This window comes from Lactuca serriola, chromosome 3 (genome assembly GCF_051521515.1).
Source record: "Lactuca serriola cultivar US96UC23 chromosome 3, Lser_US96UC23_V15, whole genome shotgun sequence".
NCBI lineage: Eukaryota > Viridiplantae > Streptophyta > Magnoliopsida > Asterales > Asteraceae > Lactuca > Lactuca serriola.
Genome location: NC_136410.1, coordinates 310,442,837 through 310,514,925, shown reverse-complemented (window position 1 = coordinate 310,514,925; position 72,089 = coordinate 310,442,837). Strand labels below are relative to the sequence as shown.

At 36.1% G+C, this 72,089-nt stretch overlaps 5 protein-coding genes across 5 annotated transcripts; 2 read left to right on the top strand and 3 right to left on the bottom strand.

Annotated features, from left to right (window-relative positions):
• The first annotated feature begins 27,447 nt into the window (after positions 1–27,447).
• Positions 27,448–29,419, top strand: LOC145094959 (E3 ubiquitin-protein ligase SINAT3-like). The gene is made up of 3 exons (XM_079032915.1): positions 27,448–27,818; positions 28,311–28,697; positions 28,786–29,419. Exons 1-3 carry the CDS (start codon positions 27,621–27,623, stop codon positions 29,155–29,157), a joined length of 957 nt encoding a protein of 318 aa, XP_078889041.1. The 5' UTR covers positions 27,448–27,620; the 3' UTR covers positions 29,158–29,419.
• A 2,142-nt stretch (positions 29,420–31,561) lies between these two features.
• LOC145094174 (uncharacterized) lies at positions 31,562–36,025 on the top strand. The gene is made up of 5 exons (XM_079032468.1): positions 31,562–33,695; positions 34,242–34,858; positions 34,941–35,150; positions 35,228–35,445; positions 35,520–36,025. The coding sequence occupies exons 1-5, from the start codon at positions 31,739–31,741 to the stop codon at positions 35,557–35,559; spliced, it is 3,042 nt and encodes a 1,013-aa protein (XP_078888594.1). The 5' UTR covers positions 31,562–31,738; the 3' UTR covers positions 35,560–36,025.
• A 3,000-nt stretch (positions 36,026–39,025) lies between these two features.
• Positions 39,026–40,142, bottom strand: LOC145094173 (uncharacterized). Its single transcript, XM_079032467.1, has one exon. It carries the CDS (start codon positions 39,805–39,807, stop codon positions 39,172–39,174), a length of 636 nt encoding a protein of 211 aa, XP_078888593.1. The 5' UTR covers positions 39,808–40,142; the 3' UTR covers positions 39,026–39,171.
• A 425-nt stretch (positions 40,143–40,567) lies between these two features.
• On the bottom strand, positions 40,568–43,179 carry LOC145094172 (phosphatidylinositol 4-kinase gamma 4-like). Its single transcript, XM_079032466.1, has 2 exons — positions 41,265–43,179; positions 40,568–41,187 (listed from the first exon to the last, which is right to left on the bottom strand). Exons 1-2 carry the CDS (start codon positions 42,597–42,599, stop codon positions 40,819–40,821), a joined length of 1,704 nt encoding a protein of 567 aa, XP_078888592.1. The 5' UTR covers positions 42,600–43,179; the 3' UTR covers positions 40,568–40,818.
• A 10,275-nt stretch (positions 43,180–53,454) lies between these two features.
• Positions 53,455–55,589, bottom strand: LOC145094171 (Acid phosphatase/vanadium-dependent haloperoxidase-related protein). Its single transcript, XM_079032465.1, has 3 exons — positions 55,125–55,589; positions 54,703–55,014; positions 53,455–53,718 (listed from the first exon to the last, which is right to left on the bottom strand). The coding sequence occupies exons 1-3, from the start codon at positions 55,479–55,481 to the stop codon at positions 53,557–53,559; spliced, it is 831 nt and encodes a 276-aa protein (XP_078888591.1). The 5' UTR covers positions 55,482–55,589; the 3' UTR covers positions 53,455–53,556.
• Positions 55,590–72,089: the final 16,500 nt, after the last annotated feature.

Below are 72,089 nucleotides of genomic sequence, written 5' to 3'. Positions count from 1 at the left end.
AATGCAAAAATTCCAAATTCATGCGATTTACTGAAATCTGTTAGATTCTAAACTTATATGCATTGATCCTCTTGTAATGATTATGCACAAAGTCACAAGAACTTGACAACAAACATTACAAAGTATTCCAAAGGAGATCAACTCCTTGGAAACATCCTTCTTGCATTAAGTTTCCTTAATCTTACATAGATTGAAAATTCTAACTTTGAAACATTTCCAAATTCATTGTGACTATCACTTCTGAACAAGAGTTGCCTCCTTACAGATTATGTCAATATGGTCCTTCCAGAATTATCACTATACTTTCAACTGTCCTTGAGCACCCAATCTTTGGTAAACCTTAGATTGTCCTCGACAATTGATTAATCCTTTTAGTCATATCCAATTCTAGACCTTTTCCCTTCTTAATGCCCCAGGCATTTGGAAAATTTTAGAAAGGATGAATATAGCACATGTAATCGATCCTATATCTGAAGCATATGGGACACAATTCATGATGTCTCACAGAAAGACTAAATCAGTGTTTTGCTATAACATTTCCATTTCTATTTGCCAAGTTCTCATAATTCAGATTATGAAAAGGGATGTCGTAATAATAATTGAATTTTAGAAAGCAAATAATGGACCCATATACAGAATTTTCTTATGTTGAGCCATTCCAACATGAAATTCATATATATATATATATATATATATATATATATATATATATATATATCTTTGACTAAATACGATTAAAAACTCAATTTAAGCTTCTAGATTTGAGTTGAAGTATAATTTCCTCTCCCTTAATTATAGCAACACAACTCTTTCCCAATTGAAACTTTTGTTTTCTATAATTAACATTGCTAACTTGCAATACTTATCATAATTATCATGCTCCCACTAACATGATGATTATTAGCATGACACTAATGTTCCCACTAGCCTTCACATGTACTCAGAAATCAGCTGGCTTTCTTACCAAAGTTCAGATTTCTAATACTACATTGTTTTGATAAAACTTTATAAAAATCATACACCTTCCCTTAGATAGCTCATAGGTGTGTCTAAACAATTATGAAGAGGGATGCCATAATCATAATGGTTAAACCTTTTTGCCACTTCTCACAAGTACAGGTTAGTGTGCCGGTTAACCACACATGCTCCACTAACGACTTTGAGAATGCAAATATCTCAATTGCTATCTAGCTAAAATCTACTTAGTGAAAGTGTTTCCTCACCATCATTTTCATGAATCGGAGAGAAACCTTATGACACTTAGATTTTTATGGTGTATGAGTTCCTACCCATATGAATTTGTCAAAACCATAATCACAAGACAAGGATAATGACAAATCCAAAATCATGTGGATTGAACTCAATCTTAATTTCTTGCCACCTGGCAGCTCAAGGGCCTGCCATTGCTTCCAAGTTGTTGTGCAACCAATTAAGAACTCTAAAACTCATCTGCAAAGCCAACTTTAACTGGAATGGGCACAGAATATGTCAACATGATAGGTTATAAACCTCAAGTCGTGTGCTAGTGAAGAACTTCAGGTTTTATTCTTGATTAGTTCTTGAGACTTTCAAGACCTTTAAGACTCCCACTGCCCTCTTGACCTATAACACACCCTTGTCAAACATCCAAGAGATAGTGCGGATTCTAATCAATACAAACACTTCACATAATTGGCCTTAGTTGGTCTTTGTTTTATCCAAAACATCACAACTTACCAATTTCAAATGTACAAGAGTAGGAAACTTTAACTCTTACATTTTACAAGTGTTTTAAATCTTCTTTAAGACATCTCACTCAAATTACAATCTTGGAGTATGACTCTAAGACTTGTATTGGAACGGAGTATGACTCATCTTCTTGATTTAACCATTTCAACAATTCAAGATTCGTCGTCTTAGTCATAAGAATGCACCAAGATTTCCTTAGAGAACTAATTGTGCTATGGTTTCTTAATCATTAAGATGATCACAAAACTGATACTTGATATGGGCATATTTAGTCATAAAATTCATGCATTATCTTAATACTTTATGTTGTTTTTGTCTCATTTAATGAACAAAAGGTGCTTAATTAGTTTATAATTTCATTTTTTAGCAACAATTACATGCTCGGGTGGAAAATGAAGCGGAACTAGCAATTGGAGGCTTGGATCTTGGATTTTGAAGAAAGAAGGATGTTGCTGGACAGCTTGACCCCTCGTCAGTGTTTTGGCCATATCTCATGAACCGTAACTCCGATTGACGAGATTCAAAATGTTCTGAAAAGTACACACAATTTCGGACGACTTTAGTGTTTTGAGAAAATGCTGATTCGGAACGTACTCGGCGAGTAGACGGCGTTACTCGGCGAGTACACGCGAGTGTTCCAGAAGATAGCTACGATTCCTGATCCAAGACGGATAACTATACACCTACTCGGCGAGTAGGACATATGTACTCGCCGAGTACACTCTGTTTTGAGATATCTATAAAAATCAAATCTTTATCCAAGGGGAAGGAACTCCTGGCGATTTTTGAAGGATTGGCTGCGACTAAAAGGTTCAGAAGGCGCTAAGGAACCCTAAGCTTCAAGAGTTGGAAGAATTCAAGCAATTAGGTTAATTCTACCACTTAGACTTAGGAATTAAACATGTTTGCTTTCATAAACTTTGTTTTTATGCTTGTTTCTACTGCAACTATGAGCTAAACTCGTTTTTGTTTCTGTTTGGGGAATACCAAAGAACTCCTATGGTTTAATTATTAATTTTTGCTTAATTGTCTATTGGTGATTTATTAAATTAAGTTTGTTAAAGAACCTTATGTATTAATCACTACTATTTTCTGTTAATTGGAAGGCAATTAGGTTGCATGAACATCACTTAATTGTTAACCTCATATGTCTATGTGAATGCTAAAACATATGCTTAGAAGTAATGATTATGAAACTAAGATTAATAAGAAAATAGGAAGATTAATGTGTGAGCTTGTTTGAGAAACCATCAACAAGAGGTTAATTGAATTGATAACTTAATTAACCATTACAAATCTTATTTAATCCAAATCGTTAATCTAGGGAATTAATTAGTTTAAACACTTGATCACTGCTTAAATTAGTTAATTGTCTAAGGGTTAGGAGTAATGAACATGAACCTAACCATTATAATTGGTAACCAATAGCAATTAATACAACGTAAATCCAAATAACCATAGGAGTGAATTGGTTGAACCTAAATAGAAACATTTTATCCAAATTTGGTGAAGTAGTTGTTGCTTTAGTTATTTAGTTGAATTAGTTTGTTTAAGTTTCTAGTCTTGCAAAACTAGAGAAAACCCCTTTTCTATTAATTGTTTTATTTAGATAATATTAGCATTTATTTTAATTGTTTACCGTTCCCTGTGTTCGATACCCTACTTACCTGAACTAAACTGCTAATCGATAGGTACATTGCCTTTCGTGTGTTTGACTTTGTATTTAAGTTAGTAGGATTAAAACTAGTTGGTTTTACACACATCAATACTAAAGTACTCTCCCATCTTTTCAGATTTGAGAAACTTTTATCCTTCTGCCTAATTTGATTCTTCTTATTCGCTCTGCCATACATTGGAACATTTTCCAATGTCTCAGAGTTACACTTAAGCTTGTAAGTATAATCATATTTACTGAGCTTTAGTAAACCATGACGAATAGTCTTACCGATCTTTTGTGGTGGACTTGACCAGTGCACAAGAATGTGTACTCGATCCCTTAGTCCTTCACTTGACTCACACATCCATGTGAACAGGTAGTTAGTCTTAATTTTTTTTCAATGCTTGAAAGTTCTCATTCATCATGCTATACAACTTGCATGATTCCAAGTTTCTATCCAACTGAAACTTAGGTGATGAGAATCTTTCCTTATTTGGTAAATTTAGACACTACCACAAATGAAAGAATCAAATTCACTTTCCAATATTGCTATCAGTGGAATCTTATAAGCAACAACTTTTCACAAATGCCATTGTAAGGATACTTAAAATAAAAAAAATCAAAACCTTTTTCTTTTATTTTAAAACTTTGCGGAAAACTTATCCTTACAATCCATATGAAAACCTTATTGTTATCTATTCCTATGCAATATAAATATCATAATTCTTAAGTAATAGCCCAAAATTCTGATCACCGAACCATGCGATTGAAATCCATCTTCGCGATCAGAATCAGCATGCACCTAATAGAGTTAGACAATGGACTTTACCTGAAGTAGAGCCAAACTTATTGACTTTATCATCCTTAGGTAAATTTGGCAGCTTCGCAACCAATGCCCCTTCCTTTGGAAATAGTTACCTATGGACCCTTGATAATGGGACTATCTCAGACTTAGCCTCTCTCTTTACCATTTGGTCAACCGAGTTGACTATGGCCGATCCCTTTCCATTGGGAAGAGAGAGCTTTACTGGATATCCAATGTCACCATTGTTAATGTACATAAAGTTTTAGGAAGATGATCTTAGCAAATAGATAAGATCATTAAGGGTCTTGTTATAGTCTGTTTCATAGGAGTTCCAAAGAAACTCACTATGTGACTTAGAAAGTGATTGAGCCACCAACTTTCTCAAGACTTTGACACCCAACTCTCTCGGCTTGTCAATATGTGACTACATCTCCAAGATGTGATCTCACCTAGACCTTGCCTTGCCAATAGGGCTTGAGTGACCTTGAACTTGTGGGTTAGGGAGAATAATTGGAGGAGGTGAAAGAAGTATGATTTCCATGGGACATCATCTTCATTTAGGAAAGCTTGTTTCAAGAGATTTGGGAAGATCATAGATGTCTAAACCAGACATCTTTTGGGAGATATTCAAGATAGTTGATCTAAAGTCCTTAATATGACACCCAATATGAAATATTAAGGCTAGGACCCAACAAACTATTTTATAACTTAGAAGAGGGATGCCGTAATCCAAGCTATAAAATATTTGAAGGTAGGTGAATGACGATTCACCAATTTCCACCAACATAAACGAAATATATTATTAGGTTTGAATTGGATTTGAAACTCCTAGATCTTTTGAGATTCATTGAACTGTTCAATGGCATGTTTCAATCTCGAGTGTGCCCTTCAGGTTTTGTGACTGGGATGCCGACGATCACAAAGCCAGGTGTGAAGTAACCATGCAAATTACTTGGTACCCTTAAGTGTTCACCCCTCAATCGATGTGCCAGTTAACCACACACGCTCCATCGATACTATGATAAACATTAAGTTACCCTTTGCCTACCTTGTTAAATACGAGTTAGTGTGCCGGTTAACCACACACGCTCCAGTAACCGAATTAAACAAAGTGCAAAGTGTAATTTCATGGATTAGCACCTTATTCACATTTTCCTAAGTAACTAAGATTGGGTATTATTAAGAGTTTAGTTACTTAGTATTTATCATTAATACTTTTAATGAAGGGATAATTATAGTCCTGTCAAACCCGTTCGGCTAACGACCCTCCACCAGTCAAGGAAGCGGTGGGTGAGAGTGGACACCCATTAAACTGCTATTTTATAGGCGGTAACCTTATACCCCCCCCCCTTATAGACCGGCTTCGTGAATGAGGCCTACTAACGGTAAGACTGACTTGCTCTTATACATATATATAAATATTATTAACTTATAATATTATAAAGTATAAGGGTTGAATTTTAACTTTTAAAATTCTAAGGGCTAACTTGGAATTAAAGTATTCATAATAGAAAACTTTACAAATTCCAAAACTTGAGGGCAAGTTTTGAAACTATTCAAAACTAATTAATTCCATAACTTATGTGTTTAAAGTAATTTTAATCCAAAAACTCTTCAAGTTCCATAACTTGAGGACAAGTTATGGAAGACTTTAAACTAATAAAAGAATTAACTTTTCTTTATTTTATAACTTATGGAATTAATTAAGGTTACACTTTTTTTATTTATTATTTAATGAAGAGACTCTTGGTCCTCCATAACTTGAGAACAAGTTATGGAGTCATAAAACCATTTAATTAGAACTAGACTCCTCATTTTGTAACCTTTGCCAACTTTTATGAGTTTTATGAAACTTAAATGTGACTTTTCATATAACTTGAGGACAAGTTACAAAAACACATTTTAGAATCAACTCTTAGATTAATTTGGATTGAAAACAACTATTTCACTCAACTTTCTATTAATCTAAGCAACTCATAAGAACAAGATAATTCAAATCAAACTTTTTCATGTAATTAGTCTAAACCTTAAACTACTACAAAACATGAATCTATTGACAATTATCTTTGAAATTGGATTAGCATGAACATTACCACATAAAAAACAAGTTTATAAGTCAAAAAACATCTTAGGGTAATGTTCCTAGTCCAATTCCAGCCAAAAAATTCGAATATATGATGTCTGGGGGTCCAACTCGTCGAGTGCACGAACCAACTCGGCGAGTTGGATGCATTTTGCCTTGGACTCGGCGAGTCCTTTCATGGACTCGGCGAGTCTGCTGGGCAGACAGCATCAAAACTTGATTTTTCAGCTACTATTGCAAGTATAACAAGAAAACAAGCCTAGGCTCTGATACCACTATTGGGTTTTGAGCATTCTAACACTCCTAAGTGTGCATGCAACCCTAAATACCTTGGTGATGGGTTTTGGTCCTAAGAACATCCTATGTGCTCATACAAACCCTAATGCTTGGATCTAGGTTTCTCTATTGTACATGCAAGTTATCCAAGACTATAAACCCTAATTCTAGCATACATGTAATCATATTAACATAAGAATGAGTTTAAGATGTTACCTTGATTGTTATGTAGCAATAACAATCCCAAATCTCCTTGTATTGACTTTAGAAAGCTTAGAGTCACAATTGTCACTCCTCTAATGGTTCACAAACACCATAAGCAAGAGGATGAAGAGGAGAGAGGAAGGAGGCTGCCCTAAAACGTGTGAAACCCTAGAATAAGTCTTCTCCATGTTTTTGGGTCATAAGGGTCTTATATATAGTGAGGCTATTAGGGTTATCTAACAATGAAATCCTAATTTGAATGCTTAAGCCCTAAGCAACCCATGGACTCCTTTAATTAGGGCCTTGGACGATTTCCTTATGGGTTTCCCCATAGAATTCGTCCACTCCTTAATTTAAGACAATCCATAGCCCAAATTGCAATTATCCTATAATTACAATTCCAGTCCCTTAAGTTTAATTAATCTATTTTAGCCACAAAACTAATTACCAATTAATTCTTGACTAATATTAATTAAACAATATGATTTCTTCTTTAATATATTATTCTCATAATATATTAATAAATCATATTTAATCCTTTCTCTCCATAATTCATCCTATCAAGTTGCTTTGGTGAAGGCAACCCAAAAGGACCATGCACCATCGGGTCAAGTACATACCAAAATAGTTATGGACTTAGACACTAATCCAACAGTCTCCCACTTGGATAAGTCTAATAACTATTATGCGTATGACTTCAGATCCTGATCTGCAATCGTAGCTTTCCAAAGCCGCTGTCAACTCTAATCCTATCAGATACGCGTGTCCTTAGATAAGGGATCATATATTCCTCCATTCTAGATATCGTAAGACATGATTTCTAATCATTTTTCTTTGTACTATTTCTCGAATTCCGATTTATGACGACTGACTAATTGAACAAATCAAATTTGCCCTAGCCTGGCCGAGCATTCACGTTTGTCATCACTAAATCATCGAGGGGCCCAAAGATATCGCTTTTATCCTACTTTGGATAAAAGGAACGGATAAACTTTGATTCAATGCTCGCTTGCACTAACTCACCGAATTACACACAACAACATGTTTTATAACACCAAGTTACTAGTGCGTTTACATATTATCAATGTGCAACCGATTTGAAAGATACAACTCACACATCTTGGTTTCAAGAATATAAGATATTATCGTCTCACCAATCACTCGTGATGCAATTCATGGAGTGATCCAAGTGAGCGTGGGTTTAATCCAATGCTCAAATCATATACATAAGCACTCATGAACGTTGCAGCAAACATTTGCTTATGTCTAATACCTTATAGACAATCCACACACCAATTCACGACAGTCTTCTTTCATATCTACTTCCAACATATGAACGACTGTGGCCCGTTTGAATAATTCGATTATTCTTAATAAACTCAATTATTCTGGAAGTCAAAACATGCAAAGTGAAACACAAGAATAATACTAATCCCATATGGCGTCAAACCTTTGAGTATAAATAAAACTCCTTTTATTTATCATCATATTGATTACTCATTATTTGTCGTTTCGGGTAATCAACTTCTTACTTGAATTATTACATTTGTCCCATGCTCTTAGCATGCACACAATGTTTACCTATGGTTCTTACTTTTGTGAAGTAGATCAAATTGAACACATTTCCAATCATTCTCATTTCACAACTCCAAATCCTTTTTCATAAGTGTGAGAATATCAAATTCTTGTTACTTATAAAATATGCTAGATTCTAACATTCTATGCAATGATCCTTTCGTAATGTCACTGCACCAAAGTCACAAAGACTATTGCCAATGATATTACAAAGTCCTTTATTGGACATTGTTATAAGACAATTCCTTAGATATGATGTCTCTCACTCAAAGTACATTCCTTTGAACATCCTTTTGCATAAAAGTTTCTAATCTAGACATAGATTTTCAATATTCAATTCCCAATATGGACACGCTTCCATATTTTCCATATGACAACTCATTCTTAATAGAATCTTATCTATTCGTAATGATGTCGATATGGTCCATCCAATATGGAAACATTTCCATAATTTCCATATGACAACTCATTCTTAATAGAATCTTTTCTATTCATAATAATGTCGATATGGTCCATCCAATACCATGCTTCCAACTACTCACAACCAATCCTCGTCGAACTTTGGATTGTTCTTTGATAGTTGTTTAATTATTTTAGTCAAAACCGATTCTAGTCCCTTTTCCCTCTAAATGCGCTAGACATTTGGAAAATTTTAGAATGGTCAAACATTAAAGCATTTGCCATCGATCCTATACCCGAAGCGTATGGGACATGACGCATAATGTTTTATTTGCTATGTTCTCAAAATTCGAATTGTGAAGAGGAATGCCGTAATCATAATCGAAATTTTAAGAACACACTATGTACCCTTGACTAAATTTATTAACATTTCTCAACCTAATCCTTTAGATTTGAAATGAAGCATAATATTCTCTCCCTTAATTATAGCAAAACAACTTTACAACCCTTACGACTTTGCAAGGTATAACTCTTGTCTTCTATAATTAATATTGCCAACTTGCAATACGTGCCTTAATAATCATACAATCATAACTTTTATGCTCCCACTATCATGATGATTATTATAAAAACATAACACTTATGCTCCCACTAGCTTCGACATGTATTCAGAAACAACTAAACTTTCAGAAAAACAATACTTATTGAATTTCTTAAATTCATGTTTCTAATACTTAATGCTTTGATAATCTTTTATCAAGGCCTCTTATACACCTTTTCCATAGATAGTTCATATGTGTGTCTAAACAATTAAGACTAATTGCCAAACCTCACAATTCAAATCATGGAAAGGGATACCGTAACCATAATCGAATTCGAGAATGCAATTTTATAATCACTATATTCTTAAAATCTTTCTTAGTGAAAGCATTTCCTCACAATCATTTTCATGAAGGAGGAAATCTTATCACACTTAGATTTAAACGGTGTATTTGTTCCTATCCATGTGAATTTGTCAAAGCCAAAGTTTTCGACAAATTCAAACTCATATGGACCAAACTTTCTTAATCTTGATTTCTTGCCTTATGGTAGTACAGCTGCCCACCATGTCTTCCAAGTAGTTAAGCAGCTCACCTTTTCTTATCAATGTACTTTCCATTGATCAAGGTCCTTGCCTTTTATGCATTCAAATGAGAAATCATAGGACTCACATGCATAATTAACTCAATTGGATTGGCACAGAAACAAAATAATGTCAACACGATAGGTTGTAAACCTCAACTCGTGTGCTAGTGATGATCGATAAGGTTTATTTGATTTGTTCTTGAAACTTTTCAAGACCATTAATACTCCCACTTACTCCTTGACATATAAGATTCTCTTGTCAATAACCATTTCTTGACAAACAAATATTCAAGAGTTAGCGTAGTTTTTATCAAAAGATTTCATAAATTGGTCCTAGTTGGTCTTTGTCTTATCCAAGACATCACAACTTTCCACATTTGATGAATGTTATAAACCTTCTTAATACTTATCCACTCAATGTCACAATCTTAACTCTAAGACTTGTTTTGGAACGAAGTATGATTTACTTCTTGATTTAACCATTTCTTCAATTCTTGATTCCTCTTCTTAGACATACAATTGTACTAAGACTCACTTAGAGGATCAATTGAGATATGGTTCTTAATCATTAAGACCTATCATAAAGCATAAAAGCTACTCTCCCTTCTTCTTAGAATGGAGAAACTTTTATCTTTATGCCTACTTGATTCTTCTTATTCGTTCTGCTATTGATTTAAACCTTTTCAATCAATTCAGAATTACACTTAATCTTATAAGTATAATCATATTTACTAAACCTTTAGCAAATCATGACGAATATCTTTGTTACTCTTATGGTGGACTTGATCAACACACAACTTTGTGTACTCGATCTCCTAGTCCTTCATTTGACACTTTGTCAATGAATTAGTCTAATTTCCAAATATGAAATTTCTCATTCATCGTGCAACCAAGTTGCATGATTCCAAGTTTCTGTCCAATTGAAACTTGGGCGATGAGAAACTTTCCCTATTTGGTAAATTCTCGACTTTCCATAAATAACATAATAAGAACCAAATCCATTATTGCTAATAATAGAAACATTTTAACATCAATTTTTCATACACGCCATTGTAAGGATAATATAAAATCAAAATTTATTTATTGCGGAAAAAATTATCCTTACAATGCAATTCATTGAAAAACTATGCTAATACATCTTTCTTAGCAATCTAATTCTAACTCTAAGTAGTAGCTCAAGAATCTAATCATCAAGAAATGCGATTGAAATCCATTCCTTCACGGTTAGATTCTGCTCACTTCTTCCCTTAAGCTTCCTTTCTTTTCTTCGATCCTACAAAACATCAATTGTAGTCTTATCACATTATGTATTAAGAATCTAGAATAGAAGCTTGAAAGAGTTAGCTAATGGATTTTACCTATATTAGAGCCATACGTTTCGACTCTCCCATCTCTTAGATCTCTTAGGTAAATGGGGCAGCTTCGTCTCCAATGCCCTTTCTCTTGGCAATAAAAGCAAATTGACTCTTTTGGAACATGACATGGAACTACTTCAGACATTTCCTTTCTCTTATGATCAAACTTTTCGATCATAGCATGTCTTTCGTTGCCATTGTCCATGTCCATGAAGGAAGATTCACCAATCAACTTTGCTTTTCTATTACGCCAAACCATTGCTGATTCAGCAGCAATAAGCATATAGGTGCGATCTATAAGGGTCACGTCGCGGTTAATCATATAGTACTCTCTTACGAACTCACTATATAAGTTAGGAAGTGACTGAAGAACCCAATCAACAGCCATCTCCTCACAGACAACGGATCCCATCATTCTTAACCTATCAATGTGTGACTTCATCCCTAGGACGTGTGCACACACTTACTTTCCTTCTTTATGTTTACTTGCCAAAAGGGCTTGAGTGATCTTGAACTTTTCAAGCCTTTGAACTTATGGGTTAGGGAGAATAATTGGAGGAGGTGGAGGAGTGAAGCATGATTTCTTGTTCCTCGATCGAATCGTGGAATATCATCTTCATGTGGAAATCTTGTTCCACGGGATTTGGGAAGACCATAGTTGTCGAACTTTGACATCTACAAAATGGGAGAAAACAAATTCAAGTTAGTTGATTGATTGAGTCCTTATTAAGTCACCCAAATGAGATACTAAGGCTAGGACCCAACACAATATTCTACAACTCGGGAGAGGGATGTCGTAACCCAAATTTCAGTACATTTGAAGGTAAGTGAATGACGATTCACTAATTTCCACCATGAAAACTGAAAAAGAAATTTAAGTTTTAAATCTATGAAAACTCCTAGATCCTATGAGATTCATTTAACATTTCAATGGCATGTTTAAATCTCGATATGCCCCTCTCGTTTGTGACTGAGATGCCGAGGATCACAAAGCGGGTGTGAATAACCATGCAAACTTACATGGTGCCCTCACATGTTATAGTCACCTATTCGATGTGCCAGTAAACCACACACACTCCACCGAACTATGACAAACATTGAGTCACCATTTGCTACCTTTGCTTAGAACCATTTAGTGTGTCGGTAAACCACACACGCTCCACTAACGTCTTCGCAAGGGCACAAAGTGTAATTTCATGGAATTGCATCAATTCACTTTAGTCTAAGTAACTAAGATTGGGAATTTGTAAAACATTTAGTTACTTTAGTAATTCATTATACTTATAATGGAAGGTTTCGTCCTATCCTACCCGTTCCGCTAACGACCCTCCACTAGTCAAGAGTGCGGTGGGTAAGAGTGGATACCCATTCAATCGCCATTTTATAGGCAATTTCCTTAAACACCCTTTATAGACCAGCTTCGTGAATGAGGCCTACTAACGATAAGACTGACTTTTACTCATACATATATATAATGTTAGACTTTTAATGTTATATATAGTATAGGGTGTATTTTACAACTTTTAAAATACTAGGTGGTCTAATTTAACAATTATACCTTTAATTCAATTAAATTGTAAACCTAAACTTTTATGGATTTATTAAAATTCTTTTAATTATACACCTTAATTAATTAATAAAACCATAAGGGTGTGATTTGAACTTTTCAAAACAATACTAGGGTTTTAGAATTTAACATTCCTAATTAAACTTTTAATCAACTTTTAAATTCCAAAACTTGAGGGCAAGTTTTGAAACATTTCAAAACATTAGGGTTTAGAATTTAAATATACATCAAAATTAAACTATTAATCAAAATTTAAATTCCAAAACTTGAGGGCAAGTTTTGAAACCTTTTTTCAAAACATTAGAGTTTCAACTATTTAAATTTCAAAACAACAAAACTTTTTGGGTTCAAATTTAAACTATAAAACCTAAAAGGGAAAATATGACACTTTTCAAAGCACAAGGATCAAATAACAAATAATCTAAATTAACATTTAATCACATAATTATCCATATTTGATTTATTTAATGATTTCTTGCAAAACAATTTACCAATTTAATCAAAATAATTAATCAATTATCACATAAGGAAACAAATATTTTATTAATTGATAAATATCTTCAATTAGATCAAGAATATAGTCAAATATATCATAAAATCGGATTTATATTGATCTAATATGATAAGGCAACCATCCTTAAGCAAAAACAGCAAGAAATCCCGAAGTTTACTCCATCTGACGAGTTGACTCGTCGAGTCAAGCATGGACTCGTCGAGTCAGCATGGACTCGGCGAGTCCAGCCTCCAGAACACCAAAAATCGAATTTTTCAAACATATAATGCATCAATACAATAAAAACCAGTCTAGGCTCTGATACCACTGATGGGTTTTGGTCCTAAGAACATCCTACGTGCTCATACAAACCCTAATGCTTGGATCTAGGTTTCTCTATTGTACATGCAAGTTATCCAAGACTATAAACCCTAATTCTAGCATACATGTAATCATATTAACATAAGAATGGGTTTAAGATGTTACCTTGATTGTTATGTAGCAATAACAATCCCAAATCTCCTTGTATTGACTTTAGAAAGCTTAGAGTCACAATTGTCACTCCTCTAATGGTTCACAAACACCATAAGCAAGAGGATGAAGAGGAGAGAGGATGGAGGCTGCCCTAAAACGTGTGAAACCCTAGAATAAGTCTTCTCCACGTTTTTGGGTCATAAGGGTCTTATATATAGTGAGACTATTAGGGTTATCTAACAAGGAAACCCAAATTTGGATGCTTAAGCCCTAAGCAACCCATGGACTCCTTTAATTAGGGCCTTGGACGATTTTCTTATGGGTTTCCCCATAGAATTTGTCCACTCCTTAATTTAAGAAAATACATAGCCCAAATTGCAATTATCCTATAATTACAATTCCAGTCCCTTAAGTTTAATTAATCTCTTTTAGCCACAAAACTAATTACCAATTAATTCTTGACTAATATTGATTAAACAATATGATTTCTCCTTTAATATATTATTCTCATAATATATTAATAAATCATATTTAATCCTTTCTCTCCATAATTCATCCTATCAAGTTGCTTTCGTGAAGGCAACCCAAAGGACCATGCACCATCGGGTCAAGTACATACCAAAATAGTTATGGACTTAGACACTAATCCAACATTTGGATCTATGTTTTCTCTATTATACATGCAAATATGAACATCCAAGGTATTATCCTAATCTAGCATACAAAACAATGAATATATCAAGATACAATACATACCTCTTTGATGTAGAAAGTCTTCATGAAGCTTGAGTGCCAAGTGCCCCAAGTGTGACACCTCAAATGGTTCACACAACACCAAATACACTTGGAATAACTTGACAGAAACTTGAACACTCCTTGAAATCGTCTAGCCCTCACACTCAAACATAGTGCACGATTTCTTGAGCCATGAGATTCTTTTATATGGTGGCTATTAGGGTTACACCATGTAATTCATGAGTTTACCCATTCCTTATGCTCCATGGATTTTAACCTCCATGGAGCATCCATCGGTCACCCCATGGACTTAGTCCAACATAAGGAATCTTGGATCACAAGCCCACATATATAAGAATGAATGATTTACACAATCAACCCATATATTTAATTAGTCTCCTTTTGATCACTTAATTAATTCCAAATTAATTCTTGATCAATACTAATTAAATAACCTTATTAATATATTAGAACTTATAATATATTAACAAACCTTAAGTGTTATTTCTCTCATTTTAGTCTATCCAAATGCATGATGCCATGCAACCCAAATGGACCATGCCGGTTCGGGTCAAGTCTTACCAATTATAGTTATGGACTTAGACATTAATCCAAAACAAAGCTCTATTCTCTCTATTAATGGAGGCTCACTCGATTCTAGGGTTTCTAGATTTCAAAAGGGTGGCAAAGAGGCTGAGGGTGGGTTATAATGTGCTTTATATAGGGCACAACCCCCTGGATTAGGGTTTTCTCTTTTCAGCACCAACTCGTCGAGTCCAAGCCGCCGACTCGGCGAGTTGGCCACTTAGTCTGTGACTCAATCCCGCTCCGACTCGGCGAGTAAGAAGACCTACTCGTCGAGTCCCTTCTTGTAACACCGTAAATTTCAAGACAAAATTTTCATTTAAAATAATCATTTTATTCTTAGAACACTTGTTTAAAATCTCATTCATAATCGAATTACAAAACATAGCTCCATTTTCACTTGCATAAAAAAAAAAAAAAAAAAAAAAAAAAAAAAAAAAAAAACCCAGGATCCTCCAAAATATGACTCTTTCTCTGGTGTGTACAATCAAGCCGGTGCCGTCCCGTGATACTGAAAGAAACCTGAAAACAACATAACACAAAACACTGTAAGCACGAAGCTTAGTGAGTTCCCCAAAATACCACACACATAACACATATAAGCCACTCGAGGCTATAACTCTATGGGTCCGTGCACCCAAACTCTGTGAACCCTCAGGTTCTAACTCTGTGAACCTTCCGGTTCTAACTCTAGGAACCCTTCGGTTCCAACTCTGCAAACATGCACAGCATAAATCACATAGAAATAATGCAGTACAACACATAACATACATAGCATACAAATACTCTGTCACATAACTCTGGTTACCTACTCAAGGTAAAGTATAGTGAGAAGACTCACCTGACAAGCAGAAAGCAGATATCTCCATACTTGAATCTCGAACTCGCCACCGCCTAACACGTAAGGCAAAACTCTCATGACCATAACTCTCGAGACTAGAATCAATCCTCTCAATGCACCCTCTTAAGGGTAAAAGACTATTTTACCCCTCTCTTGGCCCAAAGGCCACATTGCTGACCAAACCCTAAAAGTCAATGGTCAACCCTTGGTCAAAATCAAAGTCCTCAGTCAAAGTCAACCCCTGACTGACCCTACTCGCCGAGTCAACCCTATGACTCGCCGAGTTCCTATAATCAGAACTTCACTCAATCCGCGACCTAACTCGCCGAGTCACTCCGAGACTCGCCGAGTCCAACAACTCTGAGTCCACTCGCACACAACTCACCGAGTCATCCCTTGACTCACCGATTCTCGACTCAACCAGGAATATCGGGACTCTTCGACAAGACTCGCCAAGTCCAAGAACAGACTCGCCGAGTCCAAGACTATCATCAACCTACTCGCCGAGTTGTTCATACAACTCGCCGAGTTCCAGGCCATCTTCATCCAACTCGCCGAGTTGTTCTTCCAACTCGCCGAGTCCCAGCTCATCTTCAAGCAACTCGTCGAGTACACTCATGTGACTCGCCGAGTACCACCGGTCTGAATCCATTCAGAAGCATTCCAGGCCATGCAATTGCTCCAAAACATAGATCTAGCCTCCTACCACTCATCCATCACGTAAAGTGGCAAACTTTACGTGAATCCAAAGAGATCTAGGTCATTTGCACATTGGGCTAGGGTTTGGGACATGAAAGCTTCACTAAACACTCCAACACAGGGACTTTCATGCTCTCTGATTCTTCTCCCTTCCAGATCTGAGGTAGCAACCTCAGATCTAACCTCTAGACTTCCCATTTCATCCATAGACAAGTTCCCACAAACCCCAAAATGAAGAAACAACATAACAACAGCCCAAGAACGAGATATTACCTCCAAGAGATGCCCCAACTGCAATGCAATTCGGATCCAAGCAAAGCCCCTTGCTCCAAGCCTTCAATCTCCCAAAATTCCTTCAACAATTACTTCTCCAAGCTCCAATCCACTCAACAATGGTGCTTCACCGCAATTTAGGGTGTTCTGGGGCTTTAGGGGTGATAAAGAGGCTGGGAGGAAAACATAATGTTCTTTATATAGGGCTCAACCCCGAGAATTAGGGTTTTCTCCAATCAGCGCCTACTCGCCGAGTCCTCCTCACTGACTCGCCGAGTCGGCTACTTAGCACGCGACCCAGTCGCGACTGTACTCGCCGAGTCCATCCATGGACTCGCCGAGTCACTCTTTCACAACTTACTCTTTTAGCCCTTCAACTCTACTCTTGATGTTTCAGGATGTTACAATTCTCCCCCACTTAAATTAGGCTTCGTCCTCGAAGCCTTTGGCAACTCGACTCCAAAATATTCCCATGACGCGCCACCTGGCCCTAACTGGACCAGGTTCCTCCAAGCATAACCATCGAACTCGAACTCACTTCCCTTTTCCTTGCGGTGTCCTGACCACCGTCTCAAACCGGGCACCGGCTGTACCCTCTGATAATCACACTCAACAATCGAGAATTACCCGAGATGTATCACTACTCCAAATCTCAATAATCGCTCGACCCATAAGGGCTAGAAAGCCATGAACCATCGGATACCCGATCCGAATCCCACTCTATCCATTCCGTGCTGACAGAAAGATCCACTCTTCAATCTCAGAGCAACTCCCACGAGTTCTCCTCTTGCAATCACATACGCATGCTGAACTTGCCCAGTACCCTCGGGTTGGGAAAAACCCGATGCACTGATGATATCCTCCAACATCCCCACCCCCCAGGATGAACCACTAGTACATATCCAATACCCTGATCAGAATCAAGCTGGGAGTCCCAGACTCCCTCCCTGCATTCATCCTGAGACTCTTGGCTCTACACCCGCGGAACCCCTTCCGCATCCTCAGCAGACATCCCAACATGATGTCATTCCATACCACTGTCACAGACACAGTGTTCATCCACCATACTCCGAATCATCCACTCTCACTACTACTTTCACTTCCGTGAACCAACACCCCCCCGGGGGGTTACATACCTTTCTTTTCCCTTACCCAGGGAAACCACTAGCCAACCTTGCCACTAATCCATGTATCACACATGCTCGGGATCTGCTCGCAAGGGCCCTCGGGTCCATGCGCTACCTCTCTCCAGCAAATGAGGGTCCGACACCTCCTCCCACACAACAGCTCAAAGGGTGGCATACCGATGCACTAACGATGGCTGTTGATATAGGATAACTCAACCAAAGATAAATACGTGTCGCAACTCCCTCCGAGATCTAATACACATGACCGAAGCATGTCTTCGAGCGTCTGAATCGCTCGCTCGCTCTGAAGTGTCCTCAGACATCATCATGATAAGCTCTAGCTCATTTCTCATATCTCTCTTCGAGACTGAGCACCAGGTCAGCTTTTGACTCCACAGCTGAGCCTCCAAAGGTCACCCATATCATGATCCAAATAACCCACTAACTTCCTCCCCGTGACCACTATCCCGGCCCAGGGACGCGCAAGTCACAAAATTCTCTTTTCCTCATGCGAGAAAATACGATCCAACCGAGGGTCGCCTCAACTCTGATCTCTGGTTTCTGTTGCGCATATCCCTTGCGCATCTTACCGCATCTCCCGACAGAGACGGTGACCCCAGTCTCTCCCCCGGTTCAACACCCAGGCTCCAGAACTCAATACTAGGGATACTCAAGCCCAAAACTCTTCCACATCATACACTGATCGGAGATCATTCCATCATCACATTCTCTTGCCATCTAGTGAGTACTACGGCCCCCCGCAGTATCACAACACCCTCTAACTAGTGAGTACTACGGCTCCCCGCAGTATCACAACACCCTCTGACTAGTGAGTACTACGGCTCCCTGCAGTATCACAACACCCTCTGACTAGTGAGTACTACGGCTCCCCGTAGTATCACAACACCTTCTGACTAGTGAGTATTATGGCTCCCCGCAGTATCACAACACCCTCTGACTAGTGAGTACTACGGCTCCCCGCAGTATCACAACACCCTCTGACTAGTGAGTACTACGGCTCCCCATAGTATCACAACACCTCCTGACTAGTGAGTACTACGGCTCCCCGCAGTATCACAACACCCTCTAACTCCACTAGCTCATGCTCCGCAGACTATCACAGGCAGCTACCCATACTCGACTCGAATACACATTCCAGACTCTGGAAACAATCGACATATCATAATGCCCACCCTTGCGAAGATCCACTCTCTTAATAATCTCCCTGGATGCCCATACTCAAAGGGCTCCCACTAGATCCGTAGATACCTGATACACCACAAATCGTTCAACTCAAGATTTACGAGTAACTCCGAAATAAGGTATCATACCCAGATACCTCGGAATATCCCAACAGAACATCACAAGATCCTGCCACAACCACTGATTCCCTTACTCCCAATACCATACACTCACGACAATACATTTCCTCTGAATCCCATACTAATTTCTGATATCACACTATGCGCAACTTCAGTGCATCCAAACACTCAATTGGAATACAAGGAAGGCGCTAACCTTTCAGAACACACTGATGATCCTCCGAAACCCTTTCCACTACTGCTCCAAAATTCAAGCAAGAATACACATCCTAGCCCGGGAATTGGCTACTCGATAATCGGCTACCCATATCTCAACCCAGAAGTTCTCAACTGCCCATACCATCATTACGAGCCTTCCACTCGAGACGACTTTGACCACCATCAGATTCCTGATCATTGACCACCCGCCGTGGAGACACCCATCCTTCTCTTAGGCATATATCACATGCATTATCTCGCCCTGCACCTTTCCTTAATCACCAATGACCCTGATCTCATGAATTCAAGCCGCAGGTTCTGCATCCAACCCTTAACCGCTCTTGCACAAATCTCTGGTTCTCTCAATAAACCACCCGGTTCTCCCCCACTTAGGGTTCGAACCATCACTATCTGACACATCAACAACCTCACGAACTACTTCCACCAGCAATAACGCACCTGCCCCTGGAAAGTGCTACGCAACACCCGATAATCCCCTTTAAGGAAATTATTCGATCTCATAACTCTGATCCTCAGATGAACTCTTCAAGAACTTCTCGCCACGACTGTCTCTAGTCGTTCCAAATCTCGTACCAATCTAGCACCAAACAACTCAACTGCTCAATAACATCCCTGGCTCATAGACCGAACCACAAAATCATCGAACCCCTCACCTCAACTCATCAAACATCGCTCCAACACCGGGATCATCCCAAGAACAGGGACCCACTCCCATATTCAACACCCAACATAGATAGAAAACTCTCTGCACTGCTAAACTCGACTGAACTCCCCACTGATACCACTACAATACATCCTACTATACTCAAATAGGTGTAGTGTGGTCCTTGACTATCTCAGTCCCAACTGACTATCTGCTCATGATAAATCACTGCCTCGTGGCACACATGCTACCTGATACTCTGGGAGAAATCATCACCAATAACGACCTGCAGGGTTTACCCCCAAACCCAAAACTAAAACATCAGGCCTCTCATGTTTCGCACACGAACATAAATAGCACCACTCACATAGAAGGCGACCTCTCCTCTATCGACTGATTGCTCACTCAGACCGAAATTCTCCTCTCTCTCTAACTCCTTACCAAAATACTCGGATAGGCTCTCGACTTCCCTCTCGAGGGACGCCTCTCCAAACTCAATCATGGCCTACAGGCCTAAAACCCATAGCGTCCAATCTCTACCTCATCAATCGTGACCGGATAACCAGAGAATCACAAGCATCATTCATTACGAACCATGGTACTCATCCCATGACATCTCTTCTCAATATGCTCCGGTGTATGGTACCCGAACCATAGCATCACTCCTCCATCTGCTCCGATGTATGATACTCGAACCATAACATCACTCCTCAATCTGCTCCGATGTATGGTACTCAACCATAACATCACTCCTCAATCCACACCAATGTATGGTACTCGAACCATAACATCACTCCTCAATCTGCTCCGATGTATGGTACTCAAACCATAACATCACTCCTCAATCTGCTCCGATGTATGGTACTCGAACCATAACATCACTCCTCAATACGCTCATTAGAATCTTCAGAATACTCCCTGTATCAAGTATGGGTCCTCTGCTTTCAGTAGTACGGGCCCATACTACCTGCCACATCTACCCATACCTTCCACACGGACTATCCCGGAGCTCCTAAGTAGCCGCTCGACCTTCTAGTTCACTAATTCCGTCGCGCGCTCGCTTCCCAGCAAAATTCTCTACCCTGCCAGTGCACTCATCTGGCTAAGGTTACTCCCTAGGCTCTTCCCAGATTCCCACACTTCTCTGCCATCAGCTGCTGAAGAGCTCCTAATGATGCCAGCCATCTACCTCCTGAATATCGTCATATTCGCTTGGTAGCTGACTCCCATCATCGAGAGTTCCACAAAGCACGAAGCAAGCAGCATTCGAGCATCGAAGAATATATATGACTCACTCTGGGTGATAACTCCGCTTGCTCTGCTCCTCCTCGGAACTACCACCGAACTCTGCAACTCTTCCCCTCGCGGGCTCTAACTATTCCTTCTCCAAGTACCACAGTACTCATCTAGGTATCTCCCCTAGATTACTCCTCTACTCAAATCCCTTAAAGGATTCCAATCAAATATTCTCTCTCATCACATACTCAAAAGCACATCTCATATCATAGAAATTCCTAGGCTAAGGCATCACAAATCAGGCCACTCTAGTCCTAATATATGGAATACCTAGCCTGTCTCTAGCATGCAATAATATCTCATAAAGTGCATCATAAATATCTCATAACACAAAAGTAAGGGTATTTTGGGAAATCACCGTTCGGGCTCTGGCTGATTGTACACACTGCTCTTTCTCGTTTTCTCTTTGAACTCTTATTCGCTTTAGAAAATTATTTCATTGAAAACTTTTCTTACTTCCTCAGTTTGAGTCCAGAATTACCCGAAGGCGCATCCGAATCCCTCAAACCAAGGCTCTAATACCAACTTGTAACACCGTAAATTTCAAGACAAAATTTTCATTTAAAATAATCATTTTATTCTTAGAACACTTGTTTAAAATCTCATTCATAATCGAATTACAAAACATAGCTCCATTTTCACTTGCATAAAAAAAAAAAAAAAAAAAAAAAAAAAAAAAAAAAAAAACCCAGGATCCTCCAAAATATGACTCTTTCTCTGGTGTGTACAATCAAGCCGGTGCCGTCCCGTGATACTGAAAGAAACCTGAAAACAACATAACACAAAACACTGTAAGCACGAAGCTTAGTGAGTTCCCCAAAATACCACACACATAACACATATAAGCCACTCGAGGCTATAACTCTATGGGTCCGTGCACCCAAACTCTGTGAACCCTCAGGTTCTAACTCTGTGAACCTTCCGGTTCTAACTCTAGGAACCCTTCGGTTCCAACTCTGCAAACATGCACAGCATAAATCACATAGAAATAATGCAGTACAACACATAACATACATAGCATACAAATACTCTGTCACATAACTCTGGTTACCTACTCAAGGTAAAGTATAGTGAGAAGACTCACCTGACAAGCAGAAAGCAGATATCTCCATACTTGAATCTCGAACTCGCCACCGCCTAACACGTAAGGCAAAACTCTCATGACCATAACTCTCGAGACTAGAATCAATCCTCTCAATGCACCCTCTTAAGGGTAAAAGACTATTTTACCCCTCTCTTGGCCCAAAGGCCACATTGCTGACCAAACCCTAAAAGTCAATGGTCAACCCTTGGTCAAAATCAAAGTCCTCAGTCAAAGTCAACCCCTGACTGACCCTACTCGCCGAGTCAACCCTATGACTCGCCGAGTTCCTATAATCAGAACTTCACTCAATCCGCGACCTAACTCGCCGAGTCACTCCGAGACTCGCCGAGTCCAACAACTCTGAGTCCACTCGCACACAACTCACCGAGTCATCCCTTGACTCACCGATTCTCGACTCAACCAGGAATATCGGGACTCTTCGACAAGACTCGCCAAGTCCAAGAACAGACTCGCCGAGTCCAAGACTATCATCAACCTACTCGCCGAGTTGTTCATACAACTCGCCGAGTTCCAGGCCATCTTCATCCAACTCGCCGAGTTGTTCTTCCAACTCGCCGAGTCCCAGCTCATCTTCAAGCAACTCGTCGAGTACACTCATGTGACTCGCCGAGTACCACCGGTCTGAATCCATTCAGAAGCATTCCAGGCCATGCAATTGCTCCAAAACATAGATCTAGCCTCCTACCACTCATCCATCACGTAAAGTGGCAAACTTTACGTGAATCCAAAGAGATCTAGGTCATTTGCACATTGGGCTAGGGTTTGGGACATGAAAGCTTCACTAAACACTCCAACACAGGGACTTTCATGCTCTCTGATTCTTCTCCCTTCCAGATCTGAGGTAGCAACCTCAGATCTAACCTCTAGACTTCCCATTTCATCCATAGACAAGTTCCCACAAACCCCAAAATGAAGAAACAACATAACAACAGCCCAAGAACGAGATATTACCTCCAAGAGATGCCCCAACTGCAATGCAATTCGGATCCAAGCAAAGCCCCTTGCTCCAAGCCTTCAATCTCCCAAAATTCCTTCAACAATTACTTCTCCAAGCTCCAATCCACTCAACAATGGTGCTTCACCGCAATTTAGGGTGTTCTGGGGCTTTAGGGGTGATAAAGAGGCTGGGAGGAAAACATAATGTTCTTTATATAGGGCTCAACCCCGAGAATTAGGGTTTTCTCCAATCAGCGCCTACTCGCCGAGTCCTCCTCACTGACTCGCCGAGTCGGCTACTTAGCACGCGACCCAGTCGCGACTGTACTCGCCGAGTCCATCCATGGACTCGCCGAGTCACTCTTTCACAACTTACTCTTTTAGCCCTTCAACTCTACTCTTGATGTTTCGGGATGTTACACTTCTTTTATTTACTCTTTTGGCCCTTCATTGAACTTCTGAAATTTCGGGATGTTACACGTAGTCTGTCTTTATATGTGTAACGGTTCCTGAATTGTTCTTTTTTAAACTGTAACAATATAAAGGAAGTCTTTGAAATCTTTCTTCAGGGGTCTCTCTCAACTAATTTAGAGCATATATTTTTGCACTCAGTGCTTGCCGTTATGAAATGTGTACGCTAAAACAGTCATTTAAAGTTCGTTGGATATGTTTTCCCTGCACCATATTACATATACTATCAACTAATATGCCCTTCAAGAAATGATCAATACTTTTTTGTTGGCTTGGCGATGTGAAACTATATTGTCGTCATCAACCAACAACATTAGTTTTTTTCTGATCACTTGTAGATTCATCAACATCAAATATTGGAGAACCATCATCAATAACTTTATCTTTATGTCTAAAATCACCCCTATCTATAGGCCCATTGTAAGAAGGAACATGATTAAAATTTTGTTTACTTCCAACACTAGAAGACCAATTGCTACCCGAACGATTTCCTCCGGGGAATCGTTGAATACCACTTTCAATAATATTATTAACAACAAATAATTGTATTTGACATCGCTATCATCAAGAATTTGTATAACTATATTTGATCCAGAACATTCCAAAAAGATAGACATATTTAATTAGTGTGTAACATGGACTTGGAAGCAACCAACATAATTAACCCACCAAAGTTGATATCATTGTTTATATCTACACCAAAGCATGTGTATCCTGGAGCAATATATTGCATAATCCCTCAATTCGCTATCATTGCTCTCCACTAGAAACCGACACTCGAAAAACCCTTATACGAACTCATAATTTTAGTACCCGAAAGCTAATTGGGGTTTATGCATTAATAAACACAATACATAAACAAAGACAAAGGTATATGGTATTTATGGAGGAACAAAAAACCTACAAATAACATGAATTTTTTCAGCCCGAAATAACATTCTGGAATAAGCGTACATTCTGGAGTTATGTCTGAAATACAAATTTTTTAGTCCGGAACGTATGAGTATCAGATTCCGGACTCAAATCCAAACAACTACCACCAACTCCAGAATAACCATAAATACTCCGTAATGTGTCATTCTGAAGTAAGTGATTATCATACAAATTTTACAAGATTTTTTAAATACTTCATTGATAGTTTACTTAATTCCCCCTATAACACTTGTACTTACACAATAAAAAATCATGGATCAATGGAATTTATCGATTTTAACGTATTAATTTGAGTAAGGGCTTATGAACAATAGATGGTTTTGAGTTGTGGCTAATACGCTTCAGCTGTGGCTATTCATAAAAGATAATCTAACCATGATGAAGCACAAAGGAGTCTTATTGCCAACCAATTTTGCTTCGCTACTACTCGTTCTCTCATATGATAAATATAATTTATATGGATTTAAAAACGTTTAATTGAAATTTTTTGATTATTCAATAGAAGTTTATATTAGATTAATATTATTGAGTAGTTTTAATCTTATTGATTATTTTATAATTCGTTATCAACAAGTTTAGCCTTCATATTTGTCTGGTGAAAACGGAATAATTTTGCTTTTTATCCAGTTATGTTGGATTTCATATTCTGATATCCTAACTTCTTAATTTAATATCGTTGTCTCTTGCTCTTAAAAAAAAAGCTCGTGAGTTGTAATGACTATTAATATGTATAGTGACAATTCATATTACTTTTTGTAAATGTTACATTTGTTTTGAGACATCCAAACAGTTTATAGTGATCACAATTTATAGCATTTATTTCATACATACAAACAAATAAACACCTTAATTTGGTTTTCGAACTTTTGTTTTTTTAGTTATTACATAATTAGTCCATCCATTGTGGCAAATTCGACAATTTGTGGGTTGTTTTAAGATGTATATTAGAATTTCTTTATTAAAACTTCAACATAGATTTATCTTTTAACTTATTAGTAACTGCTAAAATGTTGATCAATATTATTTTAAATCACACTATATATCTTTCTTATTAAAATTGTTTTATAAATATTTAATTTACAGTAAAATTGATATTTTCAATAGAAAGTATATTCATTTAAATAAAAAGTAATATTTGAAAAGTTATAATATTGTCCAAAATTTGATATTACTTTGTCCAAGCAACAACGTAAATTACTGTATAAAATGGATAATAACTTAAAAGGGTAATATATTTTTTGATTTATATATATTTTGTTACTGAGTTTTTTTTTCGTCCATATTTGCCCCCTTCAACTTATTTAACTGTATACATTCAGTCTTTATGACCGACTATTCCAGATAAACTAAAAAAATGACTTAATGTGGTAATATATTTTTTACTTTATACACATTTAGTCTTTATATTTTCTTTTTGCACATTTAGTTATTAATATTTATTTTGATTTGAAAATAATTCATTGTTGTTTTTATACACATTCAATATTTATGACCTGTTTCTTTAGGTTTTTCTCATAACTTTCTATATAGGTTAATCATTAATGACATGTTTGTGGTTGTTGATGTTTATGACCACCGCAACCTTAGCTACTTGATTGCTTAGATCTTGTGTTTCTCTTACGTCTTGTATTCTAAACGTCGCAACTTCTTCTTACGATCTTAAATTTTCACAATCTTTATATGCACACGTTCATATTTAAGTCTACTACAGCTTTCGTTTAGATTACTTCCGTTAAAAAGTAATATATTTTTACTTATGATCTTTATATGCATGCGTTCTTTATGAATGTATGTATGAACGTTTTTTTAATAAAATCGTAAGTAAAAAATATTACTTTTTAATGATAGTAATATAAACGAAAATCGTAGCAGACTTAAATACGGACGCGTGGATATAAAAATTGTTAAAATTTGAGATCGTATTAAGAAATTATGACATTCAAAATACAAAACCTAAACACCAAACAATCGAGGCCGCGGTGGCCATAAACATTAACAACCCAAAACACATCTTTAATGATTGTCCCACATAGGATGTCTTGATAAAAATCTAAAAAAACCGATCATATATATTGAATGTGTACAAAAACAACAATGACTTATTTTGCAATAATAAAATATTAAGGACTACATGTGCAAAAAAATATAAGGACTAAATGTGTACAGAATGAGAAATATATTACCCTATTAAGTCATTTTTTCGGTTTATCTGGAGTAGCCGGTCCTAAAGATTAAATATGTACAATTAAATAAGTTGAAGGGGGCAAATATAAATTGAAAAAAAAAAATTTGAACTCGTTGACTAATTATATACAAAGTTGAACTACATTTTTAAGGGATTATTCCTATACATTTTAAGTTTATCCCTATACAAAAGCATAATTTTTTAACCTTGAAAAGGAACTTAAGTTAAATATTTTTTTTCTTTATCCATTTAAATTTACATCTCTCTCTCATCAAAATTCAAGATTGCAAAATAACTAAAAATTGGAAAAGGAAATGAAAGACCTAAGAAGAAAAGCACCTCCTGTTTCTCTTTCTTTCCCTTCCCCTCCCCTCCCCATCTTCATCTTTAACCCGAAACAGGGGAGGAAAAGACGGATTTCGAACAAAAAGAGGCAAACCCCTAACAAATTTCATGTAAATTTGATCCTCTCTTTGTGGGTATTGTTGCTTTTTCTTTAATTTGGAACCATGGATTACGATAGCATTGAATGCGTTTCAACCTCTGATGGATTGGGCAACGAAGAGATCCCACATCATCATCATCATTTTACGTCATCCAAAACTCACAACGTCAATGTTATTCCTTCAAAAATCCATCCCACCAGTGTCCATGAACTTCTCGAATGCCCTGTATGTACAAACTCAATGTACCCTCCGATTCACCAGGTTCTCTATCTTTTCTCCTCTTAATCCTTATGATTTTGATTCTCAATTTTATATCTATTGTTGCTATTGTTCGATTTGGATTTGGCTTAAACCTATGTTGATAGAATGTTATATCTATTGATTTTGAATTTATGATTCTTTTCTTCTGCTTCAAGGTTTGTGTGATTTGAGGGTTTTTAAGATTAGCTATCCTGTGTACTACTTTTAGAATTCAGGATTGAAATGAATCTATTGTATGTAAAGAATAGGATTTTGTAAACATAGTTACAATTTCATCTGAAGTTTGAGTTAAGATTAAGAGTTGACAATTCTAGAACAAAATATATTAGGGAAAGCGAAAATGAAAGGTTAATGAAGCACAAAATGTAATGAAACCAATAACCATAGCTGTTCCTTGAACAATTAAATATATGTGTATGTGATGAATGTCTATCTAACTATTGTCAAGTCTACATCATCAAACACTTAAAGAGAAAGATGTTTTTATGACAGTGTCACAATGGGCACACGCTTTGTTCGACATGTAAAACACGTGTGGAGAACAGGTGTCCAACATGCAGACAAGAGCTTGGTGATATAAGGTGTCTTGCATTGGAGAAAGTGGCTGAATCCCTTGAATTCCCATGCAAATACTTCCCACTTGGGTGCCCTGAGATCTTCCCGTATTACAGCAAGCTTAAACACGAACTCATCTGCAATTTTAGGCCCTACACCTGTCCATATGCTGGATCCGAGTGCTCTGTTGTTGGTGATATTCCATTTTTAGTCACTCATTTGAGAGATGATCATAAAGTTGACATGCATTCCGGATGCACTTTCAATCATCGTTATGTCAAGTCCAATCCACGCGAAGTTGAAAACGCCACCTGGATGCTTACAGTTTGTCTTTTACCCTCATTTCAATGGTTATATTTAATTGTTTTTCAAACCACGATGTGGTATATGTGTTTGACTTTGACTTTGACAGGTGTTCAACTGTTTTGGGCAATATTTTTGTCTGCACTTTGAGGCATTTCAGCTGAGCATGGCACCAGTGTACATGGCATTTGTGAGATTCATGGGAGATGAAGAGGATGCAAGAAACTACAGTTACAGTTTGGAGGTGGGAGGAAATGGAAGGAAGCTGATATGGGAGGGGACACCAAGGAGCATTAGAGATGGGCATAGGAAGGTGCGTGATAGCCACGATGGTCTCATCATACAGAGGAACATGGCTCTCTTCTTCTCTGGTGGTGAAAGGAAAGAGCTTAAACTCAGGGTTACAGGAAGGATTTGGAAAGAGCCTCCTAACCCTCCTGATGCTGCTGGAGGACCTTGTATTCCTAATCTTTACACTTAGTTCTTAAAAAAATTTAAGATTTTTCTTTTTTTCTTTTTGGGGTTGGATTGATTTCGTTGGTTTCTTGTTGATTGTTTATTTTGTGGAGTGGATGGATGGATGGATTGAGCGGCCTTGAAGAAAATCTTTATAATATTAGATCTGGGAATGGGATGATGTTCTTTGTTTGTGTGGGAGATTGTATTTTGTAATTGTTGGTGATGACAATATTTGTTGTTCCATTTGTTTCGATAATTGTATAAATATAATGGCTTGCACTTAACTTGGCAATTCATCTTTTGATGATCACAAACTTTTAATTTGTTTTGTCTTTTTTTTAGTTTGGGTTTTTGTTCTAATGTAAGGAAAGTTTAACTAATTCGATAAAATCATATATATATATATATATATATATATATATATATATATATATAGATTGCTATCAAATTAAAATATGGTCATAGAAATTGGTAAGAAACATATTTTATCATGTAAATTTGTAAATTAAAAAAAATACAAATTTAATCCCTATGGTATTCAAAACATCAGTTTTGGTCCTAGTATTGTGATTTTATCATGGAAGGTCCCTATTAAATTGTTTGGTAACAGCTTTGGTCCTTGGGTCCGTTAAAGTTTGCTAACCACAACCATTAGCAATGCAAAAAAGACTAAAGTTCCCTGAAACGTAACTTTTTGGTAATAGCTTTGGTCCTTGGGACCGTTAAAGTTTGTTAACCACGACCATTTGCAATGTAAAACAAGACTAAAGTTCCCTTTCCTAAAACGTAACTTGAAGAAGGTGTCTTGTTGACTCCTCACAGCAGCTCCGATAACTTCCTTCATTACCATCATCAACTTCGATGAGCGTCTCCGTTACTTAGTCCCTTCTTCGATTTCGAGTTAAGAAGGTGTCTTGTTGTCTTGTTCTGGCCACCTCTAAGTTAAGATATGCTAAAAACCAAGGGTTGCTTAGTCCCTTCTTCGATTTCGAGTTAAGAATTCCCCATCTCTTCTTTAATTTTGCATACGATTAAGTAAATAGCTCACCTTTTCCGAACTGAAATCGAATTACATTTAGGGTTGGTGGGATGATATTTCAATTACAGTTGAAATAGAATTACAAGCCATTACCACCACCATCACAGACACCACACTACCATCCTACTGTAGTTATATCCCCAATGTTATTACAGTTTCGATATATTAAAATGGAATTACATAGCTTTGATATATTGAAAAAGAATTACATACATTTTAGGTGTGGTGATGGTCGTTTATTTTATGTTATTATAGGTTAAGGTTGTGAATTGAATCCCATGAACTGAAATCACCTTTGTTCCTATTTTAGGTTTTCATCATCTCAGTTTCGGAATTGAAATCAAGTCATGTCGTTTATGAGATGAAACATAGTTGAAGTGTCCAACAATGCAACTAGGTTTAAAGAATCCTACTACCGTGACAATGGCATTTAAGATTTAGGCAAAGGTCAATATACATTCAGTATCAAACACTTCTAAAAGACAATGGTTAAGGGACTTGGGGTCCACTCTAAGAGATTGTCAAAGAAGAGTATCTCAGGCAGATTCTTCTTGAAATTTCGGTTAGTGACTTTTCTGTGCGAGATACTATGGATGCAAACCACAAGGATGGGTAGCGGACGAGCAAGATTTTACAGAAAGTAGGATAAAAATGTTTGGTGTTATCAATATTCAAATGAAAATTTTTGTTCTTAATAGAAATGTTTAGGCTACACGAAGAATGGGACAATGATGTTTGGGTTTATTCCAAGATAAAGTCTTTGTTGTCATCATGGAGATGTTTTTGAACCTATTTTCCTTGTGTTTTTTTTTACCAAATTGTCCTTGTGTTCTTTTGAACAATTTGTGCTCTGAACCTTATGTGGTTTTGAAACAATGTATGTTTTTGAACCTTGTATATTGGTTTTATTGTTGTTATAAAATAGTGTGTTTTAGATGTAGATGAAGTGGTTGCATGATAATGTTATTGGCAGTGCATTGAAATGGTTGTGTGATGCTGTTATTGTCTGCATTTTGTTTTTTCAAGAAGTGATGACAATGACGGTGGTCTATAAATTATAGTGGTTGTGTGCATGTTGTTGCGGAGGTTTTTAGGCCAAAGGGTGTTGTGTATAAATTAGAGTTTTTACAAAAATAGTCTTTGTAGAACATTTTTTTGTTTATGTGGTATAAGGGCAATATTGCCAGTTTTTTATATTTAACAGCCATTGGGTTAACCTTGTTAAGTCTGAGGACCAATTGTGTTACCAAACATCGCAATAAGGACCAATCATGATCAAAGCAAAATACTATGACAAAAACTGATGATTTGAGAAAACCAAAGGGACCAAAGCTGTATTTTACTCTAAAATAAGTTGTATTGATGTATTCTACGAAGCGAGGGTTCATCTGAGGTTTTGGTCTTTTCTACATCAACTGAACTCACTACCTCTGTTCTTGAAGATTGTAAAGTTGCTTTCCACCTAAAACCATTAAATCTTCTGTAGCTGCTCCTTTTTCAAGCATTCGACATTCTAATCATTCTCTCACAAACACACACACATGTGATTTCGTTACTCGTGTTCATGGATGTTCTGAAGCCATTATCCGCTCAAAACCCTCAAATCTTCTATGGCTCATCACTTCCCTCTATAAGTAATTCTATCAAAGTTTATAGAAGCAAAGACCCACCCAATTTCAGAAGGCCATTCTTCAAATTCCGTCTTAACACATCTCCAATTTTATTAAATTTCCCACTTCAGAGCTCGAGAAATTTCAGAGTTTCAGCTCGTTTCGACAGACCAACTAAGCGCAGGAAAAATCATTTAAGGGAAAAGCTCATTGAACAACAGGTAAGTCGGAATCCTTCAATTAATCATGATCCAAGTTCTAAACTTGAAAACCCCGTTCGTAAAATTGATGATATCAATGATTCCGTATCAAATTTGGTGAATTTCAACGATGATGTTGATTATCCGGTACCAGTTCCTGATAACAGTAAGGTATCCGACAGTACAGACGCTTCGAAATCCAACAATGTTTTGTGGGATCAGTTGGATAGTTGGGCTAGTCAATACAAGGCTGATGCAGAGTTTTGGGGTATTGGGTCTAATCCTATATTTACTGTTTTACAAGATAACACTGGTAAAATAGAGAAGGTAGATGTTAATGAAGATGAAATCTTACGAAGAAACCAAATCGAGCCATCAATTTATATCCTGAAAGAGGTAGAACATGTAAAACAAGTGCAAGACAAGATTTTCCATGCCAAGTTTTTAGCTAAAGAGATGGAGATTGGAAGAACTGTGCTTCCACCAAATAGTTCAGTGGCAAAATTTGTAAATTCTGGTGAGAAATCGGGCTTTCTTGGTACAATTCAAAGTTTTACTAGTAAACCTGGTTTTCTTCCCAAATTTTCTAAAGTTGGTGTATCAATATTTTGTGGGTTTCTCGTGTTTTTGGCTTTGAAGGGCGTTTTTGGCAAAGAAAAGGGAGATAAAGAAGAGTATTCTAGTTTAGAGAAAGAGATGTTGAGAAGAAAAATAAAAGCTAGGGCTGTTAAAGAAAAATCAGTAAAGGGCAGTGTGGAAGTAATTCAAGATTCTAAAAAGCCTGAAATGGTGTTTACAGAAAGGCCAAGGGTAGATAAGGAAGAGCTTATGAATAGCATTGTGAAGGTGAAGTCATTAAATGATAATTCTCTTGATTTTGATGACAAAATCCTAGAAATTAGAGCAATGGCCAGACATGCAAGAGAAATTGAGAAAACAGATAATGAAAGTATAAACAATGAACCAAAGGAAAAGGAAGTGAATGGTATTGAACCCACATTTCTTGATAATCCAGAGAAGGGTAATATAGTAAATTCTGATGTTTTAAAGTTGGAAGTCCCAAATAACAACGGAAGTGTTGCACAAGGTGTGGATACAGAAAAAATTGAGAAGAAATCAGTAAGGATTCTTAGTTCTGTCAAAGAAGCAAGAGAATATCTTGAGAAGAAAAAACTTGACAAGAAAGAGAAGGGTAATATAGGAAATCCCGATGTTCCAAAGATTGCTAATAATGGTGAAATTCCTATTGCTCCAAAGATTGGTGAAGAAGATGAGAGATCAGAATGTGTAAAAGGTAGCAATGAAAAGGTGAAGGAATTAGGAAGAACGGATCGTGAGAAGTGGATGGAGGATAATTTCCATGAATTTAAGCCAATAGTTGAGAAGATTAGAGGTGGATTTAGAGAAAACTACATGGTAGCCAGAGAGAAAGTGAAAGAAGATGTGAATCTAATATCAGAGCTGAAAATGCTTGAAAATGATGAAAATGAAAGTGAATTTGAATGGATGAAAGATGAGAAACTTAAAGAAATTGTGTTCCAAGTAAGAGAAAATGAGCTTATGGGTCGAGATCCGTTTTATCTAATGGATAGTGAAGATAAAGACTTGTTTTTTAAAGGTCTTGAGAAGAAAGTTGAAAAAGAAAATGAGAAATTACGTGTTCTTCATGAGTATGTTCATTCAAATATTGAAAATCTTGATTATGGTGCAGGTAATTGACTTACATACCCTTTTGTTATGTCAATTTGGATTCTTTTCTTAAAAAAATTACCCAGTTATAGGAATACTAATTTAAATACAAAACAATTTTCATTGTTATAACCGGGTAGATTCTTCAAATCACAATGTCTTAAAAATTTATTATCCTTATGGGCTTATAAGCTTAAACTATACAAATGCATAAAAATAGTCTTAAGCTTTATAAAAAAACCTCACACTTATAAACTTAGAGATATGATAAAAATGTGGATCATGCTTATAAATATATATAAAAATAATAATCTTTACAAATTGCAAAAAAAAATGCCAACATCTAAAAGCTTAAAGATTAAAATAATTAAGTTTATAATGTCTCCACACTTAAAACTGCCAAGATTTAAACAAGTTGGCAACACCCTTAATTTTGTACTTGATTCATAAAAGCAAGTTTATAATTCTTCTTTTCCTTGTTTAATATGCAATATATTTTCTACTATTTTCTTTGAAAAAAGAAAAGAAAAGTGTTATCCTAAACATAATTCTATGTTACTTTGTTTAGATGGGATTAGTTTGTATGATCCTCCAGAAAAGGTGATACCCAGATGGAAGGGTCCTCCACCATCTACAACAATCACCCAAGAATTTCTTGATGACTATTTAGATCAAAGGAAAGCACTTTTTGCTGAAACCTTAGGAGGGGGGAATTCAAATCTTGTAAACATCGATTCACAAAACTCACTTCAACCTCAAGGTACTAATGAAAAAGCTGAAAAGGAGGGTATTTTGGGAAATTCAAAAACTGTAATAGAAGGTAGTGATGGGTCTATTAAACCTGGGAAAAAATCCGGGAAAGAGTTTTGGCAACACACAAAGAAATGGTCGCGTGGATTTATAGATTCTTATAATGCTGAAAATGATCCCGAAACTAAAGCTGTTATGAAAGATATTGGAAAAGATTTGGATAGATGGATCACAGAGAAAGAGATACAAGATGTTGCTGATATAATGGATAAAGTTCCTGAAAAGGGTAAAAAAGTCATTTCAGAAAAAATCAATAAGTTGAAGAGAGAAATGGAGTTATTTGGTCCACAAGCTGTTGTGAGCAAGTACAGTGAGTATGGAGATGATGAGGAAGAAATAGATTATTATTGGTGGCTTGATCTTCCATTTCTACTGGTAGTATAATACACTTAGTATATGTTTTCTAAATTATATTTAAAAAGAAATCTTGTTTTATCTAATTCAAATTTTTTTGCAGTGTATTGAGTTATACATTGATGGAGATGAAGATGAAAGAATTGGATTCTATTCATTGGAGATGGCATCGGATCTTGAATTAGATCCAAAACCGCATCATATTATTGCTTTTGAGGATGCGGGTGATTGCAAGAATCTTTGTTATATTATACAAGCTCATATGGAAATGATTGGAAATGGGAATGCATTTGTTGTGCCACAGTTGCCTAAGGTTAGTATAGTCAAAGTCAAACTAGTCGTTTATTTTATAGTGCAAAATGACCAAAATGTCCTTGTTTTTGTATGTAGGAAACGTATCGTGAAGCGAAGGCAAATGGTTTTAATGTGACGGTTATAAGAAAAGGGGAGCTAAAAATGGATGTGGATCAAACATTGGAAGAGGTGGAGGAAAAAATTGAGGAGATTGGAAGCAAAATGTACCATGATAAAATCATGAAGGGTCGAAATGTAAATGTTGATTCGGTAATGAAAGGTGTTTTTGGACTAAAGAAACCACCGACCAAGAGGTGAGTATATATCTTTGTTCATTTGGTATTCGATGTGTTTAGTATTTTAATCATTTTTTCTTATTTTTTTTTAGACGAAGATCAAGAAAGAAGTTAAGGAGGCCAACTATATGATGCTTGTTTGTTATGTTGAACCAAGTTTGACTTTAGTGTTGTTAGAATGGTCCTCATGTGTTTGCCTTAATAGTAATAGTAAGGAAGTGAGAATCAATGAGCAAGGGTCTTAGTTGCCAGGTTTCTAGTGACTCATCTTCTCATGTTGGCTGTGGGACCGGTTGGTGGTTGGTGGGGGCGTGAGAAAGGTCATGCATACTTTTTTTTTGTTAGAACAGTATTATGTCATCCACGGAAATATGAGGTATCGTGGTTATGTGTAATTTACTTATGGTGTCTTATCACGATGCATCAGGTGTTCACTTTGATGTGGGTGTGTTCAACTAAGAGTGTAGGCAGTTCACTTTGACGTGGGTGTGTTCAACTAAGAGTGTAGGCAGAGCTACATCATATGTACTTATTGTGTTTTATCTTTTATTACTTAGAGCATCTCTAATGTTAAACATATAACTTAATATTTTTGCCACCTCATATGTATATAATTTATTAATCTTTATCTATCTAAAATGTTCTATAACCCTTTCTTTTAGTTGGTCGTTTTTTAAACATATTATAGTTTAATATGAAATATTTTAAATTGAAGTTATCATTAGAATTAGTATATAAATATTCCATAAATGAAAATTTATGATAGAAATAATCAATTAGTTAAAGAAATATAAATTTAAAGCTTTATGGTATGTTGCTCAATAAAATAAAATAAAAACTATACACTTCAATGGTATTAAATGATAATAAGCGGCGAATCAAATAGTAAAAACTTATAAAATAAATCTCTATTAGAGATGCTTTTTTGGTAGTGGATCACTTCTAAATTTATTGATTATAACAGAGTCAAGGTTGGAGTATATTCTTCTTTGTTTACCTCAAATATACCCTCTCTAAACTCATAACGCCAACTGTTGAACCAGGTGGAGTTAGTTTTAGGTAGGTGTGACAATTGTAGACATGAACCACAACACAACACGTACCTGATACAAAGATAAACAGGTTTGAGTTAAGTTTTTTGCCGCTTTCGGTTTTATCAACTACAAAAAGCCGATAATTTCTGAATTCCCAAACGAACCACCCAACAATGTAAAAAAAGACCTTCCAAAAATCGTTTAGCAAGAGTCGATAATCATAGAGCCTTAAACCAATCCAACTAATTTGCATAAGAAGATAAATCGGGAACCAATGTACCTCACCACCAACTCATTTGTGAAACAATGCTAGCTGAAAAGGAGCAAATAAAGAAAAGGTGGGAGGAAGACTAGAGAATAGGGATGCTAACCGACCCGACCCGAACCCGAATAACCTGAAAACCGAAATAATTGGAGGAGCCAAAACTCGGACCAATTAACCTAATACGGGTTCGATTCGATTCAGGTATTAATTGGTCCGGGTCGGTTATTACCCGAATAACATTCACAATATAATTAACGACATAATATAACTGAAAAAAACCAAATAAACCGTATTATGATTAACCCGAATAACATTTACAATATGATTATAAACACTGTATTTTCTATTACTTTTGTAGCTTATGATTCCATAACAAAACTTTTAAAGAAAGAAATATGTTGATTAAAATTTATTGGGTAAACAAGAATTAACTATCTTTTAGATAGAATGTAAAATCCAAACACCAAAATCTCGAGATATAGTTATGATGTAACATCCTAAAAACACAGTCTGAAAATTTCGTTTATGTTAATAATAAAAACCATAGTCGATAAACCTCATATAAAAATCATAAGCAATGTATCTCAAAATATTTTAACAATTGTCAAGTATATCAAAGTATAAACATCACAGGCTGAACAAATGGTGTGTGCACTGCAATCTTCCAGAGCTCCTCTTTTGACAACTGAGTACCTGAAACCAAAATTAAAACTGTAAGCACGAAGCTTAGCTCCCCCAAACTACCACATACCATACAATAACACATAAACAATTATTGGGTCTTGCCCACTGCATCGGACCGAAGTTCTTAACCAAATTCCTTTGGTATAGTTTATTCTAAGAGTGTTGAGTGGTCTTGAAAGTGGCAGCTCAATGTCACTATCACTGACTTGTAAAGTCAATATAAAATCAACCAAAAATCATTAGAATAGGATATATATATATATATATATATATATATATATATATATATATATATATATATATATATGTGGAAAGGTAAAATAGGGGAATTTATCAACATAATTTTATCAGAATTCAATAATGGATGGAAAGATAATTAAACAAATCCCGATAAGAACATAAAAACCAAAGAGAAGACAAAGGAAGATGTACATGAGTCTTATTAGAGTAAAACACCAAAGCACAAGCTCAATAATATTATAATGATTGTATAGGTTCTATGAAGGGAAAGGATCCATCAATCTCCCGTTAATTAAGTTCCAAGTATAAGGAGATGAGTTACACTGACTCTCTTATTATGTAGGCATTACTTTTTCATGTTGTTCACGGATACCCTAATCCGGCAAAGTGAACAAGGTAAGGAAGAATGTGGTTTGTCCTCTAGTGAGGCAAGCTCCACTCTTATCTCTTATTCCCTAACTAGGGAGTAAGGGATAGTTCTCAGAAGTGGAAACAATGTTATGGTTGGTACCAACAATATATGTTAGGAATGTTTATGTTTATGTCCTATGTTTCATGTTATATATATGTTATGTGTAAGTAAGTGATCTATATAATTGTTGAGTAATGTGTATGATCACTAAGCGTTATGCTTACTCATTGTTATTTAACATTTTTCAGGATCTTCAGTTTTTAATAAAGGAAAGAGATCGGTGTGACTGTAGACGACATTCTCATGAAGATTTATGAACTTACTAAATTATGTTTTAAAGCTATGATGTTTTTTGCTTCCGTAATGTTTTTAGAAATATTATTTTATAAAAGTGGTTAAATGTTTTGAAGACTTTAATTATGTTTCTAAAAGGGTAAGGACCGGCTTCATTTTATTTTATATTGTTTTATTTATTTAAAAAAAAAAAATAGGTCGTTGTTGAAGCCATTAGAGTTAAGTGCAAAATATTAGAGTTAACTGCAAAATCAAACATATTTTACAAACTTCAAGAATTATAAGTATATAACTGCTTTAATCATGGATTTGAAATGCTTACCGGTAGAACAAGTCACAACTTTCTTTCCGTTTGAGCAACATTACCAATAGTCTACATCTAATCTTATTCAAATACCCGGATTTCATGATGAATCCTCCAATCAGCCCAAGATTTTCTCAATAGAATGTACCATTTACTGTGAGAGAGTTGATGTTGGAATGAGAGTCTAACGTTTAAAGTTGCTACAATGGAGGGGGTAAGCAGTAAACCCTCTTGCAACTGGTTAATTGCAATAAATGCAAAGAATAAGACATGTGGTATAGAATCCTGTCAAAAAGTAAAATCATGAATTTCAAACAAACTTAAGAATTTTTATGACGTAATCCAATCATTTTCTTTCCCAAATATAAGGTCTGAAAACATTGTAAAAATCTAAAAGTCTGAATATTCAGATTTTTCACATACAAACACCTCCTTAAAATACAGTTCCTTCCGATCAAAATGTAGAGTTAGATATTTAATTCAAAATAAAACAATATTTCCTTGATGAATGCTAGCAATGAAACCCTAACACAGATCCACTTCTTACTTCAATGGCTACTCCACAATTAATCCCACTTTCAACTCTATGCGTAAATATCTTCAAAACCCGAACCCTGCCAACCAATTTCATCCTCGTCTCGATCTCCATTGTTGGTCCAACAACTCCAAATTCCATTCCACCATCACCTCCAATTGCTGTCACCGTCGACGGCGACGGTCTCTCCGGAAGCGGAAAAGACTGTACAGAGAACTTCGCCGACATGTGCTGTGTATGGCCTCCGTCGATTTTTCCTGCAGGGATGAAAACAAAACCGAGAGGTGCATTGCCGTTGGAGTAGGCGAGCTGAAGCGAACTGTCATAGTGGGTGAAAGCTTCACGGTTAGGGTTGGTGACGGAGACGAATTGGAAGAATGTGAAGTTAACGGTGGCGTTGGAGATGGCGAAGGTGGGGAGCTGGACGGCGTCGACGGTGATCTTGGGAGTCTTTGGTTTGAAGATGAGAAAGTAGACGATGAGTAGAGCAATGCCGATGAAGATCAAGAACAGCGTGGCTACGCAACATGAAGCTAGAGTGGTGTTCTTGTTTCGTTTGGATCTGTGATGGTTGTGAGGCTCGTACATGCCTTCCATCTTATCTATTTCCATTTCCAGAGAGAGCTCAACAGTAAAATGACAATGGAAGCGAAAAGCTGTAAAAACATAGCCTCAGTTGAATTAAAAAGATTCCTATTTATACCAAAACTGGAATTGAGTATTATTAAAATAATAATCAAAGTTCCATGTTACCACCGTTTCAGGCGTTATGTAACATGTATTAGTTCGTGAATCATGATAGAGGACAAACAATAGTATATGGTCAAAAGATAAAGGCCAATAAAGTTGCAGATAAAGGGACAAGACAAGCAATGTGGGTATTGTACAAATACACAAACAGTGGAAACATATATTACAGATAAAGCATATACCAAAAACTAGCAAATGCAGAACAAGAGTAAAATAGTGAAAACAAGCAGTAATAAACAACGAAAAATAGCAAGGGGGAGTACGATAGAGACATCCAAGACAAATGAAGATAAAATCCATTTAATGAAAAAAAAAACATGACAAGTAAATAGACTATTTGTTTGACATAAAGTCATCACTTCCTCACAACTTACCTTATTAATACTTATCACTCTATAGGTGATATATCGCTCTTATTTTTTAATTTATTTAAAAAAATAACAGTAATTTAACTAAAACGATGAAAACTTTGAAAAAAATCTTGATACAAAATTATATGTATCATGTAACAAAACAATCAAATTCTTTTCATTCATAATCATATGGAACGAACCATGATTCCTTGGTACCAAACACCACCTTACATTCATCATTTCTAAACATTCATAACGTGGAGAATAGATTGTGTTACCTAAAATCAAATCTTCATTAAATTCTTCTTATACCATCATACAATTAACACCAATAAAATGAAAATATGAGAGTCATAACAGAAAACAGAACATTTAAACACTACAAAGGTCCACCAGTTTATGAAGTAAAAAACACTTGACAAATCCACTCTCATACATGCATATGTACCACACCACATGCACAGAGTACTTACTTACTACACAACACCAACACCACCATATTTACTTAAAACTTCACCATCTACACACCCAAACGACGATCCATAATCTCAGAAACAGTCTCCATGAATGCAGCTTCACTCGACTCAGGAAGAACACAATCATCTGCTTCTTCAACAATCTCCTCAATCACAGATTTCTTATTCAGATTCTCCCTACACATTATGCTCCCAATCGCAAACGGAGTCAAACCTCTCTCAACACCTTTCTTCAAAAGCATGGTGGAAATCCTAAGTGTTTGAGCACATTCCAATGGTAAATTCCATCCGTAAAAGTTAAGCAAAGCAATGTCTTCTTCAGCATCTAACGACTTTATGTAGTCAATAGTTTCAGAACTGAACGGCTTGCGAGCTTGTGGCCAGTATAGCCAATCAAACGTGCAATCTTCAAACTGTAAATTATAATAAATCAAGTCAATTATTTATATATTTAAAAAAAAAAAGAAAAAAAAAATGATCAAACGCTTACACTGTGAGGCAAACAGTAACCATGATCAATTGGAATCAAAACAAACTGTCCATCTTCTCCTTTAGTGACGAGAATGTTTCCAGCATGTCTATCAGCATTAGCCATCCTGATATCCAACACTGAGATCTTATGAACCTCTTCAACAGGAAAAGCACCGGGGCCCATATCCTCACAGCTTCCAGAATTCTCCATGAACATCTGTAAAGACCCAATCTTCTCCTTCACACCATCTGGATGATTAAACCCTGCGTGCATACATCTGGCTAATAAAGTCGGTGGGACACCGGAAAATCCTTTGTGTTCGCCGGAAAACGATCTCCGGCCGCTTTTTGGGTGGTCTAAAAGATAGGCGGCAACTTCACGTAATGCACCTTCACCAACTGTTGTCCCTTTTTTTAACCCTTCACCATTGACAGATAAAGGTAGTCCTCTAGGGTTATTTACAGCCATTGGCTCCTCATCAATCGGTTTGAATACAGATATGTATTTAGTCCCTGATCCATTCATCATGAAGTAAGCACCACCTGTACCTTCGCTTGACCTTTTTGGGTAATTCCCTTTTTCTAAACCTTGATAAGTAGAGTTGACTAAGTCAAAAACAACACAAGGGAGTTCAGCTTTTGGGTTAACGATCACTGGATCCAACCAAAACTCTCTATTCTCTCTAGGAACTATGTCAGCACCATTTTTATGTTGTATGTTAGAAGAATCAAACTTTCTTGAATCATTCACCTGTGGTGCATCGATGGCCAGCTCAAAATTCTTCTCTCTAGGTGTCACTCGAATCTTTGCAACCTTTTTTACAAACAGATGAATCACCCCATCGTTGTTATGCTTGCTGATGTCATGTATAAGTCTCTCATCTTCAAGCTGTTCGCCTTCACACATGATGTCTTCTTCGTTGATATCGATTAATCCTTTCTTTTTCTTCGCGAGTTGTTTTTTCACAAAACCAACATTACGGTTTCTATCGACATGAAATGTGAACTCTTTACCTGAACAAGTTTTGACATTGATTGTTTGAAGATCTGAAAGCTTGACAACTAAATGGATCACGTTTCCATCTGAAACGCCATAGTCTTTGACTGAAGAATCGGGTCTTGCTAACTCTCTGCCACCACAAACTAGCTTCTGATTCTTTACAACGAAGCCTTTGTAGCTTTGAATTCGAAGCTTCACAGACTGGATTGAATCTGACCCCAAAACCCTAATTGGAACGACTGAACCAGACATAGCCAAATGAACAACGATGGGGTCTTCGCTACATAAAGGCCTCGGCGGGAGAATCAGTGTATCGGAAAGTGGGTTGATTGCTAAAACGCCGGATGACGACATTATGTGTCTAAATGAACTAACTTTTTACAAGCCCTAAAAATGTTTGAGAAACTCAAACCCTAGAAACAGAAAAAAGAACAAGACGTGAAAACTATAAAGGGATCATCCTGATTGCATCCATGATCGATTCAATTACGAATTACGATCGTCAAACCATACAAACCCTAGAAACGTAAACGCCCTCGAATCAAATTAAACCCAAGGAAATCGATTTTGGAAAATCGAAATCCAGGTTTTATTTAACCAACCGAGAATTGACAAATCGAAAACGAGAATTTACAGAAGTGGTAGAAATAATAACGAACAAGACAGGATGATTATTACCAACTGGATCAAACAGGAACCAAAATGAAAGCGCTACGTGGAGGAGACCATACAACCGATCGATTTTTGGGGGAATTGAGTTTTGACGGGTGATTTTTCGGGGGGGTTTAGGGTTCAAATTCAGCGAGGAGCGTTTATCGACCGAGGTTTGTGACGATGGCGAAGGGAATGGAAGGGAAGAGATTGTTGAAAGTTGAACGTAGACAAATCAGAAAAGTGTTATACGCGCTTTGAACGTTGAAATGAGTTACTGACTTTTTGAGCAAGACATAGATTAGACCGACAGCCATGATTATGAAGTTTTGAAATCTACCAATTATCATCCACGTACTTTCTTCTTCAGTAATTTCCGGTCCTCCACTTCATCTTATTCGCTAATTTGATTTTGGTCTACGTGTTTAATCGTATGCACTCAGTTACGTCGTGCGTTTTTTAGTGGTTTTAATACAACGGTTTTACTGATTTTAATCCTAATCATTCGTTTTACGTGCGGTTTTTAGTGATTGCTAGTGACAATCAATAGGAACCACTAGTAACATTTTTATTTTTAATTTTGCTAATCAACTATTAACATTTCTCACTATTTCTTAGTATGAGTATAGTCATTGTGTCGGATTATATATAGATCAAATAAATGAAGAAATATGTGGATTCGTTTAACAAACAAATCAAGTTTTAATGATCATATTGCCCTTGGTAACTTTTTCTACATATCAACCACGAAGATTTTAAAGTTTTGTTGAAGCATTTAAATTTGTGTACCTTTCTTCATAAAACCAAACTAATTAATCAAAAGTAGTGTTTGAGGTGAAAAAATTAGGTGTGTGAGGGTGAGCAACAGATATATGTAAAAGGAATGGTTGTTGGATATGGTTTTGTCCTTAAATCTCAAAGTTCGCCAACAAGTTTATTTAGAATACGACCAAACAAAACAATTATACCAGACTATTTACAAAATGTTTGGATAAAAAAAACGCATTTAATATGTAAATTTATGAATGTAGTACATATAAGTCTTTTTTTGTCTGGTATTAATTACTACAAATAAGCTCATCAGGATGCTTTAATCATTTGAAATTAAACAAAACAAAAATTGGTAGCATACAACCCATTCTTATTGTTAAGTGGAGTGGGTCCAAACTTTTAATCATACACAAACCATTGATAGTGGGTCCAAACTTTTGATATAACCGTTCCAGCTTAATTAAATATGAGTTTTACTACTTTTACAAGAGCCAGTTTGGAATCATACTTATAAAAGATCCAAGCGAACCTCCTTACCCTTTTTTTTTTCTCTTGTATATGAATCTTGCACGAATGTACATTTAACTTTTCCGGTAAGTATCGACTTCAGTGGTGTTTGTATAAAACTTATATGACAATTTATGGGTATGATTTGGTAGTGTATTTTTGATAGCTTTTAATTTTTAGATTTGAAGAAAAAATTTGAATTAAAGAAAAAAGTTTTAATGTTCAAATTCAAAGCAAGCGTATGTTTTATATAATTTTACATATTTCAAAAGTTTATAGATATTTTTATAGAACACTTATACACAACTAAATGTTGCAACTTCCACTCATCATCCATTTCCTAGTGAGACATGAGATACAACTAGAGATGCACAAAGCTCCGATCCGATCCGGTTTGATCAGGTCCGGTCCTGATGAATTAAGTATCCCCAAAGGGTCAGGACAAACAAGAAAAAAAGAGTCATTGTCGCTATTATAAGTTGTTGCTTTTAAATAAAATATATAACAAAAAATACTGACCATGTGCGGCTGCCCACTTTGCCTCCCATCAACGCCCCCCATGAGTTTGATGACGTCAAACGGAAACCGGTTTCCTCTTAAATCCGATCCGGTTTCAAAGTTCTGACCGGTTTTCCCTTTCGCGAATCCGAATCGGTTTAATCATCCGGAATTTACAATATTTAAAAAAACTAATAATAACATTTTTAAGACCTCATATATAACACAAAATGCACCATAGGTTCATTAAAAAAAACTTAAAACATGCATCAAACATTGAAATGAAAAGAGTTTAGAAACTAGTTAACGAATAATAATAATAATAATGTGGCGTTATAACATTTTGTCAAATAGAAAGTTTTTGTGGTATTCCACTTCATGTCGCATTCATTAAAATGTTTTTCAACCGCCACGCAAGTGGTAAGGGGTCGCATCAATACCATCTTCTTCGTCTTCGTCTATTTCCGGAGGTGTTGATAAGTCTTGTTCATATTCTTCTTCCATTATCTTCGGTTCAACATTTTGTGCTAGTGGACCTTCTAGTGATGCCAATTGTTATATAGGTTCCACGAATCCAAATAATCCTTTAAGCAAACACAAACATCTACCACAACCGGGGTAAGATTCGTCTTCAACTTTGATAAAACTCCACCATTAAAAGAAAAAGCGGATTCTGAAGCTACCGTGAAAGCTTGGACAGTTAGTAAATCGCGGGCCATGACGGAGAGAATAGGAAATTGTGCTTCATTTTCTCTCCACCAAGCCAAAAGATCCAAAATTTTAAATCGCGGTGCACTCATGAATTTTAAAAAGTTTGACCTTATACTTCCAAGTTCGCTACTAGGGGTTAATGTGCGTGCTTATTTTTTTCCTCCAAAAGGTAGTTATAGAAGTCGATATAAAAATCCGTTCGGCCCCCACTACTACCTGATGCACCACTAGTAGAGTCGGTTACACTTGCAAAAGTGTTTGACATATTGCTATATTTTGTAGCATAATTGTCAAACAAATTAGTAAAAATATTATTAAAATTTTTGATTTGGTTATGGATGTAGTTTGAGTCATTTTTTTGCAAATTTAAAGAGATGAAAATTTTGGTAATCAAAATATCTACACCTGTAACATTTATACATGAGTTTAATGTCGCGACACAAGTAAAAAGTGGTGGCATATCTTTGAAATATTTGACTAATTTTTCTCTCATTAGTTTCGTAACCAAAATAAAAATTTCACTTCTTTGTTCAAAACGTTCCAATTGTGCGGACATCAACCATAACTCATTTAGTAACAAAGGACTTGTAGGATAATATACGTCCGATAAAAAAATGGTTGATTGTTTAAAAAATTTTAACATTTCTACAAACTCTTCCATCAAATCCCAATAAAAATCCGAAATTAGGTTTTTTATTTTTGAAAGTGTGTCGTAAAATAATTGCAAAGAGATTCTTTGAAGTGTCAAACTTCCAAACATCATGCACGTCGAACTCCATCTAGTGTCAACATTCAAAAAACTCTAGTCATCACATTTTTGAATTTTTCAATTTTAGAATTTATCAATTTTAAACCATCTTGTACTGCTAGATTAATAATGTGACAAACACATCAAGTATGTGTAACGCTCTAAAAATTTCAACCATTTTAAACTTTTCAAAAACAACCCGGTTTCATAAAGTTATTACAAAAAGGTTTTCAATACAATTATTATCAGAGTCTTCCCAGAACCACGTCATAAAACATAATCATGAGGAGCGGTACGATCACGCCTTTGTCTTGCCACGGTCTCCTGAAGAACCTGAAAAACATTAAACCACAACTGTAAGCCCGAAAGCTTAGTGAGATACCCCTAAAATACCAACCACATATACTATACACACACAACATGCCATATCATAACAGAACACAGAACAACCATGCACTTCGGGTCTACTGTGTGACTGGTCCACCGCACCGGCCTTTAGTCCACCTGGTCCACCCTCCGAGTCTAATCATATACATCGGGTCTACAGTGTGATTGGTCCGCCCGTATCGGGCCTTCAATCCACCTGGTCCACTCTCTGAGTCTACAGTATGACTGGTTCACCCGCATTGGGCCTTCAGTCGGCCTGGTCCACTCTCCGAGCCTCGGCACATCTGGTCTGCCCTCTTGGGGCCTACAGCCTATCCGGACCGCTCGTTGGGCCTTCGGGATAACCTGTCCGCCCTGGGTATGTTGGCCTACAGCACAAAGCAGGACCCGCCTCAACCCAACCCCGGTCCAACAATCATGTGCACATAAACATTCAATCATATAACAACTCACATCCAATCAAACCGATCTAGCAGATCACATAGCCTAACATCATCCTAACCAGGATACCGACCTAACCGGTCACTAGCATAGCATCATCCTATATACCAGGATACTGACCTTAACCAGGTCTCTAACATATACCATCCTTACTACCAGGATGCAAACATAACAAAGCAATAACATAACAACGATACCCGGATTACAATCCGATAAAGGGTCGGCCTTGGTGCCGTAGACCCTATCGATATAGTGAGGATAACTCACCTGCAACTGCTGACTGAAAAGATAAGACCGATCTGCTCCAACCACTGACACGATCTCCACCACTAGCCAACACCAACACTGAACTCAAAACAAATGCCAACAATTACCAAAATGCCCCTGGAAATCAACTAGTCAACCCTTGGTCAAAGTCAACCTCCTGACTGACCCTACTCGCCGAGTCAACCCGATGACTCGTCGAGTCCCCATGCTCAGAACATCCCCAATCCGCGACTCAACTCGCCGAGTCACCCCGAGACTCGCTTAGTCCCACAACTCTGAGTCCCCTCGCACTCAACTCACCGAGTCCTCCCTTAACTCACCGATTCACGGATTAACCAGAAAAAGGTTAGGACCTCACGACCAGACTTGCCGAGTCCAAGAACAGACTCGCCGAGTCCAAGGCTATCTTCAACCAACTCGCCGAGTTGTTCTTCCAACTCGTCGAGTTCCTGCCTACCTTCATGCAACTCGCCGAGTACACCCTTGTGACTCGCCGAGTACCCTAGATCTTAATCCATACAGAAGCTTTCCAGGCCATGCAGATGATCCAACCCATAGATCTACCCTTCTACAAGCCATCCATCATGTAAAGTGGCAAACTTTACGTGAATCCAAGGAGATCTAAGCATATAACACTCTAGGGTTAGGGTTTGGGACAAGATGGCTTCACCAATCACTCAAGAACAGGGACTTTAATGCACTCTAGACCTTCTCCATTCCAGATCTGAGGTAGCAACCTCAGATCTAACCTCCAAACTCAAAATATCACAAGCTATTCTTTCCAAATACTCCAAAATGATGAATCTAGATGAAATAACAGCCCAAGCAATGAAATAATACCTCAAAAGGAAGCTCCAACATAAGAGAAATCCGAATCCTTGCAAAGCCCCTTGCTCCAAGCCTCTTACTCTCCAAGATCTCTTCCAAAATCTCTTCTCCAAGGTTCAAAAGCCCTCAAATCACTCACAAACGCGCCTTAGGGTTTTCTGGACTTCAAGAGAGGGTAAAGAGGCTGGGGAGAGGGTATAATGTCCTTTATATAGGGCTCATCCTCCAAAATTAGGGTTTTCTTCACACAGCACCAACTCGCCGAGTCCAGCCGCCAACTCGCCGAGTTGGCAACTTAACACGCGACCAGAGTCGCGACCCTACTCGCCGAGCCCACCCATGGACTCGCCGAGTTTCCCTTTCACATTTTCACTTTGAACCCTGAACTTGCACTCCTGAACTCGGGATGTTATAGTATGAAACAACGAGTCATCCAAAATAGGTCTATATTTTGCAATTAATCTTTTTGCAGTGGCAGTATTGTTACTTGCATTGTCAAATGAAATAGATAAGATTTATCGTCTAAACTATAAGTCTCTATAACGCTTACTAAAATTGCAAATACCCGTGCCCCCATGTGAGGATGTGCAAAAAGTTCAAAAGCAATAACTCGTTTGTTCATTACCCAAGTAGAGGGGTCTATCCAATGTGTTGTGACGGCAAGATAGCTTTTGGAAACATTTCCAATGGAGGACCAAACATCACAAGTTGAAGAAACACCGGTTTTTAAATTTAAAAATCTCAATTGCATATCTTTTTTGGCTATACCCTAATACTTTATAGTATCACGTCTAAGAGTAGTGCGACTTACTTGTTGGTATTGAGGTTACATTTTTTCCTATAAAATATGTGTCAATCGTGGGTTGTCAAAGTGGTTGAAAGGCAATCCCTCTTGAATCAGGAGCTTGGAAAAGCTTTCAAGAACGTCTTCATTGTTGTAAATAATTATCGCCCCATCGGGAGTAATATTAGGTTGACTCGAATCGCCTTGACCTTTTACAACCGGACAAGGTTTAGTTGCATGAGTCCTCAATGTACTATTGCCATCTTTACCCATTAACAACCCCCACTCCTTGCATCGAGATTTTTGGTTCCCGTTCAACCATAGCACCATATCAAAATGTTCCCACACTTCTTTATTCCGACCGGTTGGTAAGATTTTCACCACCATTGCATCCGAGTCTTGAGCACCGATAGCGGTAGAATCTCTCGAGCTCCATTTTTTGAAGTGTTAACAAAACTAGAAGATGTGAAAAATATGTGTGTATAATAAAAAACTTGAAATCTAGCAAAATACATACTATTTATAAGTGTTAAGGGGGTAAAAAAACAAAAAAAAAAAAAAAAAAGAGTTATAGCCGTTCATACCCCTTTTTTAACGGCTAGAAAAAAAATGAAAAAAATCAATTTTTCCAAAAATTCCCGTTTTTTAACGGTAACATCGAAAATCCAGTTTCCAATCCGGTTCGGCGCAAAACAGATTCTAATCCGGAGGTCAATCTGATATCTAGTCCGAACTCAAATCTGGTTACTGAATTCAATCCGAACCGGTTCGGTTAAAATCGGTTTTGACCAAATTTGGTTTCCGGATAGGATCGGATCCAATGCCTCAAACCAGTTTTTTTGTGCATCTCTAGACACAACAACAACAAACCCCAACAATCTCATTAAAATGGTGTATGGGATGTAGATGTTGAAATTCATGTCTCCATCAGGATAAACACAATTGCATCATACAGATATGCAAAAATGAAAACATACAGATGCAACAAATAAGGAGAGACTAAGTAAAGGTATGCAGCAAGACATATTATAATAAATCCTAGTAAAATTATATGAATTCAATATATATATATATATATATATATATATATATATATATATATATAGGTTTAGGTTCTATGGAAAACAAAAATTCTAAAAATAAAAAAAAATGCATTAAAAAAATACTTAGAGATCACAAACATTTTTTTTATAATTTTTTTATGAAAAAATCGCAACTTTTAGTATAAAATCGTTGAAAATTAAAAAAAATAAATAAATAAATAAAAAAAAATAAAAAAAAAACAATTTAAAAAAATTGATTTTTTTTCAGCAATTTTTCTATAAAAAAAAAATTTTAAAAAGTTTTGTGATCTCTAAGTATTTTTTTATGTATTTTTAGGGTTTTAGGGTTTTTTTGTTTTCCGAATAACCCTTATATATATATATATATATATATATATATATATATATATATATATATATATATATATATATATATATATATGAGAGCAGGTATTAGTGTTATACACTTTGTATTGTATTTAAGTCATTAGTTTAGCCCAAGTTGTATTATACTAACAACCAATATTGTGAAACTCATTATTCGGTACTCGTTTCATTGACTGGGGAATAGCGAGTACTCAGCCTAGACGGGGAGTATTTGGATATTGTATTTAATAAAGAAATTAATTTTGGGAAAATTAAATATATGAAAAATCAAAAGTTTATTAAAATCCATAACAAAGTATGTAAGATGTCAATAAAAATGATACATGTTTGAATGTTAAACTAGTTTAAAAAAGAAAAGAGTTTAATCATGAAAATCTTGAATATGAAAAAGAGAGATGCAAACATATACAATTCTTGATTTTTTTCCCTTTTGTAGTAAATTTTGATCATTTGATCGAGTTTGACTGAGTTGGTCCGAATTTGACCAAGGTTGACCAAATTTCGAGTTATTTGGGCGAGTTGGATTAACTTGCCTCAGTAAGAGGCCGAGTTGGAGTACTCTGTCGAGTTTTACAACAATGTTAATAGTCGGGCTCATGTAATCTTTTGTGTGTATTTATCGTCGAGTAATGAAGATCAAGATTATGGGAAAATCTCGAGTGTAATATGGTATCAAAGATCTAACCATCCTACTCCTTCTCAGTCTCACACGCTACTGCCACCACCGAATTCAACTTCATCACTTAAGATAGTCATGGAACTTGATACTAAGATACTCACCACTCTATCAGATCTGAGCATCTTGATCTTCCTGCCCAATTGATTCTCGACTTCATGTTTGAACTCTTTGAATTTTTCAAATGTTTCTGACTTATGTTTGATTAAGTAGATATATCCATATTTGTTATAATCATCAGTAAAAGTCACATAGAATCGATTTGCATCGCTTGTGGTGGATCTGAAGGGCTCATACACATTCGTGTGTATGAGATCCAACAATCCTTCATCTCTTTCACAAAAACCAGTGAAAGGTGATTTAGTCATCTTTCCAAGCAAACAAGATTCGCTTGTATCATCTGACCTTAAGTCAAATGATTTCAACACTCCATCCTTTTGGAGTTGGGCAATGTGTTTCTTGTTGACATGTCCAAGACGACAATGCCACAAACATGTCTTGTCTAAACCATTAGACGAATCAATATGCAACAGACTATTACCTAAATTGTCTACAACCATCACAGTTTCATACACATCATCACAAGGTAATTTTTCAAAATAAAATACACCATTATAATAAGCATAAATAGAACCCTTCTCATTACTATAAGAATATCTAAAACCTTGTATATATAAACCATGAAAAGAAATAATATTCATCATCATTTCTGACAAATGGCAACAATTGTTCAAATCTAAAACCAACACACTACTAAGCACTAAAAAATAAACACCAATCTTGGTAAAAGGCGACGATCTCCTATTACCCATAATCAGGTTCATCTTCTCATGCTCCACATCCTCAAGAATACGGATACTAATAAGTCTTGGGCCTTTTTTAATAGGTAAAAATAGGCTTTATGCCCCTAAACTACCAAAAAAAGTCACGATGAACCATTTAAATCAATATACTAAAGTTTGTTGGGCTACAGTGACAATAAGCCTTTTAGATATACTATGGTTGAACTTTGAAAATAGATTGAGAGGGCAGAGCATCCGGCAACCCCCCACTGGCTCCGTGTGGATATGGTTTTGTCCTTACATATTAAGTTCTCCAACAAGTTTATTTAGAATCCGACCAAATAGAACAATTATACTGACTATTTACCAAAATTTGGTTAAAAAAAAGTATTTGATGTATAAAAACTTTTGGAAAATTAATTTAAAACTGATGCAGTAATTATAAGTTTTACTACATAAGCACCTATTTTCTTTTGTATATGAATCTTGCACGAATTTAGATAAACTTATATTATACAGCAAGTATTGACTATAGCTGTGTTTACAATTTTACATCAAATTCATATGACGATTTATGTCCATGAAACCCGTATTCAAATGTTATGGTTTAAAAGGGCACAAAGTTCTGGAATAAAGTTCAGTTATTTATGCTTGATCAATAAAAATCTATATAGAGTTAACATACAAGTGATTAATTCAAAGTTCTATCCCAAAAAAAATGAATTATTGCATAATTTAAAATCGAGAATTCGATCTTAAGATGATGAGGTATCGTAAAGAGCATGCCATGTAGAAATCACAAAGCAAAACATACAAGAAAAAACGATCAATTCAACAAGCAACTTGGTTAGAACGTTTTTATTATATGTTTATAAATATAATGACTTGGTAAGTCTAAAAAAACACTTTATAATTACGATGACTTGGTGCATTGTCAATCTAGACGTGACAAATATAAAGTAAATTATTATTATTATTATTATTATTATTATTATTATTATTATTATTATTATTAACCTTTAATTATGCGGAAAATAACACCAATTACACATCATGTAGACATTGTGAGCAAAATTTACATGTCAAACCTGCCAACAAATTGATAAATGACTAAAGCGAAACATAATTTATAAGTACAAAGACTTGGTACATACAAAAATAATTTTGATAACTTATGTGAAGCAAATGAAAACGTACATTATTACTCTATATGACCTTAACCCTTTAATGTGCCAAATACATGTTATTTAGACTTCATGCCAACAAACTTAGTTTAACTTTTTAAAGTTCAATGACTTGATTTGTAAAGGAAAAAATTGATTGACTTAAGAACATCTCCAGTTAGATCTTTTTTACGACTTGTTACTATTCATCAACCATTTAATATTCTTTAACCACTTAATCTTCTATTGTTGTATTACATTTATCCTCTTAGCTTAATACCATTTTTATTACAACCCCCTTAAGCATATTTTATATTTAACTTTTTGCTACTAATAATCAATGTGCTTAAAACCAACAAATTAGCCCATTTGATTATTGAAAAGGAGCTTTAAAAAAATGTTTATGCATTGGAGAGGATTTATAAAGATAGTGTTTTTTTAGTGACAATATAAATAAGCTCTTCTACAATATAGGTTAACCATTGTGGATGCTCTAAGTGTGACAAATGAAAAAAGTAGTTTGCTGTTCTATGACCTTAACACCCAAGATTCCAACAACAACAAATTTCTGCTTTGCAACTATTTTTTTGGGATTATAATGAAACAACTTATCTATTATTTTATACACAATTCATGAATCCACCAAAAATAAGACATAGAATTGAGATCAGATCACACGGAAGCAACCTTGACAACAAATAGAAGCCACCAGAATCCCAAGCACAGCCCCAGCAACCACCTGTGACGGGGTGTGGCCAAGCAATTCCTTCAGCTTTCTTTTACTCACGGGATGCCCTTGAAACAAGTCCTCAACGATAAGATTAAGAACCTTCAAAAAAAACATTTCCAATCAATTATAAATAAATGAGAAAAACAATAGACATTCAAAAAAAAAAAACCTTAAGAAAATACTCTCTTTTAAAACAATACTTGTTGCGTCGATAGTCTCATAAGTAAGACTTTCAAAAACTTTGTATATGTTGATGATTTCTCTAAACCCAACTCCTTTATGCATGTTAATGGATTAAGATTTTGACAATTACCATGAAAAAAAAATTGTGTTCTATTAACAAGTATGATGGAAGTTTTGCAACAGAAGTAGATGCACAAGTCACAACCAAGCTTTTGGCACATTGCCAGATTTGGTTTCAAAAGTCAAACTTTTGTGTAATATCTTATCCCAGCAAACTTTGATGTCTTTATTTAACAGGTTCTATGATAACAAAACTCGTCTTACTAAAATGGTAAAACAAAGAGATAAGAAAAAAAAAACAAATACAACTCCTAGAAATGGTGTTCCCTATTTAAAGAATAGGGAGAATTTCATTTAATCAAGTGAAAAAGGTCACCATGATAACCAACTATCATCTGTTATATATAATTTTTGAAGGACCTAATCTATGTGATCTAATTTTATTTGAGTAAATGAAAATAACTAAGAACAAACCATGTAAAATAATGATGTCAGAACAAATAAGGACAACAAAAAAGGATGATGAAATGAGAAATAGTTGATACAAAGATAGATGTTTCTTGACTTTTAAGGTCAAACAGAGAATCATTTAAACCCAAAATTGACATCAATCCACCAAAATTTAATGCAGAGTATTCATGCATGCATTAAACAGTATAATGAGTAGCTAAAAGAGAACTGCTTGACAAAACTTTTTGAAAAAAAATCTTTGTATTTAGAAGTTGAGAATCAATAGTTTTGACATAAAAGAAAAAAGTCAGAAGACTACCTACAAAGTATCTTAAAAAATGAAACAAAATGCATTTGTAATTACTTCAATAAGCAACTGATTATTCTTACCTCTGCTTGCATCCCTGCATGACGACGAACACCAATAGCATCGTACATCACAATCAAACTAAACCCCAAACACACAGGAAATAACGAATCTGCCACTCCATGACATATCGCCACTGAAGTAGTCAAAGCTGTGCATAAAGCTGAATGCGAAGAAGGCATTCCCCCTGAAGAACACATTATTCGCAAATCCAATTTCTTCTCAAAGCAAAAATGTAATAGAACTTTCAAAGACTGTGCTATTAGCCACGCAAAAAAAGCAGAAACAAAAGTCGGGTTTGCAGCTAGTGTTGCAACAAATGGGCTAATTCGAACCTTCAAAATCAAAGATTAACAAACAGACCCAATAAACCAATATATCAATTTGCATACTAAACTGAAATCGAATTAGACTTCATGAGGAAAACAAGAAACAAAAATCGAACCTTTGCGGTTGATGTTACACTCAATAGAGCCATACCAAGCCCTCCATTCTGCAAGTAATTGCAACCGAGTCTATCTGATATTGGCTCTCGATTAGAACACCATTGGTTCATTGAAGTTTTATCAAATGTTCTCAACCCATGTAAGATTGATCTCAAAGTCGGCAACTTTTTAATGGATGAAGAGTATTTTTGCCATACAGATGTAGGGTTTTCAGAGTTAGAGGAAAGAGAGATGTACGAAGCATTTCTTCTCGGTTTCTTGAAAGTTGTATTAGATTTGATTGAAGTAAAGGGATAACAAAAACTTGATAGGGGTATTTTGAAGCTGGAAGAGGAGTATGTTATGCTAGGGTCCATGAAATTAGGACTCTGTCCTGCATCGAAACAGAGGACTGTGTTTTCGTCTGTTTACTGAGAGAGACGAGAAAGAAAATAAAAAAGGAAAGTGGCGTAGAATATCCTGGAATGGTTCTGTGTTTATACTTTGAGCAATGTTTTAAAAAAAAGTTTTTTAGTTGAACCGGTATGGTGATCGGTTCCCGGTTCAACCGTTAGATGAACCGGTTTTTATATTTTTCATGTTTTTTTAATTTTCCTACACATACATATATATAAAAATTATGAATTTAATGTATACAAGTTCAAACATTAAAAATACACATAGAAATAAGTTGTAGATGAATCCAAATACATTAAAATAACACTTAACCATAGGTTTAGTGTTTTACATTAATCTATATAAGTCAAAAGGAAAATAAAATATAATACTGAAACGAAATATAGTTTTTGATGAATACAAACACATCAAAAGAATCTATAACATTTACCATATGTTTTTATTTAGAGAAAACTAAATAGATTTGAAAAAAAAATCACCAAAGTTTATAATGTAAATGGTTTTTTTTTCGTGTGTTTTTATTCGGTTTAACCGGTTCAACCGGTTTTTTCTAATAACCGGTCGGTTCAATCCGGTTCAAAAATCAATATAAAACCGGTGATAGTTGAACCGTTCCCTCTCTCGGTTCCCGGTTCAACCGACCGGTTCAAAACGGTTTTTAAAACATTGACTTTGAGTGATTAAATGGGCTTTTATTTTTGGAACTTCACTCCACATGGATTTTGTCTCATAGCCTATTAGGCATTCACCAAACTAAAATATTCATGGTCATGTTAATAATAATAATTTGATTTTGTTGTATTTAGGTTCTATAAAAATAAAAAACTTTAAAAATCATGCAAATACATAAAAAAAATACTTAGAGATCACAAAACATTTTTTTGACTTTATAAATGAAAAAATTGCAGCTTTTTCTTCAAATTCGCTGAAAAAAAATTTGAAAAAAAAAACCCAAAAAAAATAATCAATTTTTATTTTTTTTTCAGTGAATTTGTAAAAATATCTGCGATTTTTTGATAAAAAAGTCAAAAAAAAAAATTGTGATCTCTAAATATTTTTTTTATGTTTTTTTATGATTTTTAGGGTTTTTTATTTTCCAAATAACTACTCCATATATATATATATATATATATATATATATATATATATATATATATATATATATATATATATATATCCGGTAAGAAATTGTTTTTGATAGGAAGGTAAGAAATTTTTTTTCGACTTTTCTTTTTGACGAAAAAAACAAATGAATCAATAATAATATGATTCACCAAAAAAAATCCCGAAAAAACATTTCGATGATTCATTTTTATGATGATTTTGATGGTATTCACCAAAATTGTCATAAACGTGAATTTTTTTCTTGATTTACCTAAAAATAAATCATGAAAGTGTTTTTTTCAGAATTTTTTCTTGTGAATCATCTTACTTTTGAATCATCTAATGATTCATTTCAATTTTTGCTAAGAAAATATGCATATAAAAAAATTTCTTACCTTCCTACCAAAAATTTCCTTCTTATTTGATCTTGACTCTCTCTCTCTCTCTCTCTCTATATATATATATATATATATATATATATATATATATATATATATATATATATATATATATATATATATATATATAGAAAACTAGATGAGGAGCCCCGCTTTGCAGGGTATGGATTTGGACAGATCCGATCATTTTGTCCACCTTGTGTTTGTTATCAATAGAAAAGATTACATAGTAATTTGGAGTGAATTATATAGAGACTTTACATGTAACACTCGGTTCCTAATACGTATTTTAATTAAAATAAACTCATGCTTTGCTCTGGGGCTCGGCGAGTTGGAGGCCCAACTCGTCGAGTAGACTCGACTTTGGATCGGCAGGATAAGTGACATACTCGACAAGTAGGACTGTCCGGATGAAACCCTAATATTTGTGGTTTGCACCATATTTAAACAACTTATAACGCCCCAACCCAGCTTCCATTGTTCCTCCCAACCTAGAGAAAGCCCTAACTCGAACCCTAAGCCTCTTTTGAGTGTTCTTGAGCTTTTTGGTGACTTTTGTGTGCATTTAAAGTTGGAAGAGAAGAAGGAAGCTTGGGAGTTCAAGTGGAAGCTAGTAGATCCAGAGGTTTTGCTTCATTCTTAGTTCATTTAAGGTAAAAAGCTTGAACCTTGACCATCTATCGCTTAGATCTTGTTTCGGGGTTATTTTTTACCCTTTTCATGAGTTGGTGAAGTGATAATCAGATTTTATGAGTGTGTTTGGAGCTACACTTCAGATATGGAACCATTGAGGGCTGCTATGGCATAGAGGCGCCAACTTTATGGGCATGGGTGACCCATGCTTCTTATATACCTTTTTTTATGGCTTTTTAGCCAAAAACTCCATGCATGTACATCAAGATTGGAATTTTACGTATAAAATGGACCTTAGGAGTTCAGATATATGGTTTTGATGCATTAAGACCCATTATAATCGACTGTATAGTTTGGGACAAAGTGGGACTCGGCGAGTCGGGACGTATTTTCCATCAAATCCTTCTGTTGATGGACCAGATGGTATGAATGAAGGTCCCCCAGTTGTTTAGGATCATTTGGGGCCTGGAAATCATAGAACTCGGCGAGTGTATGAGCTAACTCGGCAAGTTCAAGGCAATGTCCCAACCTCATGAAAACGGACTCGACGAGTTCAGGGGGGAACTCGGCGAGTCATAGACTGAACCCATCCATGCGGACGAAGATGAACTTGACGAGTTCAAGGATGAACTCGGTGAGTCGATTGAATAATGTCTGATGTGTTATTGAAGGTGAACTCGTCGAGCTCTTGCTAGGCTCGACGAGTAGAGACGGGGTTGTAGCTTTTGTGCGTGTGACTATCAATTGAATTATCATCATAATGAATATACATGAATCATAGCACGATCATTGCCAAACATTACATATTACAACCAACATTGTTCACATAAAGTACATTGTTTAATATTAGATATTCAAAACATAAATTGTACGAGAGTTGTCATTTCTCAAAATATTTGGCTCAGAAAATAAGTTGTAGAGAGAGAGTGTAGAGAGAGAGCGAAAAGGATGGAAATGAAGTCCACTCCCTCTTATATAGGGGCTTGAGTTGAGGCTCAGTGAAAATCTACCCGATACTGCCGTTAAACGGGGCTTTCGGTCGCACCCGATTTAGTGGTCGTATTTTGACTTGGTTGAAACTAAAATTTTTCAAAGGGAAAATTATGGCGTTTCTAATTTGTTTCAACCCCTACCAAGTCATTATAAAAGTCTCAAATAAATTAACCAGTCCAAAAGTTAACGGATAGTTAAATAAAACGGGGCTTATTAACGGAAAGGGGTTAAGAATGACGGAATAAATTTCGGGTTGTCACATTGACTCACATTGACGTTTAGGGTTTGGTCAGTTGTGAACTTTGGAGACCATGGAGCTGTAAAATGGTCTTTTCACCCTATTTGAGATTTAGTGGAGGAGTTAGCCTAATATGTCAGAGTGGTTATATCAAGGTACTTATTAGAGATGATTATATTATATAGGCGGAGTCTAGACTGTTCGTGGGGTACTAGATCTACTTGCTTACTTACGAGGTGAGTCTTCTCACTATACTTACCTGAGTGGTAATACTATATGACTGGAGGGTCTTATCTGAGTTATTGACCGGAGGGTCTTATGTGTTTATTCTGAGTTATGTGATATTATGCATTTTGTCTTTGTGATTTATGCTATATATTATCATGTGCCTTACTTAGTTAGGACTAGAGGGTCCAAACCGACTTGTGAGACCGGAGGGTCTTCATTGAGACACATGACTGGAGGGTCCATACCGAGCTTTAGCCATGAGAGACTTATTATCTGTGTATATGGTATTTTGGGGAACTCACTAAGCTTCGGGCTTACGGTGTTTTGTGTCACACCCCAAAACCGGAACGGCAGAAACGTTCCGGGGCGGAGGATGTCATGTACAGTGTCATAACAATGCACAATAGTAAAGCAAGCAACAACATCATCCATTGCATTAATAATATAGTTAATACAAGTGCGTTCTGTGTATAGTTGTAAGACACCAAAAATATGTAATCAAAATAAAGATGAGTCTTGAATACGCTTCGTCTTCTCAAAACCTGGTCATCTGTACCTGTCTACTGTCGACCTGAGAATACAAGTTATTTTGAAAGAGTAGATCAGTATTTAAGTTGGTCAGTTCATAAGTACTTAGTGTCAAATGTTTGCATTAGTTTCTTGAAAATGTTTGCAAAGTTCTGTAAAAATGTTTGTAGTAGTTTGAATCCTTTCCAGAAAATCCTATATTTTCTACTTTAAATGAAATGTAGTCTACTCTCCAAGACCGACCTGTTTGTGTACTTTGTTTCTATTAAAAATGATGTAAAGTGTATGTTTGTAATTGAAATAGTATAAAATATGTGTTTTCCATATTAGTAACTATCTTTACTAGAAAAAAGTCTGTTTATCTCACGGGATAAATTCATTGAATGAGTGTGATGGAAAATGAAGACTTATAGCAGTACTGATAATTTATACTACTTATGCTTTAACTACCTTTAACACTGAAATGGTTATTTAAGGTAAAATGTGATGAAGTTATAACCATTCTTGATTGACTGGTATGAAACACGACGATCAAAAGACGTCGAAATGGTATGCCATTTGTCACCCGTAGACCTGCAGGTCCCACTATAGTTAGTAGCAAGGTGTAGGATAGTCAATCCCGTATAGATCTATACACAAACTCACGCTCTCCCTCCAGGAGTCTCTGGTTACAAAATGAAGAGAATTGTTATCGAGATTATGAAAGCAATTATGATTTGAGTGATTGAAAAGTAAGAACACGAAGAGTAAATATTAATCAGATCTTATATTGATAAAGACTGACTACAAGTATAAGCAGAAAGGATATTTGAGTTCCCCAAAAGTTATCATCTACTTCTATCCTCAGACCCTATTTATAGGGAACCTGAGTGTACAAAAAATATACTAAGTCTAAACAATACGCTTCGCATAAAACTGACTTAGTAAAATAACTAAAAATGCGAAACTAAACAAACACACAATTCGAATTTTACAATTTAACCTCTACAATCTCCCCCTTTGTAAACAGTTGAAGCTATTCAGACCATAAGCTTTTGAACAGCTGAGTGAATTGTCTTTCGCACTTCTCTATACCAGGAAATGACCTTCTTAAGCTCCTTCTTGTCTCCTTCATTATTCTTCTTGCAGTTGTTTATACGAACAATAAAGTGTGTATATTGCGAAGAAGTATATTATTCAACTTCTGAGACCTTAAACAAAAATTTATTGGGCTTTCCCTTCGTATCTCTTCCTGAAAACACCATGCCGAAAGGTTTCAGGCATATTTCCCCAACAACATACTTTGACAATGCTGACTGGGTTAAGGTTTCTTCCCAAGGGACGTTCACTTCCCTTCCCAAAGTAGTTGCCAATTCTTCATCAGTTAGAGCCAAACAATCGAAGTAATTGTCGATATACGTCTTGACATGTGCGAACCCAATCTTAAACACTTCAGTCTCAGACCCTTTGAGCTTATTCTCTTCCATATGCTTCAAAATGTGAGCCACTTGAATCAAATCATTGCAATTCATCAAGGGAAAGTCAGCTATTGTGAAGTCATACTGCTTGTTATCAGCTCGAATAACAAAGTAGCAAAAATTCTGAAGCATGTCTTCAAACATTGTATCTTTCTTGATTGTTAACACCTTTTTGATCTTCATTAAAGACCATACTTCATCTGGATTCTTCCCCAATATAGCATGAAATCTGATTTTCATGTGTATGTAATCATCAGGATTATCAAACTTCTCGCTAATCTTGTATTGAGCTGTAATGAAGAGCATTTCGTTGATCGGAAAATCTAACTGACAATTGTCTGAATTCGCAATATCATAACTTCTTTTTGGCTTCTTCTCGAATTCATACATTTCCCTTGCCACAACTTTTGACTCTATTGCTTCATAAGAGTACAGCTTCGCAGGATCTCCTTTGTTCATTGTAGGAGGATCACTTGCCCTTTGCCTCATAATACTTTGTACTTGTCTCATTCTCTCCAACTCAGCCTCTGCTTCAACTTTCTTCTCCTCCTTCGGTTTTTCGTACAAAATTCCTTTTCCTTTTCCCACAATATCAGTTTGAGGTTTTGAACTCGAACTTCCTTCTTTTGCCCCAATCGATATTCCTTTGGCAATTGGTCTTGTAGTTATTGTTGTTGAGGAAATTGGCATCGTAAGTATTGGAAGAGTAGATTTGAGCTGAGTAGATATTACTTTTCCCACGGTCTTCGCATCATCCTCTTTACTTAAATTTTTCTCTCCCCCTTGCACCCCTGTGAAAGCAGGTGGGGCACTTTTTGGTAGTAAAGAGGTAAAATTGGCAATTGGTGCAAGAGCCTTCTGAATGGCTTGTTCCAAAGTATTAACCTTTAGAGACAAGAACTCAGGAGTGAGAATTTTTTGAGATGAAGATTGCGAAACCATAGTTTTCAGCTCAGTCACCAACTTGATCAACTGATCAAACTTCTCCTTGGTTTCTTTGTGGTTAGCTTCAAGGATAGGGGCAGCAACAACTTTGTGCATTGCTGTAGCAACCATATCAACCCGCTTTTGGACTTCGATATGTTAAGAAGTAATATCCCGAAGCTCCTTCGTAATTTCAGTTTTCAACTCTTCAAGCTTAAAGTTGACATCCTCCCTCACTTTTTTCACATCCTGTACAAACAGAACATGGCGTTCTTTTGCTACATTTTTTTAACTCTTTTACGACTCCAGTGAATGAACTTCCTTGAGCTTTAATGTGAAGCTCATTATTTTTGTCTGACTGATCAACCTTATCCATTATTCGCTTCTCAGCAGCCTTAAGCATAACATCAACCTCCATTGTTGAGATAGATGATATTCTACCAGAATCAACTTGTGACTGAATAATGGCATTCAACTTATGATTCAGGAGTTTGAACTACTTTCCCGTCATAAGCATATGATCAGGTATATCCTCCTCCTCTGAATCAAATTGAATATCTTCAAGGACTCCTCCAAAAGCTCCTCCTTCGGTTTCATTATCAGACATGGGTTGCGAAGGTTGAGGAGTTTCAGGTGATTGTGAGGGAAATAGTGTTGTAAATGGGTTTTGTAGAGGATGATCAAAAATGGATGAGGTTGTGGATATTGTTGTAGATGGAAATGATACAGGTGGTAAAGAAATGGGTAAGGTGACTGGTAGACTAATTGGCAAAGTGGTTTCAACACTTGTGATAGGTGCCCCCGTATCAGATACGTTGACAACCGTATCGAAAATAGGTACCTCCTCAGAAACTGATTTGGTAGTGACTATTTCAAGTGGTTGTGAGGAAATTTGCGAAACTTGAATATTTGAAACAGGTGGAACAAAAATGATTACCGGTGTAGAAACTAGTGGAGTGTCAGGAACCACCTCTTCATCGGAAGACTCATTGCGAATTATCAACTTTCGCTTTTTCAACAATGTTTGTTGCATTTGTTTCGCAACATCTTGAGCACATTGCCTCTTAGATCCTGGAGAGACAGGAGCTGGAATATTGCGAACTGTCACCCCCCTTACTGCTCACTTCAGTCTTGCGAATCTTTTTCAATACCCCTGATTTTGAGGGTATTGTTTCCTTCTTCGATTTGGGCGAGGTTTCCGCTATCTGAACCTCCTCTTCTTGACCCTGTTTCGAAGATTGAGCAGTTGCATCATTCTTTGTAGCCTTCTTCTTCTTTGGGGTTTTGGTAGGAACTTCTAACAAAATTCTAGTCTCCACAGCTGGATCGAAAGTCTTCATGTAGCGTATCAACACCTTGTGAGTTGGAGAGACCTTGTGAAACATCGCATCTGGAATGCGAGCAACATGGGAAAAGATCTCCTCATCATCTTCAACCACCTTCGGAAATTGATATAGAGAGAATTCTGCAACCCCAGCATCCTCTGGGACTTGAATGCCTTCTTTTTCGTATACCTTTTCAAGAATCAGGCTCCAATACCTAGCACAAGAAATTCCTTTTTCTGAATTCGTGTTTTCCAGACTCTTAACAAACTCCTTCCACAACTGAGTTGCATAGTCCACACTAATGTCATAGTACAAGCCCATTACCATGGCATAAACTTCCATACGCCCCCTATCAAGACCAACTGTGCGTCCTGTTAAGCATTTGAGAAAAATACCAAACAGAAAATTCCACATACATGGTAATCTTGACTTTCTGAGTCACTGATCTTCTCAAGTGTTGGTTGATGGCCCATTTCGTTGAACATGTGGATGATTTGGGAATTAATGGTTTTGAAAAATGGAGGGTTGTTTGGGATTTTCAAGAACTCAACGAACATCTTCTTGGTAAGTTTAACCCGTTTGTTGTTCATCATGTTGAAGGTTATCACATCAGTGGTGTAGTTATGTGAAGCTGATGAAGCTGCCAATGACAACCATGCCATCGGAACTGGGAAAGAACTAAACATGGCGGTGGACAGGGGTGATCGTTTCAGGGCAACTATGAGCATCTTCAGTCCTTCGGGATAAGAAGATACATTCGGATCAACTTGATAGTTGGTGCTTTGGATTTTCATCAGGGATTGAGAAAGAACTTCATCATTGTTTGATTGAGTGGCAGCCATTGTTAGGGTTTGAAAGAGATGAAGTTGAACAAGTTTGAAGCTTTTTAGGATTGTGAGAGTTTTGTTCGCGTAACCGTATATAATGATCTTGATCCCCCATTTATAGGTTACCCAAATCCATTTGAAATCAAAGCGGGATACATTTAATGTTATCCGATGTGGCACCTTGAAAATCGGATCATGACTGTAAAAGATAACCATGCTTCAAAAAGTAACTGTCACATCTCCTAGAAAACCGGACAGAATACCAACCATCTTGAGTACACAGCCTGTCAAGTTTCCCGTTATAGAATTTGAACCGTTAAAACCCTTCGCATGGAGGCAAGGCTCTTTCACTTTTGGGATGTAAAGTGAAGTCATATGCCAGACTTGCGAAATCATCAGCCTGAGTTGGTATTACTCAGAACCTCAAGGATTTCGTGTGTGCATTGTTCCAAAGAAATAAGATGAGAATCAATTAAATTTTTTTTTGGAATTTTGTGATGTCAAAAATTCAATTTGACACGAATGCAGTTGAACCCCAGTCATATGTTGCTTCGTTAATCATCAAGAGAGATGATCAACAGCTTGTGTAGTTTCCTGTGAATTACAATCGAATACTTTTTGATAAGTATCGAAGGGCTTCTTTTAAAAGATATTTTGGGTTGGTTTCAAATTTCATTACATATCAGCCTTAACATAAGGTGAGAAATTGTAAATGAAATTACTTGTATGACCAGTGTAGTCAGTGACAAGTTGGCTTTTGAAAATATTTATCATGACTAGGATTTGCGAATAAAACTCACACAGAAATCATATTCATAAAAAAAATTGTACTGGATCTTGTTGGGTAACAAACATCGTGGGTTGCGAATGTTTGATCAAGACCACACATGCGAATTGAATATGATTTGGAGTTTCGAAATTTTGGTACTGAAACAAAAGTTTCGTTAAAATCTGGAACTATGTTCCCCGTCAATTCCTCAAGGTTTATGATGTTTGGGTTTCACTTCCATCACGGACTCATGATGTCAGATCATAAACATAGAATTTTTGTATATCTAAGTCTCGATGGGTTGGATCAGAGACCTCTGGGATATATGTCTTTGTGTGTGATTTGTGTGAAGAAATTTTTTTGAGATGAAAAAGATTGGTTATTAGATCGAATGTACCTCTGTTATATGTGGACCAAACAGAAAACTCTTAACTCATATGAGAAGAGTAAGGTAGCTCTTTTGACTTATGCGAATACAAGCCTTTCGGGAAGAAATTTTCATTTGATAATTTCATTAAGGCTTTCTTTTCTCACACATAGAGTCATATGAGGCTTGAGTCAACATGCTGCAACATGCTTCTAGGGACATCCTAACAAGTTCAACATAAAAAAAAATTGATACCTTCCCATAGAAACATATAAGCATGACCTCTTCGCATTAAGCCCTGGACTAAACTCACAACACACAATGTTTAAAGAACAAAGAAAACAAAATTATTTTTGTGATTTTTGAATTTTTCAAAATTAAAAAACATAACAAAATAAAATCTTTTTGGATTTTTAATTTTTCAAAAACAGAAATGAATAAACATTAAATCTTTTTGGATTTTTGATTTTTCAAAAACAAAAACTACAAAATGAATTGCAAACCTAACCTTAGTTGTTATGATCACAAATGCGAAGAGATGTGGATGCGAAGCCTCTGGATGAACAGTAACATCTGAACAATTCTGACTCAAAACTGCCGAAGGAAACTTTCATGCTTGATATTTTGGAATTGAATTCGCATCAATCATCCCCAAACCCGCTAAAATTCTTACAAATGATTTTTCATCAAGAGGTTTTGTAAAAATATCAGCAAGTTGTTCAGTTGTTTTAACAAAATGAATTTCAATATTCCCATCTTCCACATGATCTTTGATAAAATGATATCGAAGAGCAATGTGTTTTGTCTTTGAATGTTGTACTGGATTATGACAAATGCGAATTGCACTTTGCGAATCACAATACTAGGGAATCTTTTTCATGTTTATTGCATAGTCAATAAGTTGACTCTGAATCCAAATAATTTGCAAAGTGCAAGCAGCAGCAGCAATGTATTCAACCTCAGTAGTTGATATAGCCACACAAGTTTGCTTCTTCGATTGCCAACTTACCAACTTCCCATCCAATAGTTGACATCCACCACTTGTACTTTTCTTATCCAAAGTACATCCTCCTAGATCAGAATCTGAAAAAGCTTGAATGAAAAACCCCGTTTTCGAAGGATACCAAAGTCCTAATGAAACTGTTCCCTTAAGATAGCGAAAAATATTTTTCACTGCAGTCAAATGAGGTTCTCTGGGATTAGCTTGATATCTAGCACAATTACATACCGAAAACATAATATCAGGTCTACTTGCAGTTAAGTACAATAAATACCCTATCATGCTTCGATAAAGTGTTAAGTCAACAGCAGGAGCATCTAACGAAGGAGTTAATCTTGTTCCCACTGCCATTGGTACTATTAATTTCGTGCTGTTAGTCATTCCAAGATTTCCAAGCAAGTTCTTCGTGTATTTTTCTTGATTGATTAAGATTTCATCCCTGTTCTTTCTTATATTCAATCCAAGAAAATTATTAATTTTTCCCATCATGCTCATTTCAAATTGACTTTTCATTAGATTTTCAAATTCAATTGACAATGTTGGGTCAGTTGAGCCAAAAATAATATCATCAACATAAATTTGAACAAGCATAAGATGATTCCCAACTTTCTTGCGAAACAAAGTGGGGTCAACTGATCCTTGTTTAAATTTAGATTGTTTCAAGAAATTTGTAAGTGTTGCGTATCAGGCTCTTGGTGCTTGTTTTAACCCATAAACTGCCTTGTCAAGAATATAGACATGATTAGGATGTTCCTCATTTATGAATCCTGGTGGTTGTTCAACGTACACTGTTTCTTCAAGTTCTCCATTTAAGAATGCACACTTAACATCCATTTGATAACCATCAAAGTCTTTGTGAGCTGCATAAGCTAAAAATATGCGAACTGCTTCGAGTCTTGCAACAGGAGCAAATGTTTCTTCATAGTATATTCCTTCTTGTTGCGAATAACCTTTAACCACTAGTCTAGCTTTATTGCGAATAATATTGCCATCTTTGTCGGTTTTATTTTTAAAAATCCATTTTAATCCGAAAATTGAAACATCAGAAGGTTTAGGAATTAATCTCCAAACCTTGTTTCGTTCAAATTCAGCCAGTTTAGATTGCATAGCAACAACCTAATCTGAGTGTTCCATAGCATCCTTTACTGTCTTTGGCTCTATTTTCGAAATAAAGACATTAAACATACATAGTTCTTGGTTCGCATTCAGTACCTCATTTTTTGCACGAATTTGAGCTCTTGTCAACACACCATCTTGTGGATTTCCAATTACCTGTTCTTTTGGATGATTTCTTGTCCATTTCTCAAGTGGTGGATAATCAGGATTTAATTCCAATGGTGCATCTTCATACATATCTTCATTTTTAGATCCTGCAACAGAAAATTTATCATTTAGTTCATGAAACTCATCATTTTCTTCAAGATTAATTGTCTTTGTTTCATCATGCTCCCCCTCAACATGATGTTCATCTTGATGCTCCCCCTCAAAATGATGTTCCTGTTGATTTTGCGAATGCTCCCCCTCAACTTGATGATTCATATTTTCATTCTCCCCCTTGAAAGTTGGCTGACTGTCTTCATTATTGATCGTATGATCCCTCTCCATACGAACATGAGGCACACTTTCGCAAGATATTGACCTTGTAGTAATTGTCGAATCATCAGTATGTTTTGAGGATTCTGATGTTTGATTATCAGAAGCATTGTTTTCCGCATCAATTGCCCTGTCAGGAATTCCAAAAATTAAGTCATAATCAAAATCATTTATTTCAGAATTATCAATTTGTGTATCTGAATTAACAAGAATTGATTTATTCTCAAATTTACTATCCGTTTGTTTAAGATAGTAATCATCAAAAGTTAAATTGAAAGTTTCTTCAACTTTTCTTGTTCGCTTGTTGAGCACTCTGTATGCAATTGAATTTTGCGAATATCCTAAGAATATGCCTTCATCAGCTTTAGCTTGGAACTTGGACAAAGTATCTTTGAGAATCATTATAAAACACCTGCAACCAAAAACATGAAAGAATTTGACATTAGGTTTCCTATTGTTGACTATTTCATATGGAGTAACATTGAATCTTCTATGAATGAATGATCGATTCTGAGTAAAACATGCAGTGGAAACTGCTTCAGCCCAAAGATATTGAGTTAGATTCTCATATGTTAACATGGTTCTTGCTGCTTCGCATAGAGATTGATTTCTTATTTCCACAACACCATTTTGTTGAGGAGTATATGGTGATGAGAAATTATGTGAAATGCCTTTGCTTGTGAGAAAAGAATCAAGAGTTTGATTTTTAAACTCAGAACCATTATCACTTTTAATTTTGAGAACATTCTTTTTCAGAATAAGTTCAATCTTTTTGATAAAATCAATCATCGTCTGAGCAACTTCAGATTTTAACCTGAGAAAAAATACCCATGTGAATCGAGAAAAATCATCAACAATAACTAAAATGTACCGCTTTTTATTGATTGTAGCAACAGTCGGCGGTCCACATAAGTCAATGTGAAGAAGTTCCATTAGTTCTATGATTTTTGAATCTATGACAATCGGATGACCTTTTCTGTCACACCCCAAAACCGATAACGGCGGAATACGTTTCGGGGTGGAGGACGTCATGTACAGTATCATCACAATTGCATAATAGTAAAAACAAGAAACATACAACCATTTCATTTACATAGTGAGTTTAATTACAAGTGTGTCCTGTAAAGTTTCAATAGATACCAAAAGTAATACAAAAATAAGAGATGGATCTTGTATGCTCCATCTTCTCCAAAATACTGCACCTGTACCTGTCTATCTTTGACCTGAGGATACAAGTTATTTTGAAAACGGGTATCAGCATAAAGCTGGTGAGTTCATAAGAATTTAGTGTGAATTTTGTATAAAATGTATTAGAACATATAGTGTGAAAAACTGCAATTTACATTTATAAGTAGTAGAAAACTCTAGAAAATCCTATATTTTCCAGAAAATACAGCGTAAGTGGAAACTCTAAGTTGAATGTAAGTTTTATCATTGAAAACAGTTTGTTGTAAAAGTGAGGTACTAAATCTTCCAGTATATAGTGTAGGTAAAAGAAAAGTTATGCCTGTTGATAGTAATAGTGGTGCGAACTTCCATTAGTAGTAGATACTTATTTTACTTCGGGATATTAACTGAGACTTTAGTCTTAGAATTTTAGTGTGGATGTAGTGTATTCCTTTTCATGTGACCAATAGTGTGAGTAATAGAGGAATCCCATGACCTTCCCGGTCATGCACAGTGTAGTGAAGTAGTGGTATCCCTGGGCCTGCTCGGCTCGGACTGAAGCTAATAGTCGGGATCTAATAGTGTCTGCTCCTTATAGATCTATACATGTAGCGTCGCCTTCCTTCCGGAAAGCTCTGGTCACAATATGTAGCGCGTAGAGTATCTTGTAGAGAGTTAGTGTGTTATCTTCCGGATTAGTGTTTTCTCTTGTAATATAGTTTAGTAGTCCTTTATGTAATTCATAATGTGTTCTTTTATTAGTGTATCGTTTTGTAATAGTGTGAACTATAGTATGTACAGTAGTAGCGGTAACAAGTAGTAGCGACCTTAACTATACCTATTATAGTTAACTTAGTGTGTATGGTTCTTGTCAATTTAGTGGTTTAGGAATCAAATGGAATGAAAATACTCGTATCCAACACTAGGATACATGATATATAACTAATAAATCAATGACAGTCGGACGGATAACAACTACACTAAGCCCACAATCAAACAAGAACAGGAAATAAGGCGAGCCATCGGTCCTAAGTCCTTCATGTCTTAATTATATAAATATATCAGTGTTGTTACATTTTATAAGAAAATCTATTTAATAAAAATCTTGTCCAAAAGGGAATATTTAGAAAATTCATTTATTTAACCAAAATAGTTTTGAAAACGCAAAATTCCTTTATAAGGCATAGTGGTAAATCACATGTGATTTGAACTACGGATAGTGAATCACATGTGATTAATTTCATAAACATGTATAGTTGACTTGTATCCCCCCCCCCTAAAACATATAAAAACATTTGAAAGGTTCATTAAAGGGGTATGAACTCACCTGAAACCGAGTAAATCGGGTAAATCGGATGAAAGTGTCGGTTGAGCGTTTGGTGCCAAATAAGGACTTGTACACCTTTTAAGACCCTATTAACATGTGGAATGTGTGTTTTACAAAGAATTAATCATTTTATGCCTTTTATGAAAACATTTAGACATTCTAGCATTGATTCAGGGTCTTAGGGCTTAGAAGTGGTTCTCGGGAATTGTACAAGGCCAAGAAGGGTTTACGGGGGAGTCCAAGAGTTTACTCCCTTGGATTTTACGGCCCAAAGGCCACTCCTTGGGAGTTTACGGCCGTAACCCCTAGGCTTGGCCGTGAACTCTTGTTCTCCTCCCAAAAATGGATGATAAGGCCTTAAATCAATCCTCTATAATTCTAGTGAATGTCTAGGGCCAATTTGGGGGTTTAAAACCTTCATTTGGTTATGTTTGGGGGAGTTTACGGTCCTAGCTTATGCTTGGGCCGTAAACTCCATTTTGTCCCTCAAAATGTGTTGTTAAATGGCCCTAAGCACTTCCTAAACTCATAACTAAATTCTAGCATGCCTTAGATGAGTTTTTGGGGCAATTTAACATGGAAAATGGGTGTTTACGGCCTAAGCACAAGCTTGGGCCGTAAACCCTCTTTTAGGCTCTAAAAACTTATGTTTTGATGTCCAAACTCATCTAGGTAGTTTCCTTAATTAGTATACAAGCTTAAAGGAAGGAAAAATGGGACTTTGGCCATGATTTGGGGTGTTTACGGCCTAAGGAGCTTCTTAGGCCATAAAATCCTTGTTTTCCCCTAATTCATATGATTTTTGTGTTCTAAATACAATGGAGTATGTTTAGAACAATCTAGGGAAGAAACTCTTACGTTTGGAAGCCGGAATTCGTGGTTTTGGAGTTGGAATCGGGTCTAGAGAGAGAAAGTAGTGAGAGTGTGTATGTTTGGGGTGGTAAAAGGGTGTAGAGTGGCATCCAATTTCCTTAAATATGCCTCGGGTATTGCACCCAGTACCCGACTACCCGATGCTCAAGTTTAACGGAGTTAAAACTTTTTACCCGAGTGAAGTGGTTGAAAAGTAATATAACTTTATTTTGTTAAACAGGGATAACACTTACAAGTTATATTTACTTATACTAAAATGATAATGTCAAGAAATATAAATACTTAGATATTTATTTATTGACGACTCCAAATATTACGGAAATTTATATATAACGACGAATTCCGTTAGTGAAAATGGGATTATGTAACGGAAATAAATTTGGGTTGTCACATTTTCTATGTTGTTTTCCTTGTTCGCAAGCTGCACATAGAGAATCATTGTCAAATTTTAGTACAGTTAAACCTCAAATAAATCTTCAGTGACAAGTTTGTTAATATTGCGAAAGTTCAAGTGTGACAATCTTCTATGCCAAAGCCAGCTGACATCATTAGATGCCTTTGATAGTAAACACACAGCAGGTTTTCCCACGATTGGTTTGATGTCCAGTGTAAACATATCACCATGTCTTTTGGATTTGAGAAGTACTTCATTTGACTTCGCATTTGAAATGATACTTCCTTCTTCTTTAAATACAACCTGATTTCTAGTACCCACAACAAATTGTGACACACTAATCAAGTTATGTTGAAGTCCTTTAACATAAGCAACCCTGTTAACAGTGAATTGTCAATTTGTGACTTTCCCATAGCCTTTCAC

Excerpts from the sequence above, each read along its gene's own strand:
- LOC145094959 (XM_079032915.1), top strand. The coding sequence starts at position 27,621 with ATGGATTACGATAGCATTGAATGCGTTTCAACCTCTGATGGATTGGGC. Across the intron at positions 27,819-28,310 it reads TGTACCCTCCGATTCACCAG|TGTCACAATGGGCACACGCT; the intron begins GTTCTCTATCTT and ends TTTTTATGACAG. Across the intron at positions 28,698-28,785 it reads ACGCCACCTGGATGCTTACA|GTGTTCAACTGTTTTGGGCA; the intron begins GTTTGTCTTTTA and ends TGACTTTGACAG.
- LOC145094174 (XM_079032468.1), top strand. The coding sequence starts at position 31,739 with ATGGATGTTCTGAAGCCATTATCCGCTCAAAACCCTCAAATCTTCTAT. Across the intron at positions 34,859-34,940 it reads TTGATCTTCCATTTCTACTG|TGTATTGAGTTATACATTGA; the intron begins GTAGTATAATAC and ends ATTTTTTTGCAG. Across the intron at positions 35,151-35,227 it reads TTGTGCCACAGTTGCCTAAG|GAAACGTATCGTGAAGCGAA; the intron begins GTTAGTATAGTC and ends TTTTGTATGTAG.
- LOC145094173 (XM_079032467.1), bottom strand. The coding sequence starts at position 39,807 with ATGGAAATAGATAAGATGGAAGGCATGTACGAGCCTCACAACCATCAC.
- LOC145094172 (XM_079032466.1), bottom strand. The coding sequence starts at position 42,599 with ATGTCGTCATCCGGCGTTTTAGCAATCAACCCACTTTCCGATACACTG. Across the intron at positions 41,188-41,264 it reads GTTACTGTTTGCCTCACAGT|TTTGAAGATTGCACGTTTGA; the intron begins GTAAGCGTTTGA and ends TATAATTTACAG.
- LOC145094171 (XM_079032465.1), bottom strand. The coding sequence starts at position 55,481 with ATGGACCCTAGCATAACATACTCCTCTTCCAGCTTCAAAATACCCCTA. Across the intron at positions 55,015-55,124 it reads GTGTAACATCAACCGCAAAG|GTTCGAATTAGCCCATTTGT; the intron begins GTTCGATTTTTG and ends TTGATTTTGAAG. Across the intron at positions 53,719-54,702 it reads ATGCAGGGATGCAAGCAGAG|GTTCTTAATCTTATCGTTGA; the intron begins GTAAGAATAATC and ends TTTTTTTTGAAG.